Below are 70,031 nucleotides of genomic sequence, written 5' to 3' on the forward strand. Positions count from 1 at the left end.
GAGTCTCCAGAGGAGAATATGAATCACCCACACTACCGCAACAGCTTGAGATCCTGAGCCGAGAACTCGACTCAGCCAGGTTGGAACCTGGCCCCACAAACTTGTGAAGGAAGGACTGTGTGTCTGTCGAAGCCATTTGGTGTCTGGTAATTTGTTACATGGCGTTGATAGCTGATACTGACAGAATGGGCTGGCCTTTCTGCATGAGCAAATCTGCTCTGTCACTCACCAAGTGGGCCACCTCAGCACCGACTACAGAGCAGAGTCAGGGGGCCTGGTTCCCAGTGTGTGGTGCAGTGCCACAGCAGAAGGGCAGTGCCTTCTGGGCAGAGATGCGGCTGGTGAAGCAGGAGGGCCCTGCTGCAGAGAACACAGCCTGGCTCGGTTTCCCCTCCCAGGCGGGACTCCTTGGCCTGGGATGAGCAATGCCCAGGACCTGGCTCTCTCAGGACCCGAGCCCACCCCCGTCTGAGCTCTGCTGCAACAGGGACACACTTACCCCGAGCCAGAGGCCTTGCCCGGTCCCCAGAGCACATCAGACCGCGCCGCTGGCTCTGCGCGGCTCAGGGCCCCAGCCTGGCTTGTCGGGGTGCTTCAGACCCAGGCCCTCGCGCAGCGCCTCAGAACCCAGCCCACACTGCGGAGCTTTGATGTCCACGTGGAGCCTCATGGAGGGAAGCACTGGGCTGCCCGGTCCTCCAAGTGTCCTCGGGCCTTGCCCAGAGCAGGCACCTGGAAAACCCGGGCAGGTCACAGCATCAGGTGACAGCCACGTGCCTTCCCAGGACACTGGGCCACTTCCTTACACTTAAACAAGGTCGTCCGGCCATCCCAGGCCTCAGAGGGCTAACCATGCAAGTGGCCATGGAGTGGGCTCCTGATGCCGGGCAGGCTCCGTCCCTGGGGCCTGCATTCAGAGGCCGCTGGCCGTCCGGCTGTGGCAGCAGCATGGCTCTGCCCGAGGGGCTTCTTCGAAGCTGTGAAAGCCCGCTCATGGCTGGCCCCACACCTGGGGGAGTCCAGTCCCTGGCAGCCTTGGCTCTCGGCCCGTGAGGTGCTCTTGGGCACACGCCCTGTGCTCGCTCCCAGAGTTCAGGGGGTATTGTGCCTGGAGGTCCCCCTCGGTCACTTGCTTGGAAATGCATCCTGCGGCTTCGTGTTTACTGGGATCACCTTCCAAGTACACCAGCGACGTTGACACCGGGGCCCGGGGGGCTATTGGGAGGGGCCAAGCCAGGACAAGAGCTAGGAAGAGGCCCTGCCCGGAAGCCCACCCTGCTGCAGCGACTCTCCGCCACCAGGCTACCACAGGAGGAGGTGTGAAGCCCCTGAGCGGCACGAGAAGCCACAGTGACCTGCACTGCAGCCCTGGCCACCGGGGCCTCCAACGATGCTGTCAGCCCACGCAGACGTGGGGAGAGAGGGGTCTTTCCTGGAAAACCAGCTGCCTGCCAGAGCTCTGAGCCCAGAAAAAATGACGCCCATCCCAGCCAACCTTCCATCGCTGATTGGGGTAAACACAGAGGGATTAAAGGAAACCACCAGATTCCAGCTCATTAGAGCTGAAACGTTACGAAGCTTGGATCGGCGTCTTGCAGGGTCCCTCCAGACCCAGCCAGCGGTGGAAAATACGCCTAATTCAACAAGAGTGTGGGAGTCCTGTCCACCCAGAGCCAGGGCCAAGGATCTGGGCGGAGGACCTGGGCCAGACGGCAGTGATCTCATCGGGCCCTCTTGCCTTCCTGGGAGAGGGGCATCCCCCACCGAGGCCAGGGGTCCCTGGTTAGGCCGCAGGGTGGGCTCCACATCCCGGGCTTTGCCCTACACGGACCAGCGTAAGCTCCTGGCTCAGCCCCCCAGCCCCCGGAGGGAGCCCATCCCACAGAGCCTCCCGCGTGCAGAAGGGGCTCTGCAGACCTTTGGGAGAGGCCAAGGGAGTCAGTGTTCTAGTGTTGGAAGCTCCCTGAGGCCCAGTTGCGTATTCTTCTTTTCCAGTGCCAGCCTTCAAAGTCACAGACGTTCCCAGCCCACCGTCTCTGCAACAGTAGGTCTCAAGCAGATGGTGGCCGCGCTGTGTGGAGCTGGCGGGCCCCAGGTTTGCAGGGTGCAAACGGTCATTTGGGCATTGAATTCTTCATTTTTCCTCCTCACACACTCCTACGCATCCCTCAGAGCCCAGCTTGAATGTCCTCCAGCTTGATGAACTTTCCTCCTCCCGGCACTGACGATTCCAGAACTACCCTCCAGCCCGGCGGGGCTTCAGGGCCCTGGCCCCCTCTTGGCGTTGACCCTTGACTTACCCTTTCATTCAGCAACTGCATGGTCCCAGAGCTGATCTGCACCAGGGCTGTAAGGGCAGGCAGAGCAGCCATGTGGCTCAGCGCCCAAGTCCCCAGTGAGGGACCCCGGGCAGGCAGGCTGACACTCAGCTCCTGCTGTGTGCCTAGCCCGCCAAGCCGGGGGCAGGAGCAAGGTGGGAGGAGTGGCCCGAATGCCTGGCTTCCCTGGGAGACAGTGCACAACCATGACCACACTCAAGCAGGGGACCCCAGGCAGGACCCGAGGTCAGGGCTGGGGGCAGGACATTCCCGGGGAGGGAATGGCAGGTGGGACCTGCTTGTGCCCTCCAGGGACAGGAGGTGGCTGGGGCAAGGCTGCAGAAAAGGGTCTGAGAGTCAGGCTACCCGGGGTGGGAACCGGGAGCCTCTCCCAGGGCAGAGCCAGCAGGACCGGGTCACTGATGAGGGACGTGGTGACCCCCAGTGCAGAGAAGCAGGCGCATCCTGGGGTGCCCAGGGGAACCTGGGTGCGTGAGTCCCTGGGGAATGGGGCCACTTGGCCCCACCTGCTGCGGGGAAAGGTGGAGGCCACAGGCCTTCAGAGGACCAGGTGAAGGCAGAGAGGGGACAGAGGCTCCGAACCAGGCTGAGCTGGGCCTTCCACAGTGCAGAGTCGGAGGCCACTGTCCCTTCTCCTCGGGGCTTTGCAGCCAGGAACGGTGTCAGCTTCCTGCGGCCGTGTGCCCTGCTGCCTGCGCCCAGGCTCTCAGCTCCAGGGGCAGGGCTCAGCCTGGGAGCCCGCCGCCTGCCAGCCCCGCCAGGATCGTGTGCAGCAGGCGCCCCGCGGGTTGGCGTGCCAGGCCAGGGTGGAACAACGCTCCTCCGGCTTAACCTAAAGCATATGTGACCAGCGGACGGCGGGCGGGGTAGGCTGGGGGCCCAGCCCTGGCCAGTGCTGCAGCGGCTCACATGCCAGGGGCTGGGGGTTTGGGCTGCCCCAGCCACACCCCTCCCATTGGCTGGCCCTGCTCAGATGAGGCCCAGGGCTGGGGGAGAGGGCAGGGCTGCAAACCACCAGGGTTCCTGGGGCTCAAGAAAAGTTCTGAGCTCTCGAAATGGGGCTCCCCTAAAGACCCCCCCCCCAGCCCTGAGGCTGCCGTTCTTGAGAAAACCAGAGAACAGTGGCCCCCAGGTAGAGCCACCAGTGGGCAGGTCAGCTTCCATGAGGTGCAGGTGGGGCTCTCCAGGTGGGCCATCAGGAGGGGCCAGGGAGGTTCCCCGGGGACGCAGGAGGCAGCAGAGGCCTCGGAGGCAGAGGAGGACGGAGGACAGTGAGGATCAGAGTGAGGCGGCCCTGGGAACGGGGCAAGGTGCCGTGGACTGGGCAGCTCGTGCGGCCTCCTGTCTCCAGCTGTCCCCGCTGCCCCTCAGCCCCCGTGATGGGGTCCAACTGCATCCCTCCCGGGAGAGCCCTCACAGCCTCTTTCAATCCCTGGTGGCCCACGGCCTCACAACCCCTCTCCTCCCGCCTCAGGCTCCCCGCCCCAGGCTCCCCGCCCCAGCGAGCGCCAGCTACTGGGAGCTCACGGCCCACCACCACCCCCGGAGGTGCCCAGGGCTGGGCCCACCACCACCCCCGGAGGTGCCCAGGCCTGGGCCCACCACCACCCCCGGAGGTGCCCAGGGCTGGGCCCACCACCACCCCCGGAGGTGCCCAGGGCTGGGCCCACCACCACCCCCGGAGGTGCCCAGGCCTGGGCCCACCACCACCCCCGGAGGTGCCCAGGCCTGGGCCCACCACCACCCCCGGAGGTGCCCAGGCCTGGGCCCACCACCACCCCCGGAGGTGCCCAGGCCTGGGCCCACCACCACCCCCGGAGGTGCCCAGGCCTGGGCCCACCACCACCTCCGGAGGTGCCCAGGCCTGGGCCCACCTGCGGGGACAGGAAGGTCTGCTTCGTGATCAGACTGCAGTTCTGCCTCTCAAATCCCCGACTCCCACGCCCAAGAAAAGGAGCATGTGGCCCAGCCCCAAAGCCCAAGGGTCCCATCCTCCCCAGGGAATCCGGGGCCCGCATCCCGGGGTTTCCAGACGATCAGCAGATGCAAAAAAGACACCTCGTTCAGCTGGGATTTCACACGGACAACAGGTGGTTTTCAGCACAGGGCACACAGATGTGCCTGAGTGCGCTCACCCTCTAAGGCACCCGTCATCTGGTGTTCGAACTTACCCTGGGGCCCTGCACTTTGCCTGGCAACCCCAGTTTCCCTTTCTGTGGAATGTGATGTGCAGTAGTTTCTCCACACCTGGAACTGGGGCCCAACGGGACAGAAAGAGCAGGGAGAACCCTCAGCCTCAGGCGGAGGGCCAGAGCGGGATGTGCCTGCCTCTCCACTCTCTGCGGGCAGCTCCTGTCTCAGATCTAGGGAGGGTTATGGAGTCCAGCAGGAGCAACTGCAGCCGCCCGGGCTGTGGAGGCCTCAGCTGGCCCTGCTCATCACTCTGCAGATCGTGAGGGGGCCTGAGTCGCTTCCGTCCCTTCTGAGCCCTGGCTCCGTCCTGCCTGCCCTACCTGCTCCCTTTAGGAGTGGCACGATGCCAGGGACAAAGGACAGAGTGTGGTGAGTGGACAGGTGGGGATGTGGGAGGCTACCCCACTGGTCCCTTTGCGCTGGGCCACTGCTTGCCAGAGTTCAAAGGGCTATCCCCTCCGAAAGCACCCCACCAGCAGCATGTCTTCCCCAGGCAAAGAGCCTGGGCGAACTGTGTCCCTGGGTTAAAATGAGACCCCCCGCGGAGTGACTCCAGCCCCTGACCAAAGGAGCAGGGGCCTAAGGGCAAATCCCCCTCTGTCCCGGCTCAGTTCCCATCTGTGACTCCCAGGCCAGAACAAGCCCAGGCCACAGCAGGTCGCTGCCCCTTTTTCTCTCTGGGGACCTCCTGTTCTGGCCACCCATCTCTGTGTGACAGATGACCCCAGAACTTCGAAGCTGGGGACAGGACAGCCAACACAGAGGCATCAGCATGTGGGTGGCCAGCTGGTGGCCAGGTCTGTAGGGCGAGGAGGCTGCAGAGAAGGCTCTGCAGGGGCTGCGGTCTCATCAGCAGGCTCAACTGTGGGAGGTCCATGTCTGAGCCCTCCATGTGGCCTGGGCAGGCCGTGGTCACTGGTCACATGGGCATCCCCACAGGGCCATCGAGAGCACGGCGGCTCCTTCCCCAGAGCAGAAGAGGACAGCGAGAGAGACTCAAGGCTGATCCCAATCTTCGGGGACCTCCTTCACACCTGCCCTATCCCTCTCTCTGGAGGGGCTCAGCAGGACCAGCTCCCACGGTTGGGGAGAGCTGGCACGGGCACAGAAGCCTGGCCTGAGTCCTGGGACCATCTCGAAGCTGCCTCCCACCCCCTGGCACATGTGGGAGGCGCGCAGGTGTGTCAGGACAGGGAGAGTGGCTGTCTAGACCCTGTCACACACAACAGAAATGTCCCCCAGGGTGAGGAAGGTGGAGCTGAACCACTCCTCCCCACCCACGGGGCGGCAGCAGGCCTGGGCTGTGAGGGGCAAGGAGCGCGAGGCAAAGAGAATCTGCCACCGGTGCCGACCCTGCCCCGGGCAGTCTGCGCCACCCAGCGCTCCCCCTCCCCAAAGCCCTGTCCCCAAATGCACCTTCACATGGCCGCAGCTGGGCAGGCAGGCGCCCGCCTGCGCACCCCCCCCCCCAGCCCTGCGTGTCGTCCAAGGGAACATTTGGGCCCGTGTCAGAGGCGGAAAGAACGGCACATCTCCTCGTTTTTATTTTGTGCTTCAGAATTCCCTGCCGAGAAGCTCTTCAGATGCTCGCGGCTATTTTTACTCCTCTTCCATGAATCGCCTGTTCAGGGCCTTTGTCCATTTCCCCTCGGGAACAATGTCAATCAGTCCCTAAGAGGCCTGCTTTTTAGGGCATGGCCCCTTTGTCCATCACAAGTGCTGAGAACACTTCCTCATTTACCTGGACTTGGGCCTCCCTGGGGCCCGCGTCGCTCACCCCGCCAAGCCTGTGATTTCACGCTGCTTATTGGTTCCTTTATGACTTCTGGGTTTTGCCACTGCCGGGAAGCCTTGCCCTGCCCCAGGGTCCAGCATTTTCCCTTTGTCCTAACGCTCCGGTTATCCGTCATGTATGTTTTAGTCCACTCCAGGACGTGGGTGAGGAACGGGCTTTTGTAGTGTCTGGCTGGGGGAGGGGGGGTCCCATGAGAAGGGTGGACTGCAGAGACCCTCCTCCTGCTCCGGCCCCTGGGCCGCAGCCCCCCGCGGCCAGGCCGAGCTGAGCTCTAAAGCCTTTGGCAACTTCCTAGGTATTGGACAGTGTCCCCTCCTCCTGGGCCATCCAGACCTCTGACACAGGGGTGTCAGGGACACACGGAGATGCTGTGTCTCTGTCCTTACCCTGGGCGGGACCCTGGTCCGGCAGGAGGTTTGAAGGAAGTGGATGTCCCCTGCTTTATTGAGGGGGCTTCAGAAATACTTAGTGGGGCCACACCCAACAGGTTCTACAAAATAAGGAGGGGGTCTGCGAAGGACCCTGGGAGGCTGCTGGGCCTTCGGGATCTTTCCCAGGGGCTTCTGAGCTGTTTCCAAGGGTAGGAAGCACTTTTCAGACCTGCCTTCGTCCCTTAAGGTGAGATGCAGACAGGACGTGGGATTCCAACTGCAGCAGGGGCCTAGTAGGGCTCCGGACCAGCTCACTACCTCCTCATCACCTGTCCACACAGCATCCTGCAACGCAGCACCGTGGTCCTCACTTTACAGAAGAGCGAACAGAGGCCCAGGGATGTTAAGTCATCCACACAGGGTCACACAGCAGGTCGAGGCAGGTTGAGAAGGCCCGCTGCTTCCCAGCCCTGGAGAAGTGGGAGATCACATTTTTAAAGCTTGTTGAACTGGACACACACAAAAAGTACACAGCTGGATGTATGATTTCATTGTGAAAAAATGCAAAAATAGGTTTCCAAATGGTGTGGATGCAGAGCCATGGGCACCCTGGGGCAGGAGGGCCAGTCTGAATGTGAGTGCCTTAGGGGGGTCTGTGGCCCTGGCAAGCTGCCGCTCCTCATTCTGGAGACTGGCTAACTGAAGGAGGTCGTGCCTTGGGTGAAAATTCAGCATGTGTCCCTGCAGCCATGTCCCTTTCCGCCTGGTGTTATGCACCAATAAAAAGATGAAGCTGGCTAAACCTGGAGCTCAGGGGACCCGAGTATTTGAACACTGTTCTGGAAGGTCCAGAGGCCTCTGAATAAGAGCAGGTGATGACCGGAGCTGTCTTCTGATGAACCCACAGTGTGCACAGGCAGGGTCACTGGGAGGAGAGGGGCAGGCGGGCTGGCGATCGCTCAGAGACTGGCAGCTGCAGGTGAAAGTCATTCCCAGGCGCCCCGAGGAGGCCGGACGTGCGGGAGCTGTCTGGAGCTTCATTAAGTAACAGAAAGAGAAATGAACCAATTTCATGGCACTGGTCTGTGACTTCTCGGAGGATGTGAAGTCAAAGGCCACACGACAGAAGGCCAGTAGCAATCCGATTAATTCCCCTGGATAGAACCTTGAAGCTCACACATAACAGTAAATTCTGGTTTTCCATTAAAAACAATACTTGGGCCCCCATGTCGGCTGCCAGGGCCTTAATGAGATCCCTTTCCCACCCGGGAGGCTGAATCGGACCTTTGTTCTTCCCAGCACAGGGTCAGAAGATTGCCAGTTTGGCGGCAGGGCCAGCTGGGGGTATTTGCCCTGATGGGGGCATGCGGCTGGACGCAACATGAGCCGCATGGAGTCTGCCGTGACCTCAGCTGAACTGGAAGTCGGCAGCATTTCTAGGGGGAAGATGGTGGGGAGGTTTGCTGGGGCCTGGCCTGGGCATGGTGCTGTGGAGAAAGGGCTCTGGGCCCAGGATCTGAGACTGGATTGTCCCCACGTACCAGCCACTCACTGAGCAGCTCTATCTTCACTCTGATGAGAGGGCTGGCCTCTTGGCCAGCTACCCATGGCATCCCGTCCCTGGGCACCAGGTCCCTGACGCTGATTGAGCAGGACCAGGGCAGTAACATGCTGGTCTGCCTGACTCCCGCAGGGAGAACATTTCCTGACCCTTGGAAGCAGCTGGGGGGACACTTCTGGTGTTACACAGGAAGTGTTCTGGTGGGCACACACGGGGGAGGAGAGACATGCTCGCCATGACCTCCCTCGGAAAGTGACTTTTCACTCCAGGAGGTGCATCCTCTCTGCCTGCCTCTCTGTTTCTCCAGGACCTTCCTGGCTTTATCTCTGAAAGTCCCATACCCCAGGAAAACCCTCTGAGGGTGGATCACCCTACCTCCAGGCCCTGAGGAACATTTGGCCTTGGACGTGAATGGAGAGCAATCGCACCAGCGATGCCTGAGAGCCGTGTGACGGCAGGAGGCGCAAACCCGCCATGGCCAGCAGCACTGGGAGGTGAACCGCACAGACCCCGGCTCTTCTTGATGGTCTTGGTCGCAGCTCACCTTCCCGGTCGATCCTGAGAATCCAGTAAAGCTGGATGTGGGACAGAGCAGGACTGTCCCCAAGACCTTGTTGGTGAGGTGTCTGCCCAGATGGATCCTCTGAGCAGGCATCCTTTCTAGGCCCTGGGCTCCGTAGTCCCCGCCCAATCCTCTTCCAGTCTGTGAGGCTCCCTGGGTTGACCAGATGCTGTCCAGGAGGAGCCCGGGAGGGACTACCTGGCCACACGCTGACTTCTGGAGGCTGACTTTGGAAGCCAGAGAGGCCAAGCCGGGCGCACGGCCCCCCTGCTACCCCGGCTTTGCTGCCAGGCTTCATTCTGCCTGGACATGTGCCAGGCATGAGCTCGCCAGCTGGGGCCATAACCCTGGGCCACCCCATGGGGCTCCCCAACTCTAGCTGCCCCTGCTTCCCACATGGAGCATGGCCATCGGGGCTGCCACCAAGAGAGGCCATAGGCCTGAGACCTGAGAAGTCACTTTCGAGGTAGTTTTATGGTTGCCTTAATTCCTGGGGCTGAAGTCTCACCTCTGTTAATGAGGTGTCACCGCAGGGGTGTCCAGGACAGGACGAACTCACAGCAGACGACACGCTGTGCGGGCACGGCTGGCTCGTGGGCCTCCTGCTGGCACCCAGTGGATGGAGGAGGCTGTTCGTGGGAAACAGCCACATGCGGTGACCTGTGAAATCAGGAGCAACAGGATGAAAACATTTTGTCACTGAGAAAATATGTTTATGCTTATTAGAACAACATTTTTTGGTCTCATGTAAAATAAACATCTTGGGTTGAATGTTGCTACAAGTACTGCTTTTACAAAGAGGCGAGGAAGGTATGAAACTGTGGTCAGGAGTTGGCAAGTATGAAAAATTACAGCAGGATTAGCTTCTTGCGCTGCAAATTGGAAAATTCAGAGATGTGTGGCACGGCTGCGGAGGCCCAAACTTCTAAATGAAATTTATTATTTCTGTAAAATCTGGAAATAACATCTTCGGGGATAACAAATACAGAGAAAACATGATTTCAGACTTGATATTTGGTCTCCTCACAGACGGTTTTCATTAAAAAGGGCTTTATAAAAATGATAAAAATGTTACAGTTTGCTAAATTAGGTCTGAAGGAGCTCTGTTTAATCATCTGATGCATTTTAATCATTTTTTGAAAAGCCTGACATCTTGAAGAGAACTTTGGTCTTGGGTACCTTCAAAAACAAAGCAAGAATTGAAAAAGAAACACTCTGAACTCATCTCAAGTTTGTTTTGTGCATTTCTTCACCTAAACTTGTCCTCCATGACAGCTGGTGCCCAGGGAGTGTCTGAGGCCAGGGCTCGGCACCCCTGTTCCCGCACCAGGGGCAGGGGCCAAATGGCAGTGGCCTTCCTCTTCCAATCGTCTCTCAGAAGCCGGTAAAATAGTCACTCCTCTCCCACCCTCACCCCAGGACCACTGTGCCCTGGAATGCGGGTATATGGGGTGGAGGGGAGGGAAGAGGCAGGAGGAGCGAAGGGTCCTTTGAGGCTTAGGAAGAAGCCCTGTGAAGACAGTGCCCAGGGTCTTCTGAGGGTCTCATGCAAAGGTCTGGTTTTGGGAGAAGGTTGAATTTGAGAGGTATCTGTAGGGGGTTTTAAGAGCACTGCACTCAGAATTCAGAAATCTAGGACTGGGACATCATCTAGGACCAAGGATTGGATGGATGAATGGAGGGATGGATGGGTGGATAGATAGATGGGTGGATGGATGAATGAATGGATGGATGGTTGGATGGATAGATGGATGATAGATGCTTGGTTGGTTGGATGAATGGGAGGATGGATGTTTGGGGTCTCAGTTACTTTTCATGAGAATGGGCAGGTGCTCACACTGCCAATGTACCTGACATGTACCAAGCACTGGTTTCATTACGACACAATCTTGCTGAAGCTTTACCACAAACTTCAGTTTTAGGTGAGAAGACACAGACTCAGAGGGGCAATGGGGTGCAGGTAGCACACCACAGCCAGTTGGAGGCTCACCTGGGTTTCCAAAATCTGGGTTCTGCTTTGGAACACTGTAGCTTTCTGTGAAACTATCCCAAACATGCAAATATTTTTTGTTGTTAAAAATATTGCTTTCCTGTGGGTGCAGTGGCCCAAGCCTGTAATCCCAGCAGCTCAGGAGGCTGAGGCAGAAGAATCACAAGTTCAAAGCCAGCCTCAGCAAAAACCAGGTGCTAAGCAACTCAGTGAGACCCTGTCTCTAAATAAATACAAAACAGGGCTGGGGATGGGGCTCAGTGGTCAAGTGCCCCTGGGTTCAGTCTCTGGTACAAAAAAATATATATATTGCTTTCAGCTGGTAGAAGGTTCCAGAACTCAGCTTTTCTGGTCTTTAGTCTATGGATCCTTCTACAGTCTTATAACGCCAAGATCAAGAAGTGGGAAAGATGGGAAGGACAAGCTTTGGTGAGACAAATGAAGCAGCACTGAGAAAAGTTCCAGAACATTCTGAATCATGGGAAAGGCAGACAAGGAGTAACTAAGCTTCGGGGTGGTGCCGGTGTTGACTGCTGGGAGGAAGCCCAGTGGGAGTGGTCAGCCCCGTGGGCTGGAGGAGGAAGGTGGCGATGATGTCTCTGACTTACTCATGAGCACTGCTGAACAGGGTGATGTTGGCCACAGTGTGGCCCAGGAGGCCTCGGGGTGTGGCGGAAGCAGCAGGGAGAGAAGCTGGACCTAGACCTCCCCACGCACACCTCGCTGAGGGCGTGTCCCTGGAAAGCCACCTGACTGCCCTGGGCCTGGGTGTCCTGCTCCCCACCGTGGATCTCACACCACCTGTGCCCCAGAGCAACAGTGGGTGGAGGTGAGGAGGTATGATAGGTCACTATCAGACCATGAAGGGGCCTTTGCACAGTTGGGGCCAGGACCCTCCCCAAGCCTCAGAGTCTGCCTTTGTGGATCCATCCCCTCCCCTCGCCTCCAGGGCCCGGAGCCTCGACCTGGCCCCAGCATGCACTCTCCCTTCCCAAATCCCCACCTCTGCTCACACGCCCCAGACTCTCTGGACCGCGTCAGCATCTGAGGCAGGAAGCAGACAAAGCCCACCGCTGGCGAGTCGACAGAGCCCAAGTCTGGAATGGGGCCCACCAGCGACCCTCTGAGCACCAGGGCCCACTGGGGTCCTGGCGAAACCGGGAAGAGGTGTTATTGTCTCTGCAACACATTACCGTGGGGTCACCTCATCTGCTTTTCTCCCCCTTTAACAACCTTGTTAAAGATTAACTGAGAAGTAAAACCATCCCTGAGCTACTAAGTAGGATGTGACTCAGACCCCGAGAGCAGGGTGGCCTGTGGGTGGGTGGCATCTGCACAGATGTCCCCCATGGCTTCAGGTCACGGCAGGCCACCTGGCATCGGGGCTTGGGCTGAGGACCCAGGACTTTCCCTGGGTTCTGATCTTCCCTGGACCGTGCTCTGTGGCTCAGCATGGGGTGGTTCTCCCTGCTCAGCTGACGAGGTGTGGATCTGGTGGCTCATCACCAGCAGCCCCGGCTAAGTCCAGGCTCCATGCCACAGACCCATGCCCCCCTGCAGAGGGTGAGGGACCCTGGGGTGAGATCCTCCTCCCACCACTGGCCATTGTCCTCCCCCAACTAAGTGAGGAAATTGTGGGACCAGGCCGGGCTGGTCTGATGGACAGACCCCTGGCCAAGATTCGTGCTGTATCCATGGGTACAATCCTGGACTTACAATTTCTCTTTGATTTTTAAAAAATGCCTTATATCCCATCTTATTCCCGTGGCTTCTCAAGGACAGTCAATTTGCACGTCACCGTAAGACAGAGATGATCTCTTTGCCTGCGCTCTGGTTACCAACTGAGTGGTCCCATTGGAACAGAAAACCAGTTTGATTCTTAGAGAACCCATGCGGGGTCTCAGGACTACCATTTTCTGGCGCCGTGACTGTGGGGTCACGGGTTATCATGTTTCCTCGGGGACTTGGTTGGGAACATCAGGAAGCTGGGCCACGTGGACCTCGGGGCAGCTGCAGGATTCCTGTGTGGATTCTGGTGTCTGATCCATCCCAGGGCTTGGTGCCTCGGAGGGCACGGAGAGGTGGAACAGGTCCAGCTGCTGCCTAGTCCTGGCTCAATGGAGAAGGGGGAACGGGAAGCCTCCTTGAACGAGGTCTTCAGGGGGTGGAGGCAGTGCCTCGTGTGGGAATGCACCTCGGGGACACATCCCGGGGACCAGACCTTCTCTGAGGGTCTCCAGGAACCCGAGGGCCTCTGAGAGCAATGGAGTGCCCTCGCCCCGCAGCCTGCTGGCCCCGCTGGCACAGAAGCCACCGGGAGAAAAGAGTCTGTAAACATCAGAGTTCCCCGTGCCTTCCTCCCCTGAGGAGGGTTCCAGACGAACCCGCCCCAGGCTCTGGGACACAGCTTTACCAGGATACCATTAAAAACAGCTCATGCTATTTTGTCATCTGTTGTTGCAAACCACTCAGCTTCCCGCTGCCACAAGCCTCCCTGGGTCCAGATTTAATGAACTGCAGTGAAAAGTGGGCTGCCTCCCTCGCCCTGCTAGATGCCTTCCCCGTCTGCCAGGAAGGCTCCGCTTTGGGCTAACACAAGCAGGCAAGGCCCGGAAAGGAATGAGAAGTGAGTTCTCTCAACATCAAACACTGTGTGTTGACCTGTGTCAGATGTGGGCAGCGCTGGGCACCCGAGGTCCTGGATCAGATGGAGCTCAGCGAAGCCTCTGTACCCTGGGGATCTGTGGACCTTGCTCCTGTGCAGAGTGACTGGGCACAGAGGCAGAGGTCCGTGTGGCTCTGAAGCCAGGGCCTTCCTGTCCAGGGCAGCTGCCCACAACCGTGGAGTGACTGGCCATAAGCTCCACCCCTTCCGCCTGCCCACTCGGACCCAGGGGCTCACTCACCATCTCCTGCAGGTGGAGCAGAGAGCACAGGCCTAGGTGTGTGCATCCTGGTCCAGCTCTGGCTTCCGCCAAGGTCCTGCAGGTCCAGCTGTGTGCTGCCAGCTGCAAGCTCTGGGCACCTGGAGTCCAGGGGAACTGAGGGCGGGTGGGATTTTGGAGAGCTGGAGATGTGTGATCACAACATGGACCAGGAAACCACTGGGTTCACTTCAGGAAGGCCCAGGGGCTCCTGGGGAGGGCGTGAGGACCACTGGTTGGCAGTGTGCTGGGCCCGGTGGCCCAGTGAGCGCTGACGGTGAAAGCAACTTCCCCTTGGCACTCGGCTGCCCACACTGGTGCATCACACGCCTGGCCCCTGCCATGGGCTGTGGCATCTGCTGCCAGTGTGCCCCAGGTGTCCCAAACAGGTGGGAGTGATCACAGTGATGGGGGATGTGCAGAGGGCCAATCACTGCCCCATCAGGCAGGCACTGTCCCTGGCAAGTGTGCCACGAGACACAGCAGCACTCTGGGCTTCCTGAGCAGGGACCCTGCCACCCTCACCTCTCACAAGCCACTCTGAGCTGGGGGTGGCCTGGGAGCTCACAGTGCCCAGAACCCCATCCTCACAAACCCCCACAGAGAGGTGTGGCCTCTGCTGCCTGTGAACTCTGGAAGCCAACTGGTGGCAGAGCTGCACGGCCGAGCCGTTCTGCCCAGCTGCCCAGCCCTCTCCAGCCTGGGCACCACAAAGGTGCCAGCCCCCACCTGAGGCGGTCCTCCCCCTTGTCTGCAAGATGAGGGATCCTCCTGGGATCGGCCCATCATTCCCAGCCCTTGACCATGTGCCCTGCTGTGGGGGCCACATGGGGGAGCCTGGTGTAGGGGCTCAGCTCTGGACCCAGGGCACAGTTGGCTTAGGGGAAGCTCGGTGACATATGGCATAAGAGGAAGCACAGGAGCTGGGAGAGAGACCCTGGAGAAGGGGATGTCCCCAGCACCCCCAGGAACCTGCTGCCACTTTTCACCCCAAGATCTGGGAGCCCAGGTAGGATTCTTCTGCTGCTTCTGGGAGAAGGTGGCCTTGGCCTGTCCCCAGGAGCTGGCAAGGTGTCGGGAAGGGAAGAGCAGACTGCCCAGGGGGACTTGTTCCCTATAGAAAGTGGGAGACAAGACAGCTGAGTATGTGGTCCTACTGGGTGCAGTGCTGGGCACAAAGGGAAACCTTCCAATTCCAGAAACTTCTCTGGGCTCCGCCCCCGGGCTTCCTAGGTAGATGAGAGAAGAGGGAGGCTCTGCCCTTCAGGAGCCTCACCCTGCTCCCGCTCCGATGCACAGAGGGCAGAGTGAGGCTGGGCAAGGCCGAAGGCCCCGAGACCTCAAGGCCACCTTAGATGGAGCTGGGCCCCGCCCTCTCACCCTCCTTTCCTGGCACCTTTTGAGAACAGGGAGCTCTGACTCACGGCCCCGAGTCCTGTCTACACTGGATGCCGAGGGAAGGACTCGGCTGGGGCAGCGGTGAAGGTGCTGGCGCTGCCCTGCCAGGGCCTGGTAAAACAGCGGGTGGACAGCTGGGCGGGGCTGCCCCTCCGTGATCAATGTGGTGATTTGTGCACACGGACTCGAGAAACCCGATGAGCCCAAGGAACACCGTCTGCACAGAATCTCTGGAAAAACCCGCGGGAAACCCCAGGCTGCCAGAGGGTTGGCCTCACCAGGCGCTCCCTTGGCGCTCCCCGGCCAGCTCTCCGACTGCCACCCAAGATCAACTTCAGAGCACTCTTCCTGCAAAGAGCAGGCAGAGCGCTCGGGAGGAACATAAGGAGGAGAAAAACACGGAACCTTCTTTGACGGGATCCATGTGCCTCTTGCCAGGTTTACACTTTGAAATCAGAAGCAAATGTTGGGAAAACATGTCAGACGTCCCGGCTCCGAAACAGCGAGCGGCTTGGAGAGGCGCTGGGAGGGTGGCCCAGTCTGCAGGGGCCGGCGGGGCTCCTGTCGGGGACAGGGACCCCCAGGTGGGCGGTGACACCGACAGCCACTCCTGCCTCTCAGGAGCTTCTCCAGAGAGGGGACCGAGCTGTCACCCGGGATGAGCTGAAGGGCTGGGACACTGAGCCTGGAGACAGGAAGACTGGGGTGTTGGCCTGGGGACAGACAGGAGGAGCGTCCTCTCGTGTCGGCAGCCACCACATTGATCACGGAGGGGCAGCCCCGCCCAGCTGTCCACCCGCTGTTTACCAGGCCCTGGCAGGGCAGCGCCAGCACCTTCACCGCTGCCCCAGCCGAGTCCTTCCCTTGGCATCCAGTGTAGACAGGACTCGGGGCCGTGAGTCAGAGCTCCCTGTTCTCAGAAAGGTGCCAGGCTTTGGCCTTGCCCAGCCTCACTGTGCCCTCTGTGCATGGGAGTCGGACAGCTCAGCTCACGTAGCTCCAGAGAGGAGCACAGGAGGGTGAGGCTCCCCCAGGCAGGCCCGGCTGCCCTCCTGCTGCCCTCCTGCTGCCCTGGGGGTCAGAGGCTCCCTCTTCTCATTCCTGCCTAGGAAGCTCCACCTCCCCACAGGGGCTGGGCACTCCTGGGGGCAGCTGGTGAAGGACTCCTTGAGAAGAGGTGATCCAGACCCACGGTCGGGAGCACGCTGCAGCACCCCTCCCAGAAAGAGGCCTGTGCAGAGGCCCCCTCTGCTGCCCGCTCCAAGGCCCACAGCAGGACCCCCAGAACCTGAGCCCACCGAGCCCTGCCTCCCCAGCCCCTGAGTCCAACCCAGCTCTTGGCAGAGACGGGAGCCAGGCTGAAGTGTCCCAGGCCATCGGGGAGCCACAGGAGGGGCAGAAGGGCCCAGGCCGACGTGGGTCCCTCTCAGCAGCTGCCGGAGACAGCAGCAGGCCTCCTTCACCAGGAAAGGTCAGACCCCATTGCCCAGGAAACCAGAAAGACACAGCTTCCTGACCTTTCCAGGCTAATAAGGAGAAATATGTGATGTGGTAAAACATTTCCTTATTAAAGCAGCCGCGGAAACCTTCACCAAGGCACAGCAAAATAGGCTCACAATTAGCAAGAACATGGCCCCCCACCCTAGGCTGGCTACCCCGCCCCTGCCCCAGGAGCCAGCAGAGGCCTGGCCCAAGCCACAGACTCTCCACCGGGGCAGTGGGTTTGGTGCCGGACTCTGGGGTTCCTTGTTTGTCCCCAGCTGCTCCACCTCCTGCTATTGGTTCCCTGGTGCTCTCTGTGCTGGGTCTGGTCAGGGAGAGGAGAGGGGCTGGTTCCACACTGGCGGGGCTGGCCGGGCTGGCCGGGCGGCCAAAGTGGGACGGGGAGAGGCTGTGGGACCACGGAGCCTGCAGCTGGGTCACAGGGAGACACCTGGGGCTGGGGGAGTGCTGAGGGCCACTCTGGGATGAGCACAGGAGTCGGCCAACCTGCTGGAAGCCAGGGTAGCCCCGTGAGTGCACTGGCTGTCCCCAGCTGGGAGCAGTGGGACTGCAGTGTGCCTCCCCAGGGCCCAGCTCGCAGTGCTCCCTCCTGCCCTGGCCTCTCTGCCTCTTTCCCTGGAGGGAAATCTGCCCCACCCTCACCTCTGAAAGACTCGTCCCCTGCACCCTCTCCCTTCCCACAAGCCCAGGTCGGCTCCCGGGGCCCCCTCCAGGTCCTCACAGGGGCTGCTGCCAAAGCTGACTAGCGCAGGGCCTCGGAGGTCTTCAGAGGAGCCGCCAGAGACCGCTGCAGGACTCCCGGGGCCTGGGGAGGACTTACCGCACATCCAGCTCGGGCACTGGGCAGGCCCTGGTGGGTCTCAGCAGAGGGGAGGCCATGGCTGGTGGGACAACAGGCGTGGAGACTCAAGTGGCCCCTCAGAGGCCTCCTGGGCCCAAGGAGGGTCCACTGAGGTGAGGACTCAGAGGACCCCAGAGATCACCCCAGACATGGACCCAGGCAAGGGGAAGCCTCGGGCTCCGCTCTGCAGCTGCCCCTCCCTGCCAGCCCACTGCTGAGGCATTCCTCCCAGGCCACGCTGAGCGGCCGGGAGCCCACCCACACCTGCACCCACCTGTGCTCACCCACACCCAGCAGGAGTCCGCCCACGCCCTTTCCATGCAAAGCCTGGGCAGGGTGCTGCTGGGGGTGGGGGTGGGGCAGATTTCTTTAGTGTAAACTTATTTTTCTTAGAAGGGGATTGAAAACACATTTGTAATATCTTTGTCCTCGATAAAAAATGCCCCAGCAGCTGTTTTTGGATGTGCCGAGCCGTTTGTCACTGCCTTCTGGTGATATCCCAAACACAGACTTTATGTTACCCCCGCAGCGATCCCCAGGCCTGACCACCGGCCAAGGCAGGCTGAGGCTGGGGCTGGAGCAGGAGGTGGGCCGGGCCTCAAGGCCTACCGCCAACACAGAGGACACGCAGGCTCATCCTCTGCCCCGGCCCAGGACTCTCCCAGTTTGGCCCCAACCAGAATCCCAGCCTGTGTCCCTCTGCTGCTAAGTAGCACCACCAAAGGGGCAAGTGCTGGGGCCTGAATGTGTCCTCCAAGTCCAAGTGTTGGAAACCTGGTCCCCAGGGCAATGGTGGGGGGACGTGGGGCCTGGTGAGAGGGGTCTGGGTCTCCAGGGACCTGCCCTCGTGAGCAGATCGATGGTTTGACAGGGAGCGTGGCCCCCTCACTCTTCCCTTCTGCTTTCCACCATGGGATGACGCACACGGAGGCCCGGGCCAGTGACCAGCCCTGTGATCCTGGACTTCTCGTTCTGTCGAACTAGGAGACCTGCACTTCCTTCCTTATAAATCACCCAGCCCACGGCAGCAAGCACACACAGGCGCCCATCCCGTCCTGCGCCCACCCGATGGGCAGGCCCTCCCCTCCCTCCCCAGTCCTCTCCCTGAGAGAAGGTTTGCAGAGAGGCTCTGTGGAGGCTGAAGGCCCCCAGGAACACTTGCTGGAGCTGTCGTCATCTGGACACGTTCTAACCTCGAGCCCTCCAAGGCTCTGGGTTCCTGGGAGGGGAGGGACCCTTCTGTTGCTGGTGTGCTGTGGGATTATGAAGCCAATGGTGTCTCATCAGCAGCAAAACTGGACCAGGTTATTGTCTGCCTTTAAGAGATGGACGACTCCAGAGCTCAGAGAGGTGAAGCACTGACTGCCATGTCACACAGCGGGTGGCAGGGCTAGAATCCAGCCCCTGTCCCATAACTCTGTCCCAAGTGGCCTCTCCCTTCATGTGAGGCAGGCCAAGGAGAGCTTGGGTTTAGGGCACAATCCTGGGGCCCCGGTGGCTCTTCCCGGCCCCCAGGTCTGGAGGACATCTGAAGCCCTGCACCTGCAGCAGGCCTCCTGGGACGCAGTGCAGCCCGGCAACCTGTGATTAGTTTTCCTGTTCTCATTAATTCCCAGATTTCTCCCTCTCATTATGAGGCAGGGCGGTGGTGGGTGGCGTGCGCCGGGGCTGCATGCCTGCCTGGCTCTGAGAGCGATTGCGAGAAGGCCTGGCACCGTAATTGCCTTGCCTGGCCTCAGATGGGCTCATTAGCGGTAATAAAATCTAGTCGTCCAGAGCAGGGGGAACCACGGTCCCTCAGGGAGACGTGCAGGCAGGAGCTCTCCAGGAGAGAAAGGCCCCCAGGAAGGCACAGCCGGGGCGGGGACCGGGGACTCCATCCCCTGGGGCAGCAGGAGGTCGCCTGGCCAGGCTGGCAGGATGCACAGCGCCACCCTGGGTCAGGCTCCAGCTGCTGCTCCCAAGTCTCCACTGTCAGTTCCCTTTTTGAGAAGACCCGGGACCCTGCCCAGCCACCCGTCCTGCAGGGGCCTGTCTGCTCTCTGCCCCTGGCCTGTCTCCAGCCTCATCCCTCCCAGCTCCTCACCCATGCAGGGTCTCCAGAAGGAGGCCTCTAGAGCCAGCGAGTTCCCAGTGCTCCTGGGACAGCGCAGACCCCTCAGCGGCCCGTCCTGTCCTGCGGGCGGCCTCAGCAGTTAGTACGCTCTCCACACAGCTCAGCCCCTGGTGGAGACTCCCTCTGGCCTCCTCCACCTGTGGCCTCAGCTACAGTGTCCTCCAACTCCCCCTCAGCCTTTTGGAGAAGCCTCCACCAGCAACAGCCTCCCAGTCCCCCAGGGCCCCCATGCACCTCCCAGCCCCCCCAGGGACCCCACGCAACTCCCGGCTCCTGGGCGATTCCCTCCTCCACCCAGGCTGCTCCACCCCCGCCCCCACCGAGACTCTCCTTTGGGATCCACAGGGAGATCCCAGCGAGGCCTGGTACCCAGTGGGAACACAAGTGCAAGCTGGTATGAGCTGGCAGTGCCTTCCGGGTCCTGTGGCCCATGCCCTCTGTGCTGTGGAGATGCCCAGGTGCCCCCTGACCTCGGAGAGAGAGGACACTCCTTCCAAGAGCCCCCGTCTAGAAGAAGGTAAGTGGTCGCCCCTGCCTCCAGCCCCCCCTGCACACAGGACCTTAATTCGGAGAAGCTCTGTGCTGGGCCAGGACTGCCTGTGTCCTGGCTCCAGCCCTGGGTGACAGTGGGGGCTGCCGTCTCCCTCAGGGCCTCTCCTCCTCCCAGGGGCTGGGGGGATGGAGGGGTCCATCTCTCCAAGTGGTCGTGGAGGGACATCCCCTGGTGAGCGCTCACACTGAGCAGCTGGCAACCCGGCAAGGCGCCAGCCCGCAGAGGGGAGAAGCCCGCTCCTGGCTTCCCGTGGAGGTGCCAAGGGCCACGTTGGTTCTGGGGGCTCCCGGGAGGGAGAATTGTTTCCTGGCTCTTCCTGGCTTCTGGAAGCCGCCCACATTCCTGGGCTCCTGGTCCCGTTTCCCAACTCAAAGCCAGTGATGACCTGCGTCTCTCACCACAAGTGGCTTCTTCCCCCTCCTCCATCTGATGAGGGGGATGACGCCGTGTCCCCAAAGCCTCACCCAGACGGCCCAAGCTCATCTCCTGGCCTCAAAGACCCTGAATTCAGTCCCCTCTAGGAAGGCCTCTGCTGCGTGCGGCGATGGGGTCGGGCACAGGCAGCTTGGGTCCAGTTCCCTGCTGGGCACAGCCTGACCCTGCCTGGGAGTTGCCTCAGGAGTCTGGAGCCTTAGAGAGTTTGGGGAGAGCCCCCTGTGGGCACTGGTGGGCCTGACCGCCATGACCAGAAGCAGCCACAGGAGGAGGCACCAGCTCAGAGGAGGCCTGGCTGGCGGGGGCCCCTCGTCAACGCAGGTCCCAGAGGACTGCAGCAGGGCAGGGATCCCTGGGGACAAAGGCAAGGCTCCATACCGGGAGTGTTCCAGGGCATGAAATCTTTGGGGTCTGTGCAGCGGGGCAGAGCCCTGTCCCCTGGCTTGAGACAGCCCAGCTGACCCCAACACATCCTGGCAGCGGAGGTGGGGGCCTGCCGGGAACTCTGGGCTCTGGGGCCCCTCAGCCCTCTGCCTGGGCCTGCCTTGGCGAACGGGCGGCTCTTCCCACAGTGGTCTGGGTTTTCTCTGCCTCCCGTTATCATTTCAAGCAAATCAGATCTGTGCCTTCTGGCCAGGCACCTGGAATCCCAGTCCCCGGCGGCTTCTCTCTAATCTGACATCTCAGTGTTGCGGGCGTGGTGTCCCAGTGGGGCCCAACAGTTCCTGCCAGCGCCTCAACTGGCCCCAGGCGAGTCCCTGGCCAGGTTCACGGGGACCAGGGCCCCCTCTGCCTTGGAAACGTTCCCATAAGCACACGACAGACCCTGTTTCTGGGAGAACTGGTAACTCTGCTCCTAGACCTTTGAGATGTGGCTTGCGTAATGTCGTTCTTTCTTACCTCCTCCCAGGGTGTCCTGAGAGGAGCAGGTCCCCTCTCCCTCAGGGCCTTGCTGGGCCTGGCTCTTGGGGAGGGGACCTGTATGTCTGCTGACTTGCTGCAGAAACAGTTTGTCACGAGGGCTGGCTGAGCCTCAGACTGGCCAGGTCAGCCCCTCCCAGCCCCTGGATCATGTCCTCATCCAGCAGGGAGAACAGGGCCTGGAGCTTTCCAGGTGCTAGGGGTGAGGGGGACCCCGATACTGTCATCCAAATAAGGAAACTGCAGCCGAGCAGGCTCCCAGGAGCGGATCGGGTCATGGAGCTAGACAGTAGGGGAGCCACCACCAAACCCCAGCACCAGAGTTTGTGGGGCCACCGTCCCATTCCCTGGCCCCCTACCAGTCACCGCACATTGAAAGACCTCCCAGTCCTCGCGGATCTTGGGGAACCATGAGCACCCCCTCTTCCTCCATTGTCCCGTCTGTGATGACTACAGGGCTATGCAGGATGATCTCTCTGTTCAGAAAAAAGCCAGACAGCACAGCCTGGAGCAGGAGGGACAGTCCCAGACTGTGGACTGCATCCTGAGGCCTGGCAGGTCACCCTGCACGGTGCTGGCCACTGAGGCACGTTTACGTTTGGGTTTCAGATGGGCCCAGATGGAACCCACGTCCTTGGCTTCTTTGTCCCTCTGAGGCGTGCAGTCTCGGGGCTCACAGTCACAGCCGAGTCACTCCCTTTGTCACCCAAACACAAGATTCTCACGGCCCTGAGTGGTCTGCTTCCTACTGATGCCTGAGGTCACCTCTGGGCCAGGCCCCTTCTGTGTGTGGTGCTGAGCGACTTCCAGTCCCCCCACACGGGCCCTCTCTGCCTCGTGCCCCTCCAGGCCAGGAGAGGCCCTTCTTCCATGGTGTCTCTAGGAGGAACCTGAAGCCTACGGGGCATGGAGAGTGCACAGGCTCAGGTAGACATGGACGCTGGCCTCTGCTGGGCCCCTTCACTCTGGGCGACTTGCTTAGCCCCCCCGACCCACGACTTCCCCATCTGTACAGTGGGGAGGGTACACTGGCCAGCAGGCCATCGTGAGGACAGGATCAGGGAGTGCTGGGAGGAGGGTCCGCGCACGGCTGGCAGGTGGCACCTGCCGGCTTTAGGCCATCCCACAGGTGTGGCCCTTCCCAAAAGGCATCCCCTGGAGATTCTGCAGCCATCACCGCCCCACACAGGGCCACCCTCGCTCAAGGACTCGTCCTCTTGGTTGTATTTTATTAAAATGTAGTTCACACACATGAATTTCATCCTTTAAAAATGTGGAGTATTCACAATGCTGTGGGCCAGCGCCACTGACTCCTGGGCAGGCCCATCATTCAGGAGGACATCCCACACCACTCCTGCGCCTGCTGCTCCCCTCCCGCGTCTCCCCGGACTCACCCGTTCTGGACGCGCCCAGAGGAACTTGGATGCCCTGGGTTTGCTTTTGTGCTTGGTGTCGGTCATTTGCTGCTGCGTTTGGGGGGGGGGGTCATCTAGCCCCCAGCTATCACCAGAGCACGTCCTCTTGCCCCAGGGATGCTGTTCTCTCCCAGGGACAGCCTCGGGTGACTCTGAGAGACACGGGGCAGCTTCCTCTTTGGGGCTATTGTGGACAAAGCTGCCACCTGTCTGAATCCAGGCGCTCCCGTGGTGGCCACTGGCCTCTTAGGCTCACACCCATGAGTGAACCTGCGTGCTCGTGTGGTCACTCCCTCGGAACCTCCAAGGAGGGCCAGGCTGGTTTCCAAAGACGTCCCACCGCTCTGCAGTCCCACCAGCAAAAAGCCAGGACCCTAATTTCTTCACAAATTTACCAAAACAAGTGATTTTACCTTTTTAATTCTACTCATCCGGGTTGCCAGGGAAGTGGAGACTCTGAGGTTTCGGTTTGCATTTCCCTGACAACTAATGACTTTAAGCATTTTTTCACGTGCCCGGCGGTCAGTTATATATCTTCTTTGGAGAAATAGCTGTGCAAATCATTTGCACGTGTTTAAATTAAGTTATTTGTCTTCTTTTTCAAAAACCACTTTATTAAGGTTTGATTCATATTCAAGAAGCTGCACATATTTAGTGCCATGACTTTACGAGTTTGCAGACAGGCACGCATCCCTGAAACGTCACCACAGTCTATGCCATAAACACATCCACCACCTCCAAAAGCTGCTTCTTGCTTCTTCACTATTACTATGATGATTATTACTGTGTATGGATGTGAAAAAAACACTTAAAAGCTCTACCATCTCGGCAACATTTTAAGTGTACAGTTCAATATTGTCAACTGCAGACAATAAGCTACGAAACGGATCCCTAGGCCTTCCTGCTCCTGCCTAGCTGAACCTTGCTAGCCATTTGACTGACAGCTTCCCTCTTCCTCTCCCCTGACCCCTAGCAGTCACCATTCCACTCTCTGGTCCTATGAGCTTGACTACCTTAGATTCCTTACATATGAATGTGAACGTCTACATGGTGAGAAGGCTGACCTGGGGTGTCACCTCCACAGCGGGTGGGTTCAACTGTTGCACGAACGACGCTCAGTGCTTCCGGACGTCGCCCCGCACCTGTTGGAGTCTTCCACTGCCAGGAGGCTCAGCTGGTCTGGCTTCCGGTGGCAGCCCAGGCGTACATCTGAGGGGTGTCTGGGGGAGACGGCAGTGGTCAGTGGGCTGAGCCGGGGAGATCACTGTCAATCTGGGGGCACCAGCCAATCACCTGGGGACCTGGATGAAGCAAAAAGGCCGAAGAAAGACAAATTCTTGCCCTCTCTGCTCCGGAACTGGGCCTTGGGCACTAGAACTTACCAGGTTCTCTAGCTTTTGGACCCAGGGACTCACATCAGTAACTCCCTGGGACTCAGGCTTCCGCCTCGGTTTCAGAGTCTCACCATTGCCCTCTGCGCCTGAGGGTCTGGGATGTGGGCTGAGCCACGCTGGCAGCGTCCCAGGGCCTCCAGGCGTCAGATGGCTCACCAGCAGGGACTTCCTGGCCTCCCTCATCAGTCCCTGCCCAGGATCTCGGGTGCACATCCCATTAGTGCAGTCTCCTGGGAGCTCTCAGACTGAAGCCATGCCATCACGCGGCATTTGTCATCTTGTGTCTGGCCCATGTCACTTAGCACCATGTCCAGGCTGCGGCCGTAACCAGGATGGCATTCCACTGTGTGTGGGCACCCAGGCCCTTCACCCTTCATCCCGGGTGGACGCGCACTCTGCTCCCATGCGGTGGCGGTTGTGGGTAGTGCAGCCGTGGCCACCCGAGTGCCGAGGTCTCCTGGAGATCCCGATTCCGATTCTGAAGCTGCACGCCCAGGAGCGGGCTGCCGCGTCTGGAAGGCAGTTCTGTTCTGAATCTCTGGGGCCCTCCATGCTGCCCCCAGTGCAGATCACCCAGAAGCCTCCCTCCCTACAGGTGCGAGGCAACTCATTATGGTCTGGCTGAGCATTTATCTGATGCCCATGGACGTCAAACAGCTTTTCACAGACCTGCAGGCCCTGTGTGTGTGCTCTCTGGAGAAACGTGTCAGCAGTTCCTGGCTTGTGTTGAATTGGGTGGCGTGGGTTTGGCCTGGAGTCGCAGCGTCCCTCCTAGAGCGTGGATATCCACCCTTCCTCAGATACACGGTTTGCAGATTCCTTCTCTCTCTGAGACTGCCATCTCCACTGGGTTGATTGTTTCCTTTGCTGTGTAGAATGCCTTCCGTTTGATGTGACTCCCCCTTGACCATTTTTGACCTGTGCTTTTGAAGCCATTTCTAAGATGTCATTACCAAGACCAGGGGAGAGGCTTTTCTGCCTGTTTTCTGCTACAGGTCCTGTGGTTTCAGGTCGCACATTCAGAGTCTTTCACCGTGTTGTTGGGTGGGCTGTGATCCCGTCTCACTCTGCTGCACGTGGGCATCTGGTGGTCCCCACCATTTATGGCAGCCTGTCCTTTCTCTATTGTGTCTTCTGGACACTCTTGCTGAAGACCAGCTGCCATACATGTGGGGTTCCCTCTGGGCCCCCTAGTCTGTCCCACTGGAGTAGATGGCTGTGTTTGTGTTGGTGTCATACTTCTGTGATCACCGTAACTTGGTAATATATTTGGAAATCAGGAAGTATGAGGCTCCCAACTTTGTTTTTCTTGTTCCAAATTGCTTTGAGTCTTCAGGATATTTTGTGGTTCTATAAATATTTTAGGGTTTTTTTTTTTCTATTTCTGTAGAAGACAGCATTGGGATCATGTTAAGCGAAATGAGCCAGATCTAAGAAGTCAGATTTACGTTTTTCTCTCGTACGAGGAAGCTGGAGAGGATAAAAGGGATTTCATGAACACAGGACGAGGACCAGGAGAGAAAGTGGTCAGAGGGAGGGAGGAGGGAGGTAAAGGAAGGGTACTCTACCATGGAATCGACCCCAGTGTGCGTGTCTGACCATATGAGATCCTGCTGTAGTGTCTCCATAAACACCACAAACACCACAAAGCAGAAAAGACACCATAGAAATTCTGATAGGGATCACATGGGATCTATAGATCTCTTTGAGTTGTATGAACATTTTAACAAAAATAATCCTTCCAATCTGTGGATACAAGATGTCTTTCTATTTATTCTTATTTGTCTTAATTTCTTTCATCCATGTTTGATAGTTTTCAGTGTACAAGTCTTCTACTCCTTGGTCAAACTTATTGATAAGCATTTTAGTATTTTTATGTATTTTACTCTTCTTGATGTTATTGAAAATGGATTGTTTTCTTATTTCTGGTAGTTTGCTCTCAGTATAACTGATTTTTGTATGCTGATCTTGTCTTCCAACTTTACAGATTAGTTCTAAGAACGTTGAGGACAACTTGGGGTTTCCTATGGGTAGGATCCTGTCCTGTGTAAGCAGACCCTGTTTCATGACTCCCTTTCTGACCGAGGCCTCTCACGTCCCCTTGCCCTGATTTCTCCAGCTAGGACTCCTAGTATGACGTTGGAGAGCAGCGGTGACAGTGGCCGCCTGCCCTGTTCCAGACCTTGGAGGGAAGCTCTCAGGACTTCACCATTGACTCTGACACCAGCAGCAGGATCTTCATGTGTGGTCCTAACTGTGCTGAAGTGGGGGCCTCCTACTCCTGACTTGTTGAGAGTTTCTTTCATGACAGGGTGTTAGGTTTGTCCTGTTGTTGGGCTGAGTCTGTGGTTTGTGCTCTCCGTTCTGCTCGAGTGTTTTACCCCCTGGCTGAGTGCTTCACCCCCTGGCTGGCACAGGTAGACTGCTCGAGTCCCAGGCCAGATCCCACTTGGTCATGGTGCATGGTCTTCTGTGCTGGGGAGTGAGTTTTGCGAGTATTTTCTTGAGGACTTTGGGTGCATGTCCATCAGAGATACTTGCAGGGTCTTGACCGGCTTTGGGAATGGGGTGACACTAGTCGCATAATGAGTTTAGAAGCGTTCCCTCTTCTATTTCGGGGAACAACTTAAGAAGGAAGAGTGCAAACTCTTCTTCAAATATTTTGGTGGACCGTCCTCACGAAGCCACCTGGTCCTAGGCTTTTCTCTGTTGGGAGATCTTTGTTTACTGATTCCAATTCTTTGATCCTCACAGGTCTGGTCAAGCTTCTGTTTCCTCCGGATTCCGCCCTGGGGGGCTGAACATTTCTAGGAATGTGTTCACCTCCAGACTGTCAGACCTATTCCCATGTAAGTGTTCTATGAATCTCGACCTCCATTTTTTTGTCTGTTTGTTTCTGAGGCCGAGTTTTACAGTTTCCTCTCTCTCATTTCTGATCTCATTCTCTTCTATCTTCGTCTCTCTGAGGGTCTGTCCATTTTATGTCTTCACAAAGTCAGCTCCTGAGGTCTTTGGTGTTCCCCGTCTTTCTTCTTTTATTTTATTTTCCTGCTCTGACCTTCTTTCCTTCCTTCCTTCTGCTGTCCTTGACCTTGGCCTTTCCCTCAGCCCCCAGGTGCAGGGGAGGTGTTTAATGGGATCATCTGTTAATGTGACTCACTCTCCCCATTGCTCTGGGTCACATCCCTTCACTTTTGTCTGTTCTGTTTCCATTTTCTTTTGTTTCAAGACATGCTCTAATTTCCCTTTTAAATTCTTGTTGGCCCAGGGTTGTTCAAGAGAGTGCTGTTTAGTGTCAGTGTGTCTGCGCAGTCTTGTGTTTTGTTCCTGATTCTCGGTTCATTCCATTGTGGTTGGGAAAGGACTTGGAGTGACCTCACGCTCCTCTGGCTTGTTGAGACTTCCTGGTGGCCCAGAGCGCATCTCACTGGCCTGCATCAGTGGGGGCTGGGAGCCACGCGGCTGACAGTCGGCCCGCTCACCTGCGACGGCCATCTGCTGTCGGAGGCTCACCTGCGAGGGACATCTGTCCAGCCTGCTGTCTGTATTGATTTTCTCTCTGGACTGTTTATCCATTATTGAAAAATGGGATATTGGAGGCTCCTCCTTCAGATCATCAATGTTTGCTTTGTATATTTAGTTAATCTGATGTCAGGAGCATCTCCTCTCTTTCTCTCATCATTTTTTTTTTACCAAAGGCCTGTTTTATTGGTTTTGTCTTTTTGCTTTCTCTGGGTCACCCTTTATACAAAATACTTTTTGGCGCCCCTTCACTTTTAGTCTGTGTGTCCTTAAATCTAAGATGAATCTCTTGTAGATAGCAAATAGTTGGATCTTGTTTTTGTTATCCATTCAGCTACTTTATATCTTCTGGTTGTTGAGATAAACGAGTTGACCTTTAAATCACCTTTAAAGTGATTCTTTTTAGGTAAGGACTTAGTGTTGCCATTTTGTTAATTGCTGTGTTCATTTCTGTCACTGGGACAAAATACACGAGATGATCCACTTATGAGAAGGAAAGATCGAGTTTGGCTCATGGTCTAGGAAGTTTGGGTCCCTGGCTGGCCCAGTCACTTCTGCCCTGTGGTGAGGTCGTCCACGACAGGAACAGTGGCAGGAGCCCTGGCATGGGGGCTCTGTCCGTGCTGTTCCCAGTGTCACCCTCCAGGGCACCTCCCAGAGACCTGGTCCTCCCCACCAGGCCCCACCTCCGCCCCGCACCTCCCGCAGCTCCACAAGTCGGCCAACCGAGCATTCAGCACATGAGCCTTTGGGGACCTTTAGCATCTAGACCAGGGCTGTTTCCTGTTTACAGTTCTTTGGCTCCTCCTCTTCTCTCTTGTCATCCTCCTTTGTTATTTGGTGGTTGATGGTGTTTTGCTTCGGTTCTTTGCCCTTTTTAGGTACCCACTGGAAGTTTTCATCATGGTCACCAGGAAGTTTGCACAAAAGGGCCTATAATTGTAACAGTCTATTTTAAACCGATGGCACCTTAACTCAAATCATATACAGAAATTCTATAGGTCCCTTCGTATATATGTACTTCCTGTTTTTGATCAGTGTCAGAATTTACTTCTTTTATATCATCTGTCCTTTAACAAATTTTTGTGGGTTTTTAAAATACGTTTTTTTCCCTTTGGACTTACCTACCAGGGTTAAAAGGGATTCATGCTGCACCATTCAGTACTGCATTGAAGTGTTACAGCATCCTTTGTCTATATATCCATCTCCACCAGTGATTTTTCATGGTTTTCAGTGCCCTTTCGCATACTACCATTCACCTGAAGTAACCACATTAGCACGTCTGGTGAGAGGACAAACTCCCTCAGCTTTTCGTTGTCTGGGGAAGTCTCTTTCCTCGTTTTAAAGTGGAAGTGGAGCTGGCTATAGTATCTTTATTGGAATTTTTCTTCTTCAGCGTTCTGAACATACATCACTCAGTTCTTTCCTGTGTTGCAGGATTTCTGCTTAAAACATTTGCTTACAGCCTTCCAAAGGTTCCTTTGCATGTAAGGAACCACTTCTGCTGCTTCAAAATTTTCTCTCTGAGCGGATGGGAAAGTTGGACGCTCACTTTGCTCCTTTTTCCCCACAGAAGAACTCACAAGCCAAGGGAATTGGTGTGAGGGTGCTGCTCTGTGTGGACTCACAGGAGAGGTGATGCAGGTCCAGGGACAATATTCTTCTGACCCTTTCGATGCATGTCCCCTTTACTCATGGATCCCTCCAGATGCAACATTGCGTTCTAGAGCTCATGTGATGGTGTAGCTTATAAAGGTATATCAGCACTATTTCTTTAAAAAAAAAAACCTTATCATCTGCCTTATTGAATTTTCTTGACAACATTCTTAAAAGCCATAAGTATAGGACTGATTCTTGTACTCCAAGATCTAGCCTATAAATCTATAGTCTATGCTTAGATATGTCCCACACTTTCAATTACTGTAGCTTGTATTAACTTTTAAATAAGGAAGTATGAGCTCTTCAACTTTACTTTTCTTTTTCAAGATTGTTTTAGCTATTCTGGGCTATTGCATTTTGATAAAATTTTAGGATCAGTTTGTCAATGGCTGAAATAAGTCAGATAAGATTTTGACAGATACTGTATTGAATCTACATCAATTTGGGGAGTGCTTTCATCTTAATTACATTAGCTCTTCCAATCTTTGCTTGTAATATCTTTCAATTTGCTTATTTAGGACTTCCTTAATTTCTTTTAAAGATGATTTATAGTTTAGGGAACAAGACTCACTCTTCTTCTATTAAGTTTATTCCTGTGCATTTTATCCTTTCTGGTACTGCTGCAAATAGAATTTATTTCTTAATTTTATTTTTTTGTTTGTTCAATGATACTTTAGAAAAATATCATTGATTTTTATACATTGATTTTGTACGTTGCCATCTTGCTGAATTCATTTATTAGGTTTGATTATGTATGCATGATTATTTATGTGTGTTCCTCAGGATTTTCCATATACATAATCATGAATCTGTAAATAGGGATAAGTCATTCCCTTTGACCATCTGAATGCCTTTATTTCTGTTCTTGCTTGATTTGTTTTTTTCAGAACCTCTGGTACGGTCAGGCATGGTGGCACAGGCCTGCAATTCCAGCAACTCGGGAGGATCAGGCAACTTAAGAAGACCTTGTCTCCAGTTCCAGGTCAGCCTCAGCAACTGAGGGAGGCCCTAAGCAACTTAAGAAGACCTTGTCTCAAAATAAAAAAAGGAAAGGGCTGGGGATGTGGCTCAGTAGTAAAGCGCCCCCATGTCTAGCTCCAGTACCAAATAAAATAAAATAGGTTAATACATAACAAACCTCCAGCATGATGTAGAATAGACGTGGAGAGACATATTTGTCTTATTCCTGACCTTAAGGGGAAGACTTTCAGCTTTTCATCATTAAATATAAAGTACACTGTGAGTTCTTCATAGTAATTTATTAGCCAGAGAAAGCATACTTCTATTTCAAGTTTTTGAGTAAAAAACATGGAAAATAGTTATGAAAGTGCATTAGATTCTGTGAAACTCTTTTTTGTATTTATTGCAACGATATGTGTTTTAACCCTTTTTTCTAATAGTGAGATGCATTGAATTGCTCAACTTCTGGATGTGAAAGAAACTACATTTCTTGGATAAATCTCACTTGGACGTCGGGTATGAGCCTGTTTACCCATCATTGGGTTTGATTTGTAGTGTTCTATGGGTTGTTTTTATGCCTATGTATTCATAAGAGATACTGGCCTACAGTTTTACTTTGTTGCCATATTGTGGCATTGTTATTTGGTGTCATGGTGATTCATGGTGATACTATTTTTTGGAATCTTTTGTGACTGACATTAATTCTTTGAACTTTTGGTGGAAGTCATCAGTGAGCCATCTAGTCTGGAATTTTCACTGTGAGAAGTACCTTGCTGCTATTATTATTATTAATCATCATCATCACCATCATCATCTCTGCTTGTTATACGTCTATTCAAAGTTTTATTCCCTCCTGAGGCAGTCTCAGAAGTTCATATCTTTCTAACAATTTGCATATTTCATCTAGGTTTATTGTATTTCCTTATTATCTTTTAAAAAATGATTTTTGTCAAGTTAAAATTAGTGTTCTCTCCTTTATTCCTGATGTTAGTAAGCTGGCTCTTCTCTCTTTTCTTGGTATGTCTTGCTGAAAATCATTCAATTCTGTTGATCTTAAAAGGAACCAATTCTGGCTTCACTAACTTTCTCTGTTTTTCTGTTATCTATTTCATAATTTCACCTCCAAGTTTTATGATATGCTTTTTCATACTTGCTTTAGGATATATTTACTCTTTGTTTTCAATCTTCTCAAACCTGAAGTTTCAGTTATTAACTTGAAATCTTTCTTCTTTTTTACTGTTGGTGTTTATAAGCATGCATTTGCCTCTAAGCACTGCTTTGACTGCATCCTATAAATTTCAGAGTTCCCCAACACACACACACACACACACACACACACACACACACACACACACACACACACCCTTGACAAAGATGGAAATGCATGATGTATTATTTTAAATGCCCAAAAAAGCATTGACACATCTGCTGATTCTCCATTCTCTACTCCACAGAGCACCAGGGTCAGCAGGAGCTAAGAGCCAGGCCTTCCCCAAGCCTGTGCACACCATGCAGAGGTCCTCTGAATTCCCAGCTTTTCAGAGCTGCAGTGGGCTTCTTGTTCCCCAGCTTTTCCTTTTAAACTTTGTTACCTTATTGTTTTCTCAAAGTTTCAGCAACTGCCTGGGATTCCACAAAACTAAATATCCATCTATACATGTTTTCAAGAAATGCCCCAGAGAAAATGCTTTTGTATACCAGAGGAGCATCAACGACAGCTTTGCAGGGGTCGGGAGTGAAGCTTACGACTGCTCTAGTGATGGCAGTTCTCTGGTAATGGGTTTGGTAGCTCCCACCCTGTCTCCTTCCAGTGCGGCCCACCGACTCGTCTCCGTTGGTTCTCAAGGCTGTCACGGAGTGGGAAAGAGGGTACAGACAATAACTAGGTTAAAGTGCTACAAAATCAAGATTCTGTCATTCCTTTTGAATAAATGCTCCTAGAAATGCTGAAAGCCTTTAGTTAATTTCCTGAATTCCAAAATGATTTATTTCTGCTTGTTTTCTCTTCTTTCCAAGGGAAGAGTTTGGGGAGGGGCTGGCTCCACTACCTTGTCTGCCTGTAAGAGGATTCCTGTCTGTCTTCCCAGGAGAAGGCCTGGGGAGGCCCACGGTGGACCCCCTGGAAGACGCAAGGTAACTTTCCGCATTGCTCTTGGCCTTTTTCCATAGCAACAAAAAGAGATGTTCAGCACAAATGCTCCCAGAGGGTTTTCTTACCTCAAATGTCCTATCTCTGCACCTTGCCTCAAGGCATCTTGAGGACAGAGTGGACCTTTTTATCCTCAGCGTCCCCCAAAGCAACAGCTTTCAAACTCCTTCTTCGCTGCTCACTCAGAAGTCAGGACCAGCCCGAACATCTCTGTGGACACAGGTGTGACGTATGGAGCAGGCCACTGCTTCTGGGCACACCCAATTTTGTATTCTGTCTTATTTCTTGGAAAACTATGTTGTTCATAGGCCACTAAGAAGGATTCCCTCGACCCACAGTGTATCACTACCTGCACGTTGGAAACACAGGCCTCCAGGCACCCTGTGCAGGAGCTGGCGACCTGAGCTGAGCAGGAGAGTGGGCTCCCTCCTGGACAGCAGGTGGGCATGTGGCAGTGTGGACCCAAGCTGAGGTTTGGAAGGTGGGATCCTTAGGACAGTGTTGACCAGGGGACCCAGGGGGAGTGGAATGTTGGCTAGTGCCCATGGCGCTCTGGTTAGATGGCCTTTGCAGGCAGACAGAACTCTTCCTTATGGACTTTCTGGCAGGCAAGTCTTAGACGGTATCTGCCTGACCTCTCCCCACTGCTGCGGACAGAGTTGTGCTCCTCCGCTAAATCCACACCCCTCCCCCACAACGCGAAGGCCTGATGGGAAGGCATTAGGAGAGGAGGCCTCTGGGAGATAATTAGGTCACTCATGGGATTAGTATCCTTAGAAGAAAAGTTATAAGACCTCTATCCCTTTCTCTTTGCATCATGTAAGGGTATAGCCAGAAGATGGCCATCCACAAACCAATAAAAGACCCTTACCAGGAACCAAGCCACTGGCACCTTGATCTGGTGCTTCCCAACCTCCAGAATCTTGAGAAAATTCTCTGTTGTTTGAACCATGCCATCCAGGATGCTTTGTTATAGCAGCTCAAGTTGACTGATACAGACCTACCTGATCTTAAATTCCCATACACTCCCAGATAGCTGGTCTGGCCTCTAAAGGGTTCTTTGAGGCATTCCACAAAGACATCACTGTGTCCCAGGCACTTGTAGACACGTGGTAAAGGGGACTTTCCTACCCCCAGGATTGTACGGGCAGAAAATCTCCTTTTTTGTTTTTTCCTTTATAACATCTTGCATATTCTACAACATGGGCCCCAACCATCAGGATGTCGAGAGGGCTTCCTCTGAGAGAGCCTGGCCCTCTCATGCCCAAGCATGCCCAGGTGGGTGGTCAGAGACAGCAGCTGAGCTGCGACAGGCACCACTCAGGGAGGGGCAGGCTCCCTGGCCTGTCTCACATCACCATCAACGAGGATCAAAAATGCAGCCCAAGGAAAATCAAAGTTATTATATAAACATCCTTCTCGACTCGGGGAAATAATGACATCCCTTCTTCCAAAAGCAATTCTTTTTTAATTGACAACAGCAGAGCTCAGTAGAAGGATCCATGATCTCCATGGGAGTTCAGCTTTCCAAGAGAAAAGCTAGACCTATGAGATCCTGCTGAGGGTGATGGCAGCTGGCTCCCCATGTGTGTGGGAGGCATGCCCGCCCTGAGACATTTGGAAGACGTCATATTTACCTAACACATTGTCTCTCTAATTAAAGGGCAGCGGATCCAAGTGCTGCGTGTGAGACAGACCAGATGCAGGTCAGGCCAGGACGTCAGCAGGATGGGGTCAGTGGAGGGCAGTGGCCTGTGGGGGTGGTCCTGGGCAGTCTGGTTAAGAGAGGTAGGCTGAGCAGCCCCCAGCCCTTCACCCGGGATACCCTCGCAGAGGGGAGCGGCGGCCATCGGGGACCCGCTCTTGGCAGCCTCTGGTTAACTCCTGAGCGGCAGCTGGGCAGGGAGGTGGTGCATTTGCTGCTGAGGAGAGGGACCCTTGGTCCCGTTGAGGAAGGGGAGGGGACCCTGTTCTTGTGCATGGGGAGGAGGGAAGCGTGTCTCCTCACTTCTCTCCTTGGGGCATCTCCTTGGAGAGAAACGGCAGGTCTGGCCTGAAGGTCTTCCTGGAAGGTCTCAGGTCTGGCCCCTACCAACCCCACGCTGCCCGAGAAGGCCGACGGGACGCGGGAGACGGGGGCCGGTCCTCTCCCTGCCCGGCGTACACAGGGCTGAAGCTCCGTCTGGACTCTGTGGCCACTTTCTCATTCCTCAGGCACACAGACCCCCGTGCTGACCCCGTGGAAGTTGTGTCGTCCTCTGCTCTGTCAGGGAAGGAGGTTTGTAGACAAGACTGACTTCTCTCCTGGACCTGCATATCTCCAAGCCACACAGCAGTGTCGGCAGCTGTGAGCCACGTGAGCTGAGGGCCCTGTCCACCCTCATGCCACCACGGTCAGCTAGGACTTCCTGGGGACCTCGGAGGGAGAGTTGACCTCCACGAAATGCTTCTGCCTGTCCCCCTGTCCCCAGAGGAACTCAGAAGGCCCCAGAGCCCCATGAACTCGGCAGCGCCTCCCTTGTATCTGCTGAGCCCAAGCCACGCCACGGCATGGCTACGGTGGCCAGCTCCTTCAGTGCCACCGACCACCCTTCTAGCACCAAGTGGCGCAAAATCATGTTGTGGGAGATGTTTTAAACTGGGGAAGGATGGTGTCTGTCCACAACGCACACGTGCAGCGCTCCTCCTTCCCGCCAGGTCCTTCCGCACTGTGAAGTCGGCCTCACAGGCTTTCAGGTTGGTGTGTGGGAGTCAGTCTTCGGTGCTTTCATTCCTGTCGATGGCTTTCCTGGTGCATCCCAGTCATGGAGCTCCGCGGGGTTCATTCTGGGCACTCACACATGCGTGCAAGTTCAGTCCCCAATGCTTACCTTCATTTTTTTTTTTTTTTTTTTTTTTGGTACCAGGGATTGAACCCAGGGATGCTTAACCACTGAGAAACCTCCCCAGCCCTTTTTTATATTTTATTTAGAGTCAGGATCTCCTTGAGTCACTTAGGGCTTTGCTATGTGGCTGAGGATGGCTTTGAACTTGTGATCCTCCTGTGTCAGCCTTAATTTCATTTTTGAAAGATACTTTTGCTGGGTATAGAATAGAGAGATGATTGGTTTTTGTTTAACGTAACGGTTAACCCATTTTCTTCTCACTTGCCTCGTTTTTGACAAGAAATCTGCTCTCCTCTTTCCTTTTGTTCCTCTGTACAGAGTGGTTTCTTTTCCCAGCTGCTTCTAAGACTCTCTCCTTATCGCTGGTTTTGGGCAATTAGATTAGGATGTGACTTGGTTGCTTTTCTTCCTGTTTCGTGTGCCTGGGCTCATGGTCTTCTTCAATCCTGATGTCCATAGGTTTTATCCAATTTGTAGCATTTTGTGTTGCTCTTCTTCCCTGTTGTTTGCCTGTCTCTTCCTCTCCGGTTCTGGAAACCGCTCCTTACAGACATTGGGCTTCTGGAAGTTTGCCCCCCACCCACCGGCCTCCACTTGCTACAGTCCCCATCCTGTCTTCAGGTTAACAGCCTTCTCCTGCGCAGGCTTTGACTCTGTGGGACCCCAGTGTGGTGGGCTTGGTCTCGGGCACAGCCCCCCGGCCTCACCTCCACTCATCACACATCTCTGTTCAGGCTCACACTTGGACAGGAGGATAGAGTCAGGATAACTTTCTGGGCCTTGTCTCTAACCCCATCATCTCTGGCGTTTCTGAGTCACTCTCCATTAATTGAGTTTTCTGCCATTTATGTGGTCCTCCCGGCGGCTTCGCGTGCCTGAGTCCTTTTCTATTGGATTCCAGACACTGCAAATCTTACCTTGTTAGGTGCTGATGCTTCACTCCTGGGAGTATCCTTGGGCTTTGTTTTCAGACAGAGTTAAGTTATTTGGAAGCAATTTGATCCCCTTGAGACTCGGTTCTGAGCTCTGTTAAGAAGCATCAAAGTGCCATTTAGTCCAGGGGGCCTTTTGCCCCACCACGGGCCACCTCCCTACGGAGTGCCTCCCCGGTGCCCGTGACTCGTGAGACCATCCCACATGGCTGGTGGGAATCAGCACTTCCCAATTGTCCTTTACCTCCTCGGGAGGTCTGCTCTCGTGAGCTGATCAGCCCTTTGCAGAGCACATGGGAGGGGCTCTCTGCCGGTCCCCACTGAGACCCCCACTTTGTGCCAATGTCCTCAGCGTCCTTGAACTTCCAGTTCCAGCTCCTCGGCTCAGAGTGACGTGGGGCCCTTCTGGCTTGGCTGCACTGTGGTGGCCTGGAAGCCCACTCAGCCGTGGGCTGGTGCAGACCCGGGGCCCACGCTGTCCCCATCTCAGGGACTCCTGCCTTGAGCCGACGTCCCATGCCTGAGATCTGTTGATTTCCTATACTCCGTCCAGATTTCTAAATGCTTCAGGAGGGAGGGAAAATGTAGCCTCTATTACTCTATCTTGGCCAGAGGTAAAAGTTCATTGAATCTCTACTAAATGTCAAATGTTGATGAAGCGCCAGTGATTACGGAGCGTCAGGCAGACTCTGCGTGGGATGTCCTGGGCAGAATCCGACGTCTCTACCCTCTGGGTAGACGAGGAAGGACGGTGGGGTAGTCTGAAGTAGAAAATGAGTTTTAAACAGAAAGGAAGAATCGACTGATGACATGCAGAGCGCAGGGGGAGGGGCACTGTGGAAGGAAGAGCAAGGGGCCTGCCCGGGCCCTGGAGCAGAAGGCGGGCGCCCCGCTAGGGCCCTGTGGATGAGTGACCCTTCTGGCCTGCCCCCCCCACTCCAGTGGGATTAGAAAAGCCACCCGAGCCACAGACCCCTCCGTGGAGAGGCCTTTCTAGCTGTGGATTCCTGAAGGTCCTTCCCCACCCTCTCAAGCCAGGCATGCGTGCAGGTCCCCAAGGCCAGGAGGAGCCCAGAGAGGAAAGAATGAGCGCAGCAGCCTCTGGACGGCACGCAGCCTGGCAGGCCCAGCCGCTGATGAGCGGTGCACATGCTCTCAGCGTTGACACATGTTTATTCTACAAAATCAGGACTTGGGTCCAAAACCAAAATGCATTTTCCTGGTGAGCGTCTGGGTCTGCTCAGGCCTCGTGGGCAGCCGGGCTGGGCGCCTCCCCTGGCTCGCCCGGTGCTTTCCCGGGAGTGCGGTTTCCACAGTCGAATTCCCCTGGGGCCAGGGTGGGGGCCAGACGCAGGACCAGACACCAGGACGGTGGCCCCTTGCCCAGGTGAGAGTGGACCCCTCACTCCCCCAGGGAGGGCTTCTGCCCCAGGGGCTGGGCCTCCGCCTCCCCAGAGTCGTCGTGCCCTGACACTGCCTCTGAGCCTGTCCCCACACCAGGTGGATTTTCTGCCCTCTGGACTTCACAGCAGAGCCCCCTGCCCTGTCCCACTCCCAGCCACCTGCCCAGCCAGGTGGGCGCACCCCATCCACAGCCCAGGAGGACTCAATATTGTCATGGACTATGCTTTTCTGTCCCTCACCCCAGATTCACGTGTTGAAACCCCAACTCCCCAGGTGACGGCGCTGGGAGGCACGGCCTTTGGGAGGAGGCTGGGGCTTGAGGAGCCCGGGGAATGGGTCTCGCCCTCTTGAGAGGGGCCCAGCAGCCCACTGCCCGCCCTCCCACCAGGTATGGACCCCAGGGGAAGATGCAGTCTGCAGCCCAGGGGGGTCCCTCTGCAGAGCCCCAGCTGGGCTGGGAAGAACCAGGCCCCCTCAGCCCTGCCCTGTCCTGCTCCTGGGCGGAGTCCAAGCTGCCCCCTCTCCCCACATCCTGGGCTGTCCCCCAGGGTCTATAGAGGACACTTCAGAGCCTGGGACTTTTGAGGTTTAGAAAAGGTGACCCAGGGGGTGGGGTTGAGGCTCAGTGGCCGAGCACTTGCCTTGCACATGTCTCACAAAGGTGAACTGAGCCCCGCAGTCCTCCCGGCTTACCCGGTCACTCTCCTGTCCCCTCAGAGACTCGCCACAGAGGTCTGTGGAGGCTCAGGGGTCTCGACCACCGGAGTCCAGGCCAGGCCCCCAAATCTGCTGGGGCACGCCAGGTCAGGCCCCGGCAAGGAAACAGCTGGGTGGGGATGGACAAGCTGCTTTTTTGGACATATTGACCCTGGCTCCTGGATTTCTTCCCAAACATCCAACTTCTCAGTTGCACAAGAAGAGTTTCCTAAAACTTTTGTAAAATTAAAAACAAGCCAACAAACAAAAACCCACCAACAAAACAAAACAAGAAGACAAAACACACTGGCCCCCGGGTTTCCTCCGCCCAGACCCTAAGGAGGCAATAAGAGAACCCCAAACAAAAGCAAAAGTCGCTCACTGATGAAGTCAGGCAGCCAGTCCAACGAGGACCCGCTCCTGCCCAGGGCCAGCATCCCTGGCCCTCCCGAGCCCCGAGTCATCAAGAGTGGTCCAGGCCAAACGCTGCCCCCCAGCCTGAGCCCCCCGGAGGCTTTGGCAGTGCTCAGGGGAGCAGAATGACCTCTGTGGTGCTGAGGGACGGGCGTGATCTGCTAAGGAACAGTCAAGGCCTAGAGAGCCCCTTCCCGGAATGCGCACGTGCCCTGAGCCATTCTTGGCTGCAGGTTGGACACTCTGGGCTGCAGGTAGGGCCCAGGTGATGTGCCGGGAGGACCTCTGGCTCAGTCCCCGACCTGTGCTTCCTGCTGAGGGGCTCACTGCCCTCCCCCACCCGCCTCAGTTTCCTAGTGTGTGGAGTTGTTCAGGAGCAATTGGGTGAGGTTAGAACAGGTTGCCGGATCCGTGATGGGAATATGGTCATTAACATGTGAGTGTCCCTGTAGCCCACGGAGGAAGGAAGAGGATCCTGACCTGCTGCTTGGCCTCCCTGTCCTCCTCCCGGGAAGGCTCCCTACCTGCCCGCTGGGTCTGGGGCTTTTTTATGATGCAGATTTGGGAAAGCGGGCACAGAGAGAGAGGTCTACAGAGGGCGGGTGGCGGGAGGACTCTCACTGGCGGGGTGAGTTCCAGGTCCCTTCGTGGCAGAGAAATACGAGGAGGAGGATGGGCAAGGCAGAAAGGGAACAAAGGGGGTGCAGGGGGGGCAGCCCCTCCCCACAGAGAGCCAGGGGGCTGTCAGAGAGAGAAAGGCAGTGGGCGGAGGCCGGGAGGCCGGGAGGGGGCCCTGCAGGCTGGGGGGCGAGGGGCCAGGGTGCTGACGGGGTGTCGCTGGGCCAAGGGTGTATCTTAAGGTGCTTTTCCCAGTGCCGCCTGCAGGGCTGGGCTCCTCCTGCCCTTTGGCTGCCGGGGCCTGGCCGGCGTGTCAGGTGGGCCTGTCCACGTGGGCCCTGGGGCTCGTCCGGGCCACCGTCCGTCCACCTGGCACCTGAATGGCCTTGATGGCAGGATGATGGCCACAGAAGGGTGGAATGCACACATGCCCCTAGGAGGCACGGAGCCCGGCCAAGCAGGGGAACGTTCCACAGAGATGGTCACGTCCGGGCCAGCACAGTGGGCCTTGGGTACAGAGAGGACAAAAGCCCCTCCTCAAGAGAAGCCATGAGAGAGGGGACCTGCCGGTTAAGTCCAGAGAGACACAGTGCTCATGGAGTCCTTGTGTGGGGTGAAGTACGAGTCGGGGTTAGGTACTGACAGTCGGCAAAGGAATGGGTGGGAGGAGATGTGCAAGTGTTCTCGGTGGAGGGAATAGCATGTGCAAAGTCCCTGTGGCAGGAGACTGGATGGCATGTTGGAGAGGACTGTAGAATGTTGAAGCTGTGAGGCGAAGCACAGGGAGGCAGGGAGGGATCTCCGCCCAGGAAGCTGAGGTCGCATTACCTCTGCCTGGAGCAAACCACAGAGGGTTCAGTCCACCTGGCGGGTGCCTCTACTGCGGGACTGTGTGTGTGTGTGAGTGTGTGTGTGCAAGTGTGCATGTGCCCGCTCTGGGACCCTGAGGCACGTCCCTCCGCACACGTGCCACCTTCCCCATCCTCCCCGATAGCCCTGGAGTAGGGAAGGCAGACTCCAATGGGCACAGGGGTCCCAGGCTACAGGAGGGAAACCAATCTGCTCTCTGCTGCAGTTGGGCATAAACCTTCAGAGCACCCACAGGGGCTGGGGGCGAGGCTCAGCCCCCAAACCCCAAGGTTACCTGCCAGCTGCCTGCAAGGTGAGGCGCCCCCACGAGGGACAGCCCCGCTTCCTGGTTCTCTGCCTCCCTGTGGTGCCAGGGCTCATCTGCAGCCCTCGTCACCCCTCCAGGTCCTGGGGACTCAGGTCGTGTGGCCTGGGCTGCCAGGAGCACCTCCCACCCCCTCCACGCCTGGCCTTGACCCCCCTCCAGCCCTGGGCTCAGGTCGGCACCGGGAGAGGGTCAGCCGAGGGGTCCCCTGCAGCCTGGGCCAGGTGCCCCCTGGGCAGCCCGTGTCCCTGTGCTCAGGTGGCAGGCTCTGTGACGTTAGAGGGAACGGTGCCGGGGCAGGAGCTGGAGCTGTCCTCCTCAGGGGCTCCCTGGGCACCCCGCCCGAGTCCCTGGACCCTGGCCGTCTTTCCGTGAGGTCAGGAGCCTGCCTTTCTCCCCTCGCCTGGCCTGGCCCAGTGGGTGCCCAGAAAGGGCCGCCATTTCTTCTCCTCTGGCCCTGACCATGACCCTCGATGGCCCTCCAGCACCACCAGCAGGTCCTGCCGACTCGGCCCTCCCCGCGGCGCCTGGCAGCCAGCTGGGCTGGAGCTGTCTTCCTCGGAGGGCCCCCTGGGGGCCTGAGGCCCTGTTTTCCAGGAAACAGTGCATGCAGGCTGGGACGGGCCTGGGCTGCTCCGTTCCTGGAACTGGCCTTCCGAGAACTGAGGGGTGGAAGGGGGGTGGCCAGCTCAGGAAGGCCTCCTGAGCCTCCCCAGGTGCCTGCCCAGGTAGGCCATGGAGAGCCGCCTTGGGAGGTCCAGCAGCCCCTGTGTGCCCACCTGCACCCCATCCTGGCCCCTCTGCCTGTGCCACCAGCACAGCCCCTGCCTGACCCCAGCTTCTAGGGGCCAGTGTGCTCCTGCCACAGGCTGGTGCAGCTGCTGGGTCCCCGCTACCCGAGCGCCTCCTGCAGGCCGGGCCAGGGCTGGGGGCTGGCCCCTGGGGACTTGAGAGGGAAGATGTCACAGCCCATAGCAGGACAGCGTGAGCCGCACACTCCAGGTGCCCACTCGTCACTATGGGAAGTGACCTCAGGGCCAAGGGGCTGCCCCCAGGGGGGACGAGAGGCTGGGGAGGCCAAGGGGGAGGTGGGGTCTCCCGGTGCACATGACGGGCCCCAGGGGGGTGCCCGGCAACTCAGGGGAGCAAGAGCAGCGTGTGCTCCCCTGGGGTGCTGGACCTCAGCCAGAGGTCAGCGGGCGTGGGCTCCACTGTAAGGCAAGAAGCCCGGGGGAGCTGCCATGCTGGGCAGGGGAGTCTGGCCATGTTTTCTGAAGTAGATTCTCCAGGGACGACAGGCCCAGTGTGTCCAGGAAGCCCCATCCAGCCAGGAAGCCAGGAGCACAGCCCCAGGCAGGCCCACGGGTGGTCCCTGCAGCCACCACGGGGGGGGGGGGGGGCAAGAGAGACAAGGCCCCGCCGCCCTCACACCCCAGGTGCTCCTGCCTTCCGCCTGCTGCCCACACCTGGTGGCGTCCAAGGCTGGTCTCCAGCATGGCCCACTGCCTTGCTGGGGGCCAGCTGCAGGTCGGGGGAATAGCATGTGCAGAGGCCCGGTGGCGTGCACAGTGGCCCTGGCCCAGCAGAGAACAGGACGCCGCAGGCAGCCTGCAGGGAGGGGCCACCTGGGGGGTCTGAAGAGGCAGCCTGGGCAGGGACAGGCGTTTTCCCTCTCGGGCCCCCTGAGCAAAGGGGCCGTGCCTCCCCAGATCCCCTGGTGGACACACACCCGTGTCGGCCGTGCCAGTCGTGGGGAGGGGGCCTGATGACCAGGCGGCACCAAGAGCCACTCTGCAGCAAGTGGAAGAGCCCGGGTCGGCAGGCCGAGCAGTGCCCCAGCTTGACCACCTGGTTCTGGGGACGCAGGCCTGCACGGTGGCTGGGCAGTGCTGCTGCAGGGTCCCCCACCCGTGTCCGAGGCCTGGGCCGTCTGCAAACCTGGGTGACGGAGCGAGGACGGAATGAGTCGTGACCCTCCGCCCAGGGCGCACAGTGGTGCTGGGGAGAAGGCACGGGTCTCTGCGCAGCCCGCAGGTGGCCCCCAGCAGGCCCTCTTGGCAGCTGCCTGCTCCCGCCGTCCACACACAGGCCTGCAGCTCGGGCACGCGCCCTTGGCTCCCAGGGGCTGACGCGAGAAGCCGTGTTATGAGGCTTGTCACTGCATTTGCTGTCCAGATGCTGCTGGGGACACTGTATGTTTTTGCTGGCAGGGCCACCTAAACGGAGCCTGAAGGGAGAAGCGTCTTTCAGCACCAAGGCTGGAACAGGGCACTGATGACCCTGCCTCCATCGGAGCCTTTTCCTAATGTGTATGAGCTCTGCTCAGCCGTGGGACAGCTGGCCCCAGGATGACGGGAGAGGCCTCGTGCTCCTTCCTTGGGGTCGCTCACATCCCTGTGCACCCTGACTGGAGGGAGTTGGGAAACCCTTTTCTAAGGGATAATATAGATAAGTGAACTAAACACATTTCCCTTTTCTATTTGGCTACCAGGAATCTCAGGGACCAACTCAAAACTCTAAAATAAGCTCACTGTTCTCCAAATCAACCCATATCTGTGCCTCTCCTTGTCCCTATGTGCCTCTGCTCACTCTCATGTACATTTTCTCTGGTTTGGGAGCTTTACTGTATCTAGAGTTGTTGTCTCGTGCCTGGAGGCAGGGACATTGCCTGCCAAGGTAAGGGGGGTGTCTGAGAAAGGGCCACACGTCTCGCACAGGTGGACCCCAGCCTAGGAGCAGACCTTTCCCATCTCCTGCTCTCCCCCCGAGGTTCTGCAGACCCGGGGCTAGCGCCCAATGCCCAGAGTTCAGGACAGCAGTGTCCCCTCGGGGCAGACCTGCCAGGGCTGGAAGCTCTGGGTCCTGGAATTTCAGAGCTCCAGGAAGCCCAGCCCTGGCCCTGCATTCAGGCGACCTAAGACCAGGGAGGATGGGCGGCAGGTCCCCAGTCACACAGCACGGTGTTGGTCTGGCCTCTCAAAAGAGGCTCTCCTCACTTCCTCTGCCCAGATGCACCAGGGGCCACCTCAGGCGGACTCCACGTAAACACCAGGTGATTCATGGTCAGTGACTGAGCATTGGCCGCCTTGGTCAGAGCTCCTGGACGCCTGGTGATTTGCCACGATGCCCTTCAGCAGGGTGGCAACCACCACCCTGAACCAGCCACCAGGCCCCTGCGAGTGGCAGGGCTCACTGTGGCAGGCCTGCAGGAGCGGAGGTGGCCAGGGGCAGAGCCAGGCACGCTGCTCGGAGAAGGAGGGGCCCGGGGAGCCATGCCTGGCCAGATCGCCAGCCCGCTGCTTCCATGCCCAAGGCCACTTGGGGTACCTGTGACATGCTGCCTACTCATGAGCAAGAGGCACACATACGAGTGTGCACACATACACACATGCCCCGCACAAACATGTGCACAGTCTTCTGTGCACGCCCTTGCATGTGCAACACACCGTGTACATACACATGCTTACACATGCACATGGGAACACACATGTCCGTAGACAGGCTCCCGTGGTGCACATGTCTGCCTGCTCACAGGTGTGCATACACTTTCACACTCATGGGCCCACACAGAGCAGAGGAGCGTGGTGGGTGGCAGTGTCGGTCCCTGCCTGGTCTGTCGCCAGGGTTGACGTGGCCGTGGCACTGCTGCCCTGGCCCTGTGCTCCCCAGGAGCCTCCTCAGCCCGGCAGCTGGAGGCTGCTTAGATCTGCCTCCTGTCAATCAAGGTGGGCAGCCGGAGGGCAGAGCTGGCGGAGTCCGCGGCATGGCCACACTTTCCGCAGCTGCGGCGAAAAGCAAGGATCCCGGCCTTCCTGGCCTCCTGACCACCAGCCTCCAGGGGCAGTCGGAGCCCCTCCCCTTCTCGGCCACTCTGGCTCCTTCTGGGTCCCTTTGCTCCTGTCTCGGGGAGGGGCTCCTGGCAGAGGGTGAAAGGGAGGCTTCCCCTGGGGGCACGCCCAGGCCACTCTCCTGCCACAGGAGGAGCGGGGACCGTGACTCATGGGAGGCTCCTGCCAGGCAGAGCCTCGGGGACAGGCATCGCAGTGGAGCCAGCAGGCCACTTCATTAGTGGGACAGTGGCTAGAGGCCTCACGCTGCGGGCCATGTGTGTCCCGGGGCCTTTCCAGGGTGCACTGGATCTGCAGGCCTCTCCTTGCCAAGTGCTTTACGCAAACTCAGGTGCTCACAGCTGCCCCCCAGAGGTGGGTAGCAAGCCCCCGTTTTACAGAAGAGGAATTGCTGAGATTGTGGGGGCAGCAGCTCCCCAAGGCCCTGCGACCCTGAGGCTCAGAATCAAGCCCAGCCTCAAAGGAAGCCCACCCAGGCCCACTTCTGTCGGTGAATCATGCAGATGAGTTTGTTGGTGCTCAGAGCTTCACCGCTGTCCCCAGGACAGGGTGTGGGACCTGCTCCTCTGGCTCCTGGGGGAATTGTGCCCGGACATGGACTTCCACGTGGTCTAGAGACTGCACAGGGGGGCCTGCAAGGGTGGGTTCTCCCAGGTCCCCAGGGTACACACACGCCTGGAGACAGGCTCCCGTGGTGCACCTATCTGCCCACATACAGTCCCTATCTGTGTGCAGAAGTGACAGGGAGACACTTTGGACAGGCTGTGTGCCCTGGGCAAGTCACTACCTGTCCTGGGGACTCCACTTGTCAATGGGCCAGTGAGGACAGCTGGGAACAAGGGCAGCAGGAAGTGGAGGGGAAGAGAGAAGTGGGGAGGCTTCCTGGGATCCTGTGCAGAAGGGAATCGAGATGCAAAGGAGAAAACCTAATCCAGGGCTACCACCCGAGACCCAGGGCCGGAGACGGCAGGGGCTCAGGAGGACAGAGCAGAGCCAGCAGGGGTCCAAGGCGCAGGAGGACAGGGTTCCCAGGCCCAGGGCACCGCCGCCTGCAGAGGGGCTTTGGAGGAAGGCAGAGTCCACAGAGGAACCCTGACGGGAGTCCCCTCCACATCGAGCGGCAGAGTCTGCACCCAGACCCCCGCCGGCTGCGTGCCCAGGAGAGGAGACAGATGGAAAGCTTCAAGTCCCTGCCTTCTCAAGAGGGCGTCTGGGGCCCCTGAGCCTGTGCCCGTCCATGTACAGCGTGCCGGGCACCCTGGTCTGTGGACGCGTCTCTGCATGTCCTGCATGTGTGTCTGGCAGGCGGGGAGCATTCCTCTGGGCCTCACGCATGTGGGTGCCCAGTGCGGGCCAGTGTGCGTGGGAGTAGCTGTGCATGGGCAGGGGCGACGTGAGAAGAAAGCCCAGTGCTCAGGCAGAGCCTTGACCCTCGGCCCCCTGGACAGATCAGCAGGGGCCTCACACTGCCCAGAGGGGCAGGGCCAGATGGGCAGGAGCCTCCAGGTGGATCCCTGCCAGGTCTCCTGGCTAGCACTGCCCCCCAGTGGCCGACCTCAGCACCCCAGGGCCTGGGGCCAGAGTGGACAGAGACCTGTCCACAAAGACCTAGAAGAGCCGAGGCCACAGTCCCCCTCCAGAAAGGAGGCCTGCCCCGTGGAACCCTCGGGGAGAACAACAACTTTTCCCATCTGAGACTCCAGACCTACCAGGATGGTGCCCATCACCTCCCGGGTGGAGGACTCTTCCCAGGCTTCAGAAGGGAGAAGCCAGACCCCCGTACCCCGACTCTCAGGGGAGTTGAAGTGGAGGGACAGCCCCTTAGGCACAGCCACCCCAGACTCCTCCCTATGCCACCAGCTCTTGGTGGCCCTTTTCCAGGACACCCCCAGCCCAGACCTCCGCAGCTGCATTGGGTCAGCAGGGGCTGGGGTCCCCGGGACTCAGACAGCAGGAGAGCTGGAAGGTCAGGGTCTGGTCACGAGGGTCTGGGATGGCCTTTGGGATCACACCGCGGAGGCACCCTGAGGCTCGCCCAGGGCGGGGTGTCCGTCCAGCTGCCGCAGGAAGGACAGCAGAGCTGACAGCGGCCTTTCCTGTCTGGGGGAGGAACACTGAAACAGGAGCCTCTTGGCTCAGGCGTGGGCCCTCAGGCGTGGGCAGCCAGGGCTGGCCCTTGCCCACAGGGCGCATTTTCAGGAGTCCTTCTTTGAGGAAGTAGAGCCTTGGAGAAGAGCACTGAGGGTCCCGAGCAGAGGGTCCTCCAGAGCCGCGGGCGCCGTAGGCGAGGTCAGCAGGCGGGGGGCTGCAGGCTCTGTGCACAGTCGAGGCTGGTTTCTCTCGTCCAGTGCAGATAGAATACGAAGTGTCCATTGAGATGCTGAGCCTCTAACCAAGAGCGACACTTGGGGCGGGGCGCCTAGACTAAAACCCCCCTCACCTGAAGTTGGATTCCACTGGTGAACTGAGTCTGACCGCCACAGCACCGCCACTCCCGAGTTCCTCAGGTGGATGGAGCCCTGTCCAGGGTCCTGCAGGTGATGACACCCACGGGGCTGTGACTCCAGAGTGCGGTGGGAGGTCAGAGGCGCCCCCGGCCACCCTCACTGTGAGTGCTTCCACTGGTGGGGCCGGTGCTGGGTGTCAATGCTCCTCACAGCGGTGGGACCTGGGGGTGTCCTGGACGCTTCCCGCCTCCCGCTCCCCACCCCCCGTGTGCATCTGGAAGCTGAATTCTGTGGGCACTGCCCACTGCTGAGGGGCTGCCCGAGCCCCGGAGAATGTGGTGCTGGAGTGTCAGGGGCTGTGCCCTGCATGGGGACCCTAGAAGGGCCCACAGCAGGCAGGGCCCCCTGTTGAGGGACTGAGGACAGCTTCCCCCCTGCAGAAGCCAGTCCTGGGTGGGGCCTGGGAGGGCTGCTCACCTCCCCTGCCCCTCGCCCCTCCTGGAGGACCTCCAGGTGCCCTGTCAACCTGCTGGCTCCTGCCACGCCCACGGCACAGGGTGCTCAGCCTAACAGGGCAGCAGCCAGGGGGCTGCTCACATCCAGGGTAGCAAGGGCTGTCCACACTGCCCCAGGCAGGCCTGGGGGACACAGCCTACACTTAGGCCCAGGGAGCTGGCCCCAGGAAGGGGCTTCCAGATGTGGGGCTGGGCTCACCAGATGTGGGGTCAGGGGTCCTCCCGGCAGAGGGGTGGGGAGTGGACGATGGCTGTGTCGGGCAGCAGGGAGCCGGGGCCAGCACACATTGTGTGGAGCAGGCCGAGCTTCGGCACTGCAGGCTCGCGGTCTGCTCACTCTGGACTCTACTTTCAGGTGGACGTGGCCATGAGCCAGGGAAAGCACTTACACAGCAAGGGAGGTCAGTGTCCCCCACCCCCGTCTAGACCAGAGACGGCGCGGGTGGCCAGCGGGAGAACAGCAAGGGTGCAGACACCTTTCCTGGGGACTCTGGTGCCGGGCGGCTGGTTGGGCAATTTGGCCTTCCCTGGACTCTTCCCCAGGGGAGACTGGAGGAGGCACAAAGTCTAATTTCCAGTCTTTCTTCAACTTCTGGGACAGAAAACAGAATCTTTTTGGCAAATATGCACTGGCCAGTCCGCCTGGACGCCTGGCGCCTTCTTAAGGCCTCTGTCCAGAGTCCAGGGTAGGAGCACCCTCCAGCCTGCCTCCTCCCCTGCCTCCTCCAAGGCCCCACTCTGCACATTCCCCCCACTGGAACCCTGCGGGGTACCCATCCCCCAGGGCAAAGAGCCCCTGTCCCCACTCCCAGTGGTATCCTGTGCCTCCTGGTGTCACACTCCACTGCGGCTGGTCTCCAGGGCTTCCCTCCCCGGGTGGTCAGCATCCTGAGGGCAGGGCCTGGCTTCCCCACCCTGTAGCCTGAGGCCCAGCACTGGAGAGGAGCCCGGCTGACAGCCTGTCGAAAATCAAGTCCAGGCCTTGTGGCCTCGGCTTAGGAAGCCTCCACCGGAGAGTGCAGGCCACCCTCCAGAGAACTCCTGTGCACACATGGACATGGCGTGCCCGTCACTGCCCCGAATGCCTCTGTGATGGCAGGGGTCAGCTCCGATCCAGGGCCTGTCATCTTAACAGGAAAATAAACACGAGACCCGTGTGGGGAGAGGAGCGGGCGTGGCGTGGCCTGAAGGAAGTCAGGCTCCTGGGGAGACGCTGGTCTCTGGAAGAGCAGGTCCTGGTGACAAGAGGCGGGGCATCTGATGCCAGAGTGAGGAGAGGACAAGAGAGGGACAGTCACGCCTGGGCGTGGGCAGGTGTGCCAGGAAGGAGCGCAGGAGGGAGGCCAGGCGCAGAGAGCAGATGCGCTGCTGAGCGTGGGCCCCACAAGCTCAGAGGCGGCTGATAGGAAAATCAATAATAGATGCAGTGAATGCAGACGAGGCGGGTCTACACGGGGTCCCCAGGTACCTGGGAGGCCCTCAGGAGCGGGCCAACAGGGTAAATGAATGACAGCAGCTCTGGCTCTGAAAGAACTGCTGCCCAGTCACCATCAGACCCAGGACCTTACCCTCCTGGCAGGTGGATTTCCAAGAGGAGAGCTCTCCTGCACCCCGCCCCTCCCTCCGGGAACCTCGAGTCTTCAGGCTGGCCTGTAGGAGCCACAGAAGGACCTCAGGGACGGGAAGGACTGGGTCAAGATGAAAAGCTTCTGCAGGCTGCGGAGGGCTTGGGATCTCGTGGGGAGCCACTCACCCTGTCCTGGATCATGAGAAGCAGCAAACTGCGTCTTCATCCCGGCCACCTGCACTGTCCGAGAGCTCCGGCTACAGCGACGGCACGCAGACCCCGGGCAGAAGGCGTGGACAGTGCTCACCTCAGGATTCTGAGGCACTGCAGGCCGTCCCCACCACGTCTGGAAGACGGCTGTGGAAGGCTGATAACTGACCCATTCTCACCACGCGCCCCACGCTGAGTTTTAAAATGAGGAAGTCCATTTCAGAAACGTGCACATTAATGACTCAATTAACTGCAGGTTCCAGCTTCCTAAAAGGACCAATTTCAATATGCAAAATTTATTGTCTTTTTTCTTAACCATCTAAAGTGTTTGCATTTCTCCCAGATCACCTGGGCAAACGGTGGCAGATTCCATCTGCGGCAAGCTGGGTCGTCTCAGGTGGGATCCAGAGGACCCGCTTTTGAGACAAACCTCTGGACACGGTCTGGTCTCCCTGAAGCCTGCACCCCTCACTTGGGGAAGAGGGGAGGCAGACAGTACAGAGAGGTCCACGGGAGCCTCGCTCAGGCCAGGCCACACTTGAAGGCAACTGCTCAACGGTGACAGAAATCAGCGGGAAGTCGGCGGTCTCGGTTCCCTTCCACTTCAGTTACCTGACACGAGAGTTAGGGGGACCTTGAGCAGCCTTGGTTCTGCCTTCTCCCATGGGGACACTGGGGCTGACAGGCCAAGGGACCTCTGGGGTAGACAAAATAATGACACCCTCCCCCACGAAGTGTGACATGGCTCCTCTAAGTGGCAAAATGGCTTCATATAGGGCGTTCGAGGACCCTGAGATGGGTGAGTGGTCAGACTCTCCAGGTTGGCCCTTCCAGATGGACAAGCTTCCGGCTGTGGTCAGCAGGAGACGTGGGGGTACCGAGGGGCCAGGAATGCTGTCATTACTGGCTTTGAAGACGGAGTCGAGAGGCCAGGAGCCACAGGGTTCAGGGAGCCCCCGGAAGTTGGCACAGTCCAGCAGATTCTCCCCTAGAGCCTCCGGAAGGGTCATGCCCGTCACACCTACTGGACTTGTGACCTCCACAACTGCAAGGTGACAAGTTCGTGCTGTTTCAAGCCACTGAGAGCCTGGTAACCTTTCACAGCAGTGGTAGGAACGCACCTCCTAGGTGGGCACCCCGACTCCACTCCAGAGCTCCGTCCACACTGCTTGGCCCTCTCAAAGCCGTGAGCCCCCGGCCTCTGCTACACTCCCACTACCTCGGCGGCCAATCTCGTTTATCCATTGTTTTGCTCGTTATCCAGCAAACGTTTCCTGGGCACCACTCTGTGCCAGGCACGGTTCTGGGTTCTGGGGGTACAGCTGTGAATGCTACCCAAAGTCCCTGCCTCCTGGAGCTGACTGAGGATGAGCTCCAGGCAGCCTCGGCGCATGAATGGGGAAGCTGAGCTCTACCTAGCCACGCAGTGGAATATTGCTCAGCCATAAAGAAAGGAAAGGAGCCCTGGCCCAGACTCCAACAGGGATGAGTCTTAACAATGCATACTGAGTAGAGGAAGCCAGGCACAAAGGCCACATGTTGCATGACGCCATTGATACAGAATGTCCGGAACAGGAGAGTCCTGGAGACAAAGCGAGGATGGGCGGTTGCCAGGCAGTGGGGAGGATACTGAAGCACTGCTAATGGGGACAGACTCTCCATTTGGGGTAATGAAAACGTCTCCGAACTGGACAGCGATGGTGGTTGCACAACAATGCAGACTTATTTAAGCCACTGAATTATTGAAATGGTTTAGATGACAACTTTTTTGTTATGTGTAGTTACCACAATACAGAAAATAAAAGGCGAAGGGGTGATGGACGTCTCTTGATGGTGTGGGTTAGCCCCATTCTGACTCATAGAAAGCACCCAGACAAGCTGGGGGCTCCGGGGCAAGTGCACATCCTCTGGGTCACACAGGCCTTCTCTGCACCTCACCTCCCCCCTGGAAGATGGAGACGCATGTCCTCATCTCAGAGGACAGCCTGGAGGGGCGCTGAGAGCCGGGCCTGGGCTCATGTCCTCTAGGAGCAGCCTGCTCAGGGAGCTGGCTGAGCCCTGGGGCCCTGTGGCCCCACGGGCCACGTTTCTTGACAGCACTAAGCCCACTGGGCGGGCGGTGGCTCCTCCACCTGACCTGACCTCTGCAGGAGAGTCAGCAGTGGAGGTCCACCTGCAAAATGCCGCGAGGGAGGAACTCGGAGAGAAAGAGCGTCCTCCAGAGCCGTGGGGATGTGAAGCGCAGCTGCCCAGGTGTGGGAGAAGCCGGGGAGAGTGAGGAAGGAGAGTCAGCGAGCACAGGGCACAGAGCAGCAAGCCCGAGAATGAACCCCGAGAGTGAGGTAGGGACACAGGGCAGCTCTGGGGATCAATGCCCGGGACATTTGATTAATCCATTTAAACCCTGGTCATGAAGGGAGGCGGAAATGTTAAAATGAAGAGTGGCTTTCCTGGGTGACAAAGGTCTCACCCAACCATCTACAGAAGCAGCTCTTGCTGGGGCCTGAGCCTTGCCTTCAGGCGGCGCTGGGCTCCTCGCCAGCCTGGGCCCCAGCCGACTGCCCCCTCGCTTGGAGAAGGGCAGGAGGCTGTCCACACAGGCGCACGGCGGACCCCCCTGTCCAGTTCGTCTGTGCAGGCTGCCTGCTTTAAATAAAGCTGCCGCTTTCCCAGCCGATGCGAGGCTGGTGGGATCAATCGGGTACACTGAAACAGATTACCAAGCAGGTGGCTTCGGGCTAAAGATAAATTGTGTCCTCATGTAACTTGGGAAGAGTGGGATGTGCACAGCTCCTAATATGCGAAGCAAGATCGTTCAGTTACTCCTTCCTGCGGGAAGCCGGGGCTGCGGCTTCAAGAAGCCCCTGGTGGAAATGGCCCTGCTAAAGGGCTGCCCCGAGCTCCCTCCAGATGGGGGTGTCCGAGCAGGGCCAGGTTTCTCGTGGCGGTAGGGGCGGGTCAATTTCTTGCTCACAGTTGCGGGCAGGTGCAGGGCATGTGCCCCTGGCTCAGGGCTCGACGGTCACACCATTCCTCGGGGCCCACCCCTTTCTCTGTGTCTGAGCTAAGTTCCCCAGACACTTAGCCTGCAGGTCTGCCTAGACTGTGGAAGGAGCCTGCCCTCCACGCGCCTGCAGCTTCTCCGGTCTCTGTGTGCCTGGCCTCTGACCAGATGGATGCCCTGCAGGCACGTTCTCCTTCTCCTTTGTTTTTTCTTGGGGGGGGGGGTTTGCAGGTTCACGGGAAGTTGCATCAACAGAATGGAGAAGTCTCCCGTCCCTTCCTCCAGCTCCCCCAACACTAGCATCTCCTATAGCAACAGTGCAACATCAAACTCTGAACACTGGCCTAGGTGGACTCCGTACCCCGGCTCATGCTTCACCTTTACTCTAAGCTGTGCTAATCTGCTTTCGCTTCTGGAACAAAATGTCGTGGTGGCTTCAACTACGGATATTTATTTGACAGTTCTGGCTTCTGGGGGTTCCAAGGGGAAGATGCTGACTGATTCAGCTCCTTCCTTCTCACACAGGAGACAGAGCACCCCTTTAGTGTCTCTCCTGGTGAGGCCACTAACCTCACTCACGAGGGCCTCACCCCGTGTCCTGGCCTCCTTCTAAAGGCCCCACCTCCTGACACCAGCACCTTGGGGCTTAGGCCTTCAACAGATGAACTTTGGAGGAACAAATGTTCCGTCCACAGCACGTTTGCCCGTGTGCGAGTGGGTGTGTATTCAGCTCTGGGCAATTTTATCTCATGGGTAGATATAGGTGACCCCCCCACCATAATCAAGGTGCACAGTAGTCACCCTCCATGAGGACCCCTCCTGCCACCCCCTTTACTATGGGGAGGAGCCTCTCCCCCTCCCCGGGAACAAGTGTTCTGCTCCCCGTGTCCACCACCCTGTCACCGAGGACGTTGCGAGTAAGGTTCAGACTGGCTTTCCTCCCGAGCAGGATGCCCTGAGGGCCACCTGAGCCGAGGCTGCCCCCCGGCTGCTTCCCTTTGCCAGCTGTCTGCTGTCACACCATGGCCACCACCCACCTACTGAAGGGTATTTGGCTTCTGGTTTGGGGCTGTCACAAATAAAGCTGCTCTGAACACGGTGCACAGGTTTTTCTGTGAACATAAATTTCTGTTTCTCTGGGAATGATTCCCAGGAGTGCGGCTGCGGGGTCAAGTCCGTGATGAGTGTTTGAAGAAGCGGACACACGTCTCCCGAGCAGCTGTGGCGCTTTCTGCTTCCACCTGTCACACGGGAGAGACCCAGGTTCTTTCTCTGCGTCCCCACCAGGATTCGGTGTCGTCACCACCTTTTTGTTTCAAGGACATGGGTCAGGTGTTTTGTAGAATGTCTCTAATCTGGGGGCACTTCATGATTTTCTCGTGGTCAGCCCTGGTTTTATTTTCGCTGCTCTGGTGAACTGCGGTGGTTTCCTCTGGGAGTCTGAACCCATCCCCTGGTGGCTGGCGGGCTGCACCCGTTCCGTGAGCCTCTTTGCCACGGGCACTCCCTTGGGTGGCACTCCACGTTTTTGCCCATTTTCTACTTGGATTGTTGGGTTTTGTACTGCTGAGTCTCGACAGTCCCTTTTATGCTCTAGATGAGCCGCTGTCAGACATATGCTCTGCAGATATTTTCTGAAAACCCTCAGCTTGCTTTTTCACCCCTGAACAGAGTATTGCATGGGGTCAAAGCTCTTATTTTTGATGAAGCCGATTTATCCATTTATTCACTTATTTATTTTATAAACCACGCTTTGGGAACCATGCCGGAAAAACCTTTGCCAGTGGCTCTGCTGGTACTGCTTGGGAATCGGCTGGCCCTGGAGGAGGGGCCGGGAAACACCAGCCCCATCAGAAGGCCACTGTGGACCCCTGCCCTCCAAGCCCCAAGCCCAATGTCCAGCTGAGGAAGTGCCTGCCAAGGTCACCCTCGGGGACCTGTGATTGCCGTCTGCGGCAGACCAGAGTCCTTGGCCCCTTTCTCAGAACGGTCTGCCTCCAGGTGCTGCCCATGAGCATGGTGGTGGGGCTGCAGAGTTGGTCGCAGGAGCCCTGTGCCCAGACCAGCGGTCAGGTGTCAGGCTGGTGAGGCAGCAGTCGCTCACCCCTGCCTCCAGCCACACGGGGAGGTGCCCTCCAGGATCATGTCCTCCTAGAGGCCACACAGGGAGCACGTCCTTTGCACCTCGTGGCCCAGAGTGGTGGTCCCGGGGTCTGCCTGCTGAATGAGCATCTGTTTTCATACTTTGATGAGTTTCGTCATGGAACACCCCTGGCCTTGAACTTGGTCAAGCGCCCTGGGGGCCACTCACAGCCTGCTCTGCCATGCCCAGGGAAGGAGGCCCCTGGAGGAGCTCCCCTGGCACTGGGGCCTTGCCTCCAGAGGTCTCCTGGGCTGGCGGAACCATGCTACGGCCTGGCCTCCACGGGAGGCGGTGTCACTGCCAGGTCCTCCCTCAGGGAGAAGGGGGGTGGGTGGCTAAGGGTGGAGGACATGGTGGGCACTGCCTGTGTGGGGGCCAGGTGTGGCACAGTGGTGGAGCGCTTGCCTGGCAGGCACCAGGCCCCGGATCCACGCCCCCCCAGGCTGGACCTCCCGCTCACTCTCCTGTGATCTGTCCCTGGGGTAGCACCTGCTGTGATCTGTGGGACCCGTGCAAATCGCAGATGTGGGTTCCTTGTTAGAAGAACAAGAGCAAGGTAGCTGCACATCCACGAAGCCAGCCCAGCTCAGAGCCCCAGTATGAACCGCCTCCCTGCCAAAAGACATGCACCCTCACACCCAAACGCCCTCCTTATGTGTTACATCCATTCAGGCATCATTCAGCCATCCTTCATCTGGAACCATCTCCTCCCGTTGACTTTAAATTGCAGAGTGTGTTGAGCACTAGAAACATCCAGAATCTTCTGTGGACTTCCACGTGGGGGAACTGCCCAGTGTTGTGCCTCACCTCTCTCATCTTGAAATTGAGGGCCTGGACCCAAAGGGGCTGCCCTGGGCCAGGGGGAGCAGGGCCTGTGTCAGCATCACCCTGGCTCAGCTGTGACAACAGGACCCCAGGAAATCCACAGGGAGCCGCCCACCCTGGCCCTGGCAGCCCCATCCTCCTGGCCCTACCATGGAACACTGCCTTCCTCTCTTTGCATGGTGTTTTTAACAAGGATCCCACATCTTTGGACCAAACCCGACTGTTACCCTGGAGGCCACCAATAAATTTCCTCGGCAAATAAAATTGACTGAAAATTAGCATAAGAAACCTTAAATTAACAGGATGTAATTTTATGAGTATCTCACAAACCAGTCAAAGATGTATGTCAGCCCGGGGTGAGTCAACACTTCCAAGTGTCTTTCATTATATAATGCTGCTAATTTTTTTCAAATGTAAGCAATGTGCTTTCTTCCTAAACATCGTGTTCTTTGTTCTGCAATTTGGAAAAATAAATTCTCTTTAAAACCAGGCTTTACTCAACCACAAAACAGAGCAGGGAGGCCAGATCAGAGGTGCCGCGGACCTCCCCTCGGCCAAGGTAGCCTCTAGCCACGCAGCGGAGGTGCTTGCTGGGAGCAGAGGAGGCCCCATGCTCAGGGTCACCAGGGCTGGCAGCTGGGAGGCTTCCAGATTGCAGCAATGTGTGAGGGGCTGACTGCATGGCCCAGGGCCCTGGCTGGAGAAGACTGATGTCACCTTCCCCCTGCCACACGGGCTGCACGCGCCCTTCCTGGACGTTGCTGAGCACCCACGAGGCACCGTGGCCAGGCCAGGGGCCGGGTGCACAGTCATGCCTGTCTGGTCCCCAAACACAGAGCCCCAGTTAGAAGGTGAGCACCATGGTGTGATGGGTGGGGAGAGTGGCCTGCCCAGGACACTGGGGCCTGGAGGCCAGGAGAGTGAGAAGGTGGCCCTGCATCACTCCATGTTTGTCCCTTTCCAACCATCAGCCCGCCTCCACGTCCTGGCCGAGTATGTGACAGAGCAGTGTGTTCTGTCCACACCCCACGGGGCTCCAGGGCAGAGCAGGGTGGACCCGGGAAGCCAGAACACTGCTCCAGGTTCTAGAATGATTGAAACCAAGGTCAGGGCCATGTGTCCCCCTGGAGCAAGCAGCGCACGGTGTCTCACCTGCCTCCTGCCACCATGCAATGTGAGCACCCCAATGACAGCAGCCAAGCAACCAGTGGGTTCCGGTGGACTGTGGTTTAGGTGGCAGGAGTGGCAGGGCTTTGAGGCACAGAGGGCAGAGTGGTGCCGTATGAGCCACAGCTGCCACTCAGCTCCCAGCTCGGGTGCCACAGGCACCAGTGGGACCTCTTGTGAGCGGAGATTCAGGAGACCCACCCCGCTCCCAGCTGGCCTCAAGCCAGGTCTGTGCCTGGCCCTGTGGCTGGGACACACAGTGCCTGTCACTCCAGCCCAGGGGAAGGTGGAGCCGCTCAGGGAGGGGACAGAAGAAGAACATTCTCAGGGTCTTCCCAGACCCTCACAGGAGAGGGAGCGGGGCAGGACCATCAGAGCGTCCTTTGCAGATGGAAGGAAGCTGCTCTCCTCCTGTCCTCTCAGAGGGGGGATCCTGTGGAGGCCCCAGGTCGAGGGGCAGCGCCATGCACTCGCCCCACCTCTGCTTGATGACACTGTCCTCCTGCCTCCCTTTCTCCCTCTCACAGGACAGGGACACGATCTCTGTGGGCCCGTCCTGCTCTAACCACTCGGGAGCCTCAAGTCACCTGTGAAGCTCCGATTACCCTCGGCTCCTTGCTCCTGCTTCACCGCCGGCTCCTTCCCACATCCCCAGCCAGGTCCCCTGGGTCCCAGCGGCTGCAGGCTGCAGAAGTCCCTGGAAAGGCCACGGCTGAGCAGCAGACTGAGCCCCCCGCCCCCAACAGAAGGCTCCATGTTCTGAAGCTCAGTGTGGAGGAGACCCACCCCTCCGGAACCTTCCCAGCTGGGGCTTCCCGTGCACAGGAGCGTCCCGGGACGAGGGCACAACCATGCACACCTGGCAGAGGAGGAAGCAGGCCTTGCAGGACGGGGACAGAGAGGTCTCCATCTGAAGCTCCTGAGCCTGCCCTGGGGAGCCCTGAGCACGGAGCCTCGTGAAGGCCCCTGAGCCGAGCCCAGAATCAGGGGCAACGCTGCCCGCAGGGAGCACAGCTGGGAGCCTGGTCATGTGAGAAGGTCCCAAGGTGGCTGGTGAGGGGCAGGCTGGTGGCATCCACCCACATACCAGCCGATGGGTTTCTGGGATGTGCGGTCAGTGTGAACTGGTCTCCAGGCCGCTCCCATCCCTCCGTGAAGGCAGGGCTGGGTGTTGTGCAAGGACCCATCGAGTTATCTCAGCTGGTGCCAGTAAACAATCGCTCTCTGGCTTGCTGTCTCTGCCTTGATTCCAGGAAGGCTGGACGCTTGAGCCCGGCTCGCCTTCCCATGGACTGGACGTCCAGTAAGGAGAGCGTCGGTTCATGCCTGCACAAGTGTCTGGGTCACGTGATGGGCCGTTTCCCACGAACATCAGCACGCTGGCACCTGGCTTTATGGTTTGGCTCTACAGAGTCCATCCCGAGGCGCTGAGGCTGGCTGTGAGCCAGACCTGGATGCTGAGAATGAGCAGAGAGCGCAAGCTCTTGGGTCCGTCCACTGCAGGTCGCTCTGGGGGCCGTCGAGCTCTTGCCCTTGCTGTGCGGGTAACTCAGTCCTTCCAGGTGCCTGACTCTCTCGGCCTCATTGGCGGACATGCCAAAGTAAGAATAGCCCTGGAGCAGGGGCAGCCCATCCTGAGTGGGCACCTGAGTGGACACCAATGTCCAGTGCACTGACGCTTTTGTGGCTCCACAGTTCGGCACGGGTAGGTCAGGGTGTAGGCTCCTCGGGGGTGCTGGGTGGGCGCTGGCTCACTCAGGACTGCAGACCCGGGGCTCAGACGGGAGGATTTCTTTCCTCCGAGGTGGCTGGCAGCTGCCACCTCCCGGCCATGTCTTCACACAGCCTCCCTTCCCTATTTGCATGTCCTGCCATCACAGACACTAGTCCCACTGGGTCGGGACCCCATCACCTCGTTTTGACTTGATCATTTCTTTAAAAACCCTGTCTCCAAATACAGTCCCATCTGAGGAACCGGTGTTAGGACTTCTCCATGGGACTATGGGGGGGACAGGATGCGGCCCCTGTCGGTGATTAAGGGATAGCTAAGGAATTGGAAAGTGAGGAAGATCGTGAACGCGGAGTTTAGAGAGCACCCTTCCCCCACCTCCTGGCGGGTGCCGGCCGGAGGTCGTGGGTGAACCACATGACAAGGGTGGCCAGACCGCTGATTAGCCAGTGTGCGCTCAGCAGGACACATGGGGTGATAAATGGGAACGTACTTCACATCGAGTGCATTAATCTGCCCTGAAATCAGCCGAGCATTCATCACGATGATGCCGATCTTCCAGGAAAATTAAATAATTGCAGCCCGGGTGGGAGGAGCTCAGTCATCACCTCATTATCCCCCCTCCTGCCACCCTCAAGGGCCCTCGTCCGCTCCTCGGCCCTCCAGCATGATGGATTCCATTACTGTGGATGCTCGAGGAGGCTCTTCATGTCCAGGAGCGGCGGGACTCTGACAGCCACCCCCCGGGAGCGGGTGGGCGGCTGTCACAGCTCCACATTCTCCGGACGTGAGCTTGTGCGTGTCGGTGGAGATGGCCACTCCAACAGAGTGAGGAGCACTGGAGAGCTTGTCAGAATTTTCTGGGTTCTCTGTACTTTGTTAAAGAAACTTTTATTATTACAGAGAGGAGGGCAGCTCAGCTGCAGGCACTCACGGAGGCCCTGGTGAGGCTGGGTGCTGAGGATACGGCCTCTGCAGAGGGGACAGCAGTTGGGGGCTAGAGCCACAGGACAGTGGCTGCAGGCTTGAGGCACAGGTCCCCCACCGTTCTGTCACCCCAAGGTCTCTTCCCTCAATCCCGGAGGACGCCAGGCACAGCCCACCAGGCTAGCCCAGCACATACCCCCCGGACGTGGCAGGAAGACCAGATGGCTGTCCAGGGGCCACAGCACTGGGAGCTGGTCGCATCCTCGGACACCAACCTCCACATTTTCCGTATTTATGAATTTTTTAAATTCCCATCTTGGCGTGAAGACAGCATCTTCCTCCGTACTCCATGACACGTGGTTTTCAACCTCCGGTTTTATTTTTATGCTGCAAACTTTCACTGTTGTTTCCAATCCTCACCCCACTTACCCAGTGAGTGCCCCCAAGGTGCTCACCAAAAGTTTTCACGTATGTTCTTGGATTTTCATTAACTCAAAAAGCCTGGCCATGGTTCCGTGTGTTCTGTTCTCATTCAACAACAGGCCTGGAAAATCTGTCCGTGTAGCCTGCTGCTCTGTAAACTCCTAGCTCAGAGGTTTTAACAGGTCCCTGGAATCCCCACTCTGCATCTTCAATGCACTTACCCTGGTCCCCGGGACAGCAGCGGGTGGGGAACTGGCCCTGGGGCTTGTGCTGAGCTCCTGCAGTAAGGAGGCAGGTGTGGGGTCCTGTGTGAGCCCCGCGTCCCCTGCTCAGCAGTGCGGGCACATGCACACAACCACACAGAGCCACACGGAACGCTTCCCCGTGGGCTCCGACACCCATGCTCCCAACACCGTGTCCCCGCTTCCTCATAGCGCCGCCAACGTCACATCACCAACTGCCTCCTGCCGTTCCCACGGTGCGGCAGGTGGGGTTCAGGGACACCTCTGTCCTCGCAGGCAGCACTCCTGTGACCAAGTGACTAGGACACTTGAAGATTTCCCTTGAGGACCTGAATCCAGTGAGCCCGGGCCCTTCCCAGAGCAGGGAACTGGGGTTGGAGAGGGGTGTGAGGAGGGACTGTCCCCTCAGGGCGCCCAGGAGGGGCCTCTTGGAGAGTCAGCCTGGGATCGTGATCGCCATGCCCAGCCCTTGTCACACGGAGCTCAAGTGGACCCTTCAGTGAAAGGACTGGAGTCTTCCCCAGGCTCCCCACCGGCGGGAGGCAGCTGGCGCCTGTCCAGCGAGACCCCCCCATCTCCCGCAGAGAACCCAAGCCAGGCCAGACTGCTGACCTACAGAACCACAAGGAGTCAGGATCAAACACCAGAAACGGAGTCACTAAGTTTGCCCTCACTGTGTGACACGGAAGAGAAGAGGGACCCACTGTCAGTGCCAAAGTCTCCCCAGAAGGCAGGGTGAGGCCTCCTCCCCACCCTCTCTCCTGAGCGCTTCTCTTTCAAAATAAACCTAGCAATTTGTGGACATTATGGCTCATATATATTTTAGAATAAGTTTGTCAAGTCCCTCAAGATCTCCAGCTGGTACTTTGAATGAAATTTATAGATTAATGTGGGAAGATTTGACATTTTTACAATTTTAAGCGTCCATAAAATGGTCGTCGCCCATTTGTTCGTGTTTTCCTTTATGCCCTTTTACATGTCTTCAATTTTATCTCTCCCTTTTTCATGTCTTCTTTTGTGTCCTTTACATTTTTTTTTAAGTTTCATTTTTTTCACTCTCTACAGGTTTTCGGCATTTGTTTCTGGCGTGATTTCCAGACCCTTCACGGTCTGGACTCCTCATGCGACGCGGGTCTTTCTCATTATATGGCTAATTGGTTAATGCGGGTGTGGAGGAAGCCACTGATTTTAGTAAGCTGATCTTGTATTCAGCAATCTCGCTAAACTCTATTATTAGTTCCAATCAATTTTATGTCCATTCCGCTGGGTTTCTGGGTAGATGAAATACAGTCCGCACAGGGTGACAACTGTGTCCCTCCTCCCCTCGGCCCTCCCTGTCACCGCCAGAGCTGCTTCTGCTGGGTGGAACAGCCGGGTGCTTCCAGAACCCAAGGGAAGAGACCTGAAGTCCGTCTACAGAGTACAGGATCCTATGGACTTCATCACCTGCACGGCGGGGGGTGTTCCTTTTTTATTGAGAGTTTCCTGAGGATTTTTTAAGTTGAACTTCATCAAATACTTGTTGGTTTACTCCTTCTGTCATACAGTACGGTGGAGTATATTGATGTAATTTCTGGGAAGTTTTTCTTGTACTCCTGTAATCCAACTAAATCCTTTTTTAAATATACCACAGGGCTAACTAGACCCTATTTGGAAGTTTACATTTATTTTTATAAATTAGATAGACCATTTTTTCCCTTATATTGGTCAAATTCGCATTTGGAATCAAGGTTATTTTGGCTTCATAAAATGAATTGGGCAGATTTCCGTTATTTTCACAATCTGGAACAACTTCTGTAAGAGTATGTGTCTAATCTGATCCTTAAATATGTGGTAGGATCCTCCTGTGAAGTCATCTGTACCTCAGGGTTCTTGAGAAGAGTCTCCGATTGCGTTTCAGTCCACTCACCCATCACAGCCCTCCCTCCCTCCCCTCCTCCCCTCCTCGGCAGCCTTCCACCCCACGGTGGTCAGAGTTTGTCCCTGTGACCACAAAACCTGACAAGAACAACTTAGGGGAGCAAAGTTTATTGGAGGCTCATGGTTTCAGAGTTCTCAGTCCACAGACGGCCAACTCCCTGGCCCTGGGTCCAAGGTGAGGCAGAAGAGCCCAGCAGAGGGAGGCTGCCCAGCCCAAGGTGGGGTCAGGAAGCAGAGAGTGAGCCCGGAGGAGGAAAGAGCTGTGGGAAGAACTTCTCCAGGCCCACGCCCCGTGGCCCACCTCCTCCAGCCACATCCTGCTGCCCACAGATACCACCCAGTCAGTCCATCAAGCTGGGCAGACTGATGAGGTGCCATCATTTCACCTCTCACTGCCCACTTATGGGGCACACTCACATCCAAACCACACACGCCCCTTCTTCATAGTGGTGCAGAGGGGGATGGCTGCGTCACGTAAGCTCTGCCGCCGGGCTACACCCCACTTGTTCAGTCTCTGAAGAGCCTGACTTCATTATGTCACTACAGTCTTCTCTCTTTTCTTTATTTGTTGACTGTTTGATCTATCAATCTCTCAGTTTCCAAGAGATATCTTTAGTCACAACTGTGATGGTTGGTCTACCTGGTTTTCCTTAGCTGTGACTTCATATATTTCAACGTTACCTCTTTAGGGAAGCACATGTGCTTTCCATCAAGGAGAAATTTACATGGAATAAAATGAGCAGATTATGATTTACAGTGTGGTAAGTTTCAATAAATCTGTACTCATGTTCAAATAGCTGCCATAGGCCCCATTCCACGTCTTGCCAACACTTGATTTTGTCAGTGTTTGATTTTAAGCATTCCATAGATAGGAATGGATTCTCACTGTGGTGTTAAATAGCATTTCTCCCATAACTAATGATGCTAAGGGCCTTTCTATGTGCTTATTTGTCTATGTTCTATGAAGTTGTTTTGCAAATGCTTTGCTCATTTTTCATAGGGATATATTTTCAGTTTTGATTTATAGGAGTTCTGAATGTACGATGGATATAAGTCATTTTTCAAATATGGGTCCTGGAAATATTACATTTTCAATAAAAGTCTTTTAATGAGCAGAAATCATTAGTTTTTATGTAACTTTGTTATTAATTTTTTATGGTTATCATTTTGGATTCTCTCTAAGAATTTTTGGTTAGACCAAGGCCTCAGAGATATTCCCAGTGATTTAATGCTTTTTAGTTTTTTTTTTTTTTTGTAGATGGACATAATACCTTCAATTGTTTATTTTTGTGTGTTGCTGAGGATTGAACCCAGTGCCTCACACGTGCTAGGCGCGTGCTCTACCACTGAGCTATGACCCCAGCACAGTGATCTGATTTTTCTAGGTCTATAATCTACATGGAAAGAGTGGTTGTACGATAGGCATTGGATCAAGCATCTTCTTTCCCCAGGAGAATCCAGGCACTCCGGTGTCACTGCGGAAGTCTCCCTTCCACGTTGAATTCCCTGGAGTCTTCCCACGTGCTGGCTGGCCACAGGGGTCCCATTACATTGATCTTATTGTCTGGCCTCATGCCATAGCACACACCCATAACTACTGTTGTTCACAGTCGTTATCGAAACTGAGCAGCACACATTCATCACCCTGTTCATCTCCGACATGTCTGTGCTGCCCATTCCAGGTCCTTGTATCTCCATATAATTTTTGAACAACTTGATGGAGATATAATCATTGGCCTACAGTGTACAAAGTGACCTCAGTGTACAATCTACCGAGATCACTCTTACACACAGAGTTGTGCAAACACCTTTAGTACCAGGAAGAGGAGAGCCGCCGCGTCCTGTGTCTCTCTGCAACCCCCACTCCTCTCCCCTCCCTCGCTCGAGGCAGCCTCTGGTGCGACTGCTGCCCTGCCCTTGAGCTGGACTTTCTGGAGTTGGTGTCCACAGGATCTCACTGTGTGCTCTTTTCTCCCTGTCTGTCATCTGCTCAGTTGTTGTGAGCTCTGCGTATGTCCTTGAGGGTTTGGGGACTGGGTTCCTTCTGTTCCTGGGTTATATCCCATTGCATGAAGATATTAAAACTAATTTATTCATTTGCCTGCTGAGGAGGTTGGGAGTGCTTCCATCTGGGGATATTACAAAGAAAACTGCTAGAACATTCTTGTACCAATATTTGTGTCGACATGCTTTCTGTCCTAGTCTGAATGAGTCCCTCCAAAATTTATAGGCTGCAGTCCTAACCACCCAGGTGAGGGTACCAGGAAGTAGGGCCTCAGTGAGTGACCAGGTCCCTGGGGGTGGGGCCTGGTGAATGGGATCAGTTTCCTTATGAAACAAAAATATCCCAAGAGGCCACTCTCCCTGCTACCACAGGAGGACAGAAGGGGGCCGTCTTCAAGGAACAGGCCCTCACTGACACCGACCTGCTGGTGTGTCCTTGGTGGACTTCCCGGCTCCAGAACAGTGAGAAATGGACGCTTACTGCTTCTGAGTCCCGGGTGGTGGTGTTTGTTATAGCAGCCAAACCAACTGACACACTTCCTCTTCTCTTGGTAAACACCCCAGACGGTGACTGGGGTGTATGGTGGGTGTGTGTCGAACTTTAACGTTTTTCGAGGGGGTGACAGTGGTTTGAGTTCTTGCCAACGCTCGGTGCCATCGGCCTCTTTAACTGTAGCCACCCTAATAGGTGCGCAGCCGTGTCTGGCTGTGGTTGCAACTGGCAGTTCACTAATGACTAACGACATCGGGCACATTTCCATGTGCTCATTTGCCATTTACGCATGTCTCCTTGGATTGATGGATATCCAAACGTTTCATCCATTTTAAAAAGTAAATTGTGTGTTCTTAGAATCGAGTCCGGAGGGTTCCTTATACTTCTGTGAGAAGTTCTCCCGGTGTTTGTCTTTTCCCTTCCCCAGCAGCGCCTTTTGAAGAGTACAGGTTTGCCTTTAATGAAGTACAGTGTGTGGATCTGTGATTTCACCTGTTACACCTGAGATCCTCGTTTAGCTCAAAGCCACAGACTTGTCTCCTGTATCTCCCTCCAGAAGTTTGACAGTCTTGGGTTTTACTCTCAGATCAGGGTGTCTGGTTGTGTGTCTTTTGGTGGGTGATGCACATTGTGCATCAAAGCGTGGTCCACACATGTCCCTGTCCATCAGGGTCCCCCACTTGTTGAGAAGACCACCCCTGCCCCACTTTTGAACCTTTGTCAAGAATCAGTTTTGTGTGTATTTGTAGGTCAAGTCTGACTCCCTGTTCTGTCCCAGTCACCTGCCCTGCCCTCCACATCTCCTGTAGATTTTTAGTAAATCTTCAAATCAGGTAGAATCAGCTGTTCAACTTTATTCTTATTTTTAAAAATTGTTTTATTGATTTTCACTCCTCGGAATTTCCAAATAAATTTTAGAGTCAAAGTTTCAATATCCACTAGGAAAACCTGCAGAGGTTTTGATTGGGATTGCATGGGGATGAATTAGAGGTTTAACAACTTTGAGTCTCTAATTCCTGCCTGAGGGGACCCCTCTCCTTCAGGGACTACGACTATTTGCACATTGGGCTCCTTACAATTGTCCTGTGGCACACGGTCTTGTTTTTTTCCCCAGTACTGGAGGTTGAGCCCAGGGGCACTGCCCCTCTGAGCTACATCCCCAGCGCCTCCCCAATACCTTTGTTTTTTTGAGATGGCACTTCACTAAATGCCCAGTCTGGCCTTGAACTTGCAGTCCTTCCTCCTGAGCCTCCGCAGAGGTGCACATCGAGTCGCTGCTAATCCCACCCAGTGTGTTTTTCATCACCAACTCTAGTTTTCACATCTAGGTGTTCAATCTGGGTATTTTTTTGTTATATTCTCCATGACTCGACTTAACCTTTCGACTTCAGGGACACGGGATGGCAGTGGCTTCGTCCCTGCCAGCCCTGCCTGGTTTCAGCCCACGGCCTTCCTCACGGAGGACCCCTTCCCAGCTCCCTCGCTGCCTGAGCAGCGTTCCCTGGATTGAGACACCGTGAATCACACTCGCTGGTGCTGGGCGTCTATGAATATTCTCAAGACGCTCTGAGATACAGCTGAATAGCGTGGGAAGAAGCAGTTTGATCATTTGGGTTTTGTCTTTAAGACTTGTTGGATGAGACCAGGGGAGCCTTGGATCCAAGGCCAGGACTGGTGCCTGGGTGGGGGACAGGGGCTGGGGAGGCACAGTGTCAGGAGACACTTGTCACAGAGTCACAGGCGTGGGGGGCCACCTTGAAGTCTGGGCTGGAGAGGCCCCGCTCGCCCTGCCCGGCCCTGCCCGGCCCTGCCCGGCCCTGCCCCGAGGGGGCTGGCTGTTCACCACGCAGAGGCCGACTCTTTCCAAGGACTTTATCCGGAGATCCTGCCTGGGCTTTTCCCAACCAGATACGGGAGCAAGCGACATTCCCAGCCCTTGGTGGCACCAGACTGCTCTTCTCCCTCCAGGCCGTCGATCCCCAGCCCTGGGTGGTCCCTCAGGAACTGCTACTTGGCCCTGGACAGACACCCCAGGGAGCCCCGGCTGCCGCCGGGGTCATTCCTCTGCAGGGCTTTCTCCACTCCAGAACTCTGCCCACCGCCCGGGCCCCCCCCGTCCTGCACCGCCGCCCGCAGGTTCTGTCCAGGCAGCAACTTGGGCGCACGAAGGTATTTCTCACCCCCCAAGAATACTGTCCTATGGGGAAGGTCTTGGAACACACAACTTTGTGGTCTCTTCTTTTCATAAAACTCACCACGGCAGGTGGAAGAGTCAGTTGGAGCTCAGTGACGTCCTCTTGGCTCAAAGCAGAAGGGAGGAATGATCAGAGGTACCAGAACTTTTTCAGAAAATAGGGATGGAGACACTCCTCCGCTCCTCGTCTGAGGCCACAAGGCTGACACCCAAATGTGAAAAGGGCACTTGAAGCAGAAAGAAGCTGTAGACATGTTGCTCAGACACACAGGTGGAAACTTCTCATTTCTCAACTAAATGGGAGCCTCGGTTCCCAGGACGTTTACAGCTAGTTGACCACTCTGTTGGAAAGGCTGCCGGAACGCTGGTAGAGACCGTCTGGACTTTGCAGCTCAGTGTGGGGAGAATTGTCATCTTAATAACATTGAGTCCCCCATCCACAAGCTCCTCATTTAAATAGGTTTTCCTTCACTGGAGACCACAGTATTTTTCATTTTATTTATTTCTAAAAGTTAATGCCTACGTTCTTTTAAATGAATTATGCTTAAATTTCATTTCCCAATAATTTCTTACTGCAGAATACAAATGAAATTGACTTTTGTCTACTGACCAAGGATTCAGAAACCTTGCAAATTATTACTCATAAGCCTTTTTTTTTTTGAAGATTCTTTAAATGTCTTTATATGCAAATTCATGTCATCTGAGAACAAAGGGAGTTTACTTGCTCTTTTCCAGGCTTTATGCCAATTTGTTCCTTTTGTTGGTAAGCCGAATTGCCCTGGCTTTGGGCTTCAGCACCATGTGGAACAGAGGAGAGGAGAGCGGCCATCCTGGTTTTACTGCTTGGGAAGCAGGTCTGGCATGCACCAGCCTCTGACTGTGGGTGTGGGCACCCACATTGGCCCTTCATTAGTTGGACAGAGTTTCCTTATATTCCAGTTCACCAAGGTGTTTCTCTTTCATTTTAAAATCACATAAGAATTGGACATTGTAAACACTTTTTCTGCACCTGTCAAGATGATCCTAATTTTTCTCCTTAATTCACTAATATAATGACTAAAACCAAATGATTCGTTAAATGTCACATCCCTGAGATGCACGTAGCTTGGCCATTGTGTGCATCTCACATACTTCTGGAAATAATTTGCTTGCCTTGTGTTGGAAAGCTTCTCATCCATGTTTCTGAGCAATGTCTGTCTGTCATTTTCTCTTTCTTATAAAGCTCCTTTCAGGTTTGGCATCAGTTAAACGCCAGCCTCATAAAAGAAGTTGGGAAGTTTTCATTCCTACTTTCTGAAAAAGTTTGTATAGCATTGGTATTATTTCTCCCTTAAATGTTAGAGATAAAAAGTGAAGCCATCTGGGCCTGTAGTTTGCTTTGTGGGCTTTAAGTTATAACTCGAGTGCCATAATAGATAAATATAGGGATTTTCATATTTCCTCTTCCTTCTTGTCTTAGTTTTAGTAAGTTGGGCTTTTGAAGGGAATTTTCCATCTCGTGGAGTTGTTGAATTTATTTGCATACATTTGCTCATAAAATTCCCTTAATAGCCAGGCGCGGTGGCACACGCCTGTAACCCCAGCAACTTGGGAGGCTGAGGTAGGAGGATAGCAGAGTTGAGGCCAGCCTGGGCAGCTTGGTGAGGCTCTGTCTCAAACAAAAAAGGGAGGGGGGTGCTAGAGACATGGCTCAGTGGCAGAGCGACCCTGGGATGCATCCCCAGAACTAAAATCAAGCCCCTTCGTAATCTTGCGAGGTCTATAGAGCAGCAACAATTCCACCTCTTTCCTTCCTGACGTTGGTGGTTTGTATTTCTGTTTGCAGAGTCGGTCCTGCTAGATTTTAAAACCCGATTTATTGGTGTTTTTTAGGGAGCACCTTTAGGTTTGCACGGTCTCCACGGTGGGACCACAGCCCCCGCTCAGACTCCCTCGCCTGCCTCTGGATTGCTCCATTTCACTCACTTTGGGTTTGGTGTGTTCTTCTTTTTTTTTTTTTTCTGCTTCTTCAAGCGAAAAATAAGGTCACTGGTACCAAATTTTTATTCTTTTCTAATATAAACCTTCAAAGCTATAATTTTCCTTCAAAATTGATTTAGCTGAATTTTTTTCATCTTTTAAACTCATTAAATAATAGTTTTAGATTTATGGGAAGTTGCAAATACAAAAGACCTCACATACAAACCCCTCAAATGTACAAAAACCTCACATACTCCAGCTTCTTCCATTGTCAATGTCGTGCATGTAGAACATGAGTAGGCGCCTCATGTATACAGCGGACTTGTCACAACAAACGAACCAGTGTGGGTGCCCCGGGACGACTGAAGTTGTGCTTCATCTGGATCTACTTAGTTTTTAACGAACACCATTTTCTCAAACCAGGTTCCTGCCCAGGACCTGTCATCCTCTTCGCCACTGGGTTATTTAGAACATGTTGCTTAATTTCCTAAAACGTGAGCATTTCAGATCATCATTTGGGGCTGTTACCTTGATTCCATTGACCTCAGCAAAGGCACTCTTCACGACGTCCGCCTTTGGAGATACGCCAGTGTCTGCTTTGTGGCGCAGCCTGTGCGCTACTCGATGGAGCCCTGGGACGCGGGGGAGGCAGGTGCATGTGCATTTGCTGGGTGCCGTGGTCTGGAGAGGCCAGGGGCCTCAGGAGGCTGAGAGTGCTCTCAACGCTCTGTGTCCTCTAGCTCTCACTCGCCCCCCGCCAGCACTTTGTGAGGGAGGAATATTGCAGTGTTCTTCTATAATTTGGAGCTCTCTGTGGCTCCCTTTAGTCTGTCAATTTCTGCTTCCTGTGTTTCAAAGCTGTTATCTGGTGCCGAGGCACTTAGAGCTGTTATGTCTTTTTAATAAATCAATACCTGCAGCACGGCGCGTCCTTTCTTCCTCTGGTAGAATACAGTGCATCCCTGTAACTGCTGGGGACAGAAACAGACCGTCCGGCTCGTTATTCAGCTTCCCCTTTTGCTCTTTCCCTCTTTCCTGCCACAATCAGATACACTTTAGCAACTGACTGCAGTTGAAATCATACTCTGGCAATTGATCTCAGGTATCTGCGAGTGCTTGCCTTATTCTTCAGTGGTTACCATGGGATTGCCACGCGCTCCTTTCAATTCTCACATTTGCCTTAATAGCAACCCCCTTCACATGTCCTAGGAGGAGAGAATGTTCTGGTTTAACCCTCTCCCATCCTTCCACGATTCTTGTATGTATTTATCTTCCACATGAAATAAACTTCACATCACGTCGCAGTGCGGCGGCTCCCTGGATTTACAGACTCTCAGGAAAGCCGGCTCTGTCTACGGCACACTGCCATTTTGTGTGGTTTTTACTGCTGTAGGTCTGCGTGTCTGTCTGGGCTAACCCCCTTCTCCCCCCACAGCTGCCCTGAGCCTTTCTTGCAGCTCAGACCCACTACAGACCTCATCTTTCACTGCCTCCCTATATGTGTCTATTTTTTTGGTGCAGGGTAGTGGTACAGAATGGTGGGATGTTGTCACATGTCTGTCTGTGCACACAGCATGGCCACACAACTGGCCAACGTCCCTCCAGCACTCCCGCCCACCCTGCCCCCCTCCCTTCGGCCCTTTCCTCTGCTGCTCTCCTTTGATTTTCGTGAGGCCCACCCCCACCTTTC

General features: G+C 56.2%; 2 long non-coding RNA genes across 3 annotated transcripts; one reads left to right on the forward strand and one right to left on the reverse strand.

The window, feature by feature from the left end:
- Window positions 1–7,225: 7,225 nt before the first annotated feature.
- LOC144377951 (uncharacterized) lies at window positions 7,226–15,119 on the reverse strand. The gene is made up of 4 exons (XR_013439299.1): window positions 13,718–15,119; window positions 9,330–9,481; window positions 8,635–8,817; window positions 7,226–7,733 (listed from the first exon to the last, which is right to left on the reverse strand). It is a non-coding gene; the product is annotated as an uncharacterized LOC144377951 (long non-coding RNA).
- A 4,790-nt stretch (window positions 15,120–19,909) lies between these two features.
- LOC144377952 (uncharacterized) lies at window positions 19,910–37,066 on the forward strand. 2 transcript variants are annotated; one of them, XR_013439301.1, is made up of 10 exons: window positions 19,910–20,110; window positions 27,066–27,160; window positions 29,407–29,588; window positions 30,380–30,474; window positions 30,893–30,968; window positions 32,469–32,585; window positions 32,739–32,823; window positions 32,910–33,041; window positions 34,265–34,334; window positions 34,816–37,066. It is a non-coding gene; the product is annotated as an uncharacterized LOC144377952 (long non-coding RNA). The 2 variants fall into 2 exon arrangements; XR_013439300.1 differs by lacking the exon at window positions 32,739–32,823.
- Window positions 37,067–70,031: the final 32,965 nt, after the last annotated feature.

This window comes from Ictidomys tridecemlineatus, chromosome 5, assembly GCF_052094955.1.
Source record: "Ictidomys tridecemlineatus isolate mIctTri1 chromosome 5, mIctTri1.hap1, whole genome shotgun sequence".
NCBI lineage: Eukaryota > Metazoa > Chordata > Mammalia > Rodentia > Sciuridae > Ictidomys > Ictidomys tridecemlineatus.